Source organism: Neofelis nebulosa, chromosome 6 (genome assembly GCF_028018385.1).
Source record: "Neofelis nebulosa isolate mNeoNeb1 chromosome 6, mNeoNeb1.pri, whole genome shotgun sequence".
NCBI classification, from domain to species: Eukaryota; Metazoa; Chordata; class Mammalia; order Carnivora; family Felidae; genus Neofelis; species Neofelis nebulosa.
In genome coordinates this window covers 68,099,892-68,171,980 of record NC_080787.1, presented here as the reverse complement: position 1 = coordinate 68,171,980, position 72,089 = coordinate 68,099,892, and the positions used below count along the sequence as shown (strand labels likewise).

At 36.6% G+C, this 72,089-nt stretch overlaps 1 protein-coding gene across 1 annotated transcript; it reads left to right on the top strand.

Moving 5' to 3' along the window:
• The first annotated feature begins 50,179 nt into the window (after positions 1-50,179).
• On the top strand, positions 50,180-71,701 carry LOC131514430 (putative uncharacterized protein encoded by LINC00472). The gene is made up of 2 exons (XM_058734457.1): positions 50,180-50,666; positions 54,028-71,701. Exons 1-2 carry the CDS (start codon positions 50,295-50,297, stop codon positions 54,055-54,057), a joined length of 402 nt encoding a protein of 133 aa, XP_058590440.1. The 5' UTR covers positions 50,180-50,294; the 3' UTR covers positions 54,058-71,701.
• The last annotated feature ends 388 nt before the right edge of the window (positions 71,702-72,089 follow it).

The window sequence follows — 72,089 nt, the reverse complement described above, 5'->3', positions numbered from 1 at the left end:
CATTCTCAATTATATTACTGATGCTTGTATATGTCTTGCCTCGTAGCATCTCTTTGTTTTAATTTCCTCCTATTCACCTTATAGGTGAGGGAGGGATCCCTGCCCCAGGGTTATGAGGATGACCAAACACAACTGACACTGGACAGATGCATGTCACGCGGTTTCCTAGTCACATACATTCACAGTCCAGGAGAAGAGGACACCATGCCACACAAGGCCACACTGTGACTGCACTCAGGAAAGAGTAAACAGCCAGGACTATGGGAGGCAGGCACCGTCGTATCAAAAAGATCAGGTGCCCACTGGTGCCCAGTATTTGGTCACACAGTAGTGGAAAAGAAAAATAAAGAATCACTGTCTTACCTTCTACAGAGAGTCAATAAACAAAAAAGTAAAGTACTCAGTAAAGCAGAGACGGAAAAGGGCAATGAAGAAATTGTAAGCAGGAGATGGAAAAAGAAAGTGCAGAGTGATAGGGATGGGAGCACTTTGTTGAAATTTTAAATGTGGTAATGGGGAGGCCTCACTAAGAAGATGATGACATTGAGACATGAACTAAAGGAGTGAGCAGTGAGGACTTCTGGTGAAAGAGCTTACAGATGGAGACAGCAGCCAGTACCATAGATGTGCAGTGGAAGAATGCCTCGTGTTCAAGAAAAGCAAAGGATCAAGTATGGCTAGACTGGACTGAGCTAGGGGAGAAGTGGAAAGAGATAGGGTCTCACTGAAATACTGGGCTTGGAGTATGAACCATACAGGGCTGTCCAGTCTTTGATTTTTACTGAAAGGGTTGGGAGCACACTGAAGGGATTTGGACAAACAGCTCATCATTTCACTAATTTTTCTCTTAGTCCCTTCCTCTATTGTTTTCCACAGTTTTCCACTATGATAACAATTAGATGTTAATGCCTTCTCATCTAAAGCACACTTTCACTACAGAGAAAGGGGCACTCAAAAAATTCAACTTACACACAGTTGAGTTTTTGAGGCAATACCTATTTCTTCCCTGTTCACAACCCTTAAAAGATCTGGGTCTCCCTGACATAGAAAACATGGCAGGGATAAGAAAAACTCACATGCTTATAGGCAGTGGGGGATATAGTCTTTCCCTGCACATGCAAATTCTAGAATTTCCTGCATCCCTCTATCACAGGACAAGGCACATCTGAACTTTAATATATTAAACATATTTCAACTAGTTTTTCTTCCTCATGAATTTAGTTTACACAATAGAAATATATTTCAAGCTATACAACAGTTATAAATGTAGACTGGAATGGACTCTTAAAATTTTTCCTTATATGAACAAGTTCAAATATAAAAACAGTACATGTTATAAATTCTGAGATCAGCAACTTGTCTATACTTTGTGCAGTTTGACAGACAGGACTCATAATTTAGTCCAGTCACGCCTTTACTGAGTAAATATAGATCTATCACTGACATGATTACGCTGTCTTCATTTTCCCCCCACCTTGGTCATGGATTTGATGTTTTTACCATTAGCATTTAGAGATAGTGGAACACATAATACATTAAAGATTTGGTGATGGAGAAAAAGGTGGAGGAATCACTTCATCTGCTTCAGGAATGTGTCATTCTGAACCCCAAAGCTGATCCTGTTTGGTTTTAATGAGGTATCATCTCCTATATTTTATATTATTTTGAAAATACTAACAGCTGCGATGGAAAAGAGTTCCAAAAACGTGGTGAGGAGAGGAAGTTGTCTGACACAAGTAGAGAAGGGCTCTCATGCATCCTTTTTCACACTCTTCCTTTAGACAAATTCAAAAATCCACCACCATCACTCCCAACTTTGTCCACCTGGAACACAACACTCATCATCAAGATTCAACTCAAGCATGACCTACTCAATGAAGAACTTTCTTCCTCTACTCCTCCCCTCATCCCTCTCACAAGTGACCATGCACTCATTATATCCTACATGCATTTTTATTACTGTGTAAAAGACACTGTGTGCTTTATAACTTTGTTTCTCCTTTTAGACTGGAAGCGATGTAAAGGCAGGGACCACAGTTTAATCATGTTTTTATCCAAGTTCAATTCCTAATACATATAGGACTTAAAAAATATTGTTAACAGTTCAATCTTGTCATACTCATTAGGTACAACATTAGGCAAGAATCATAGGCAAGAACAAAGCCTATGATTTGGGAAAGACCATTCTTCTTTCTTAGAGGTAGCATCATTACATAACAGGGCCATCACTAGTGGCAGCATAGTTTGGTATATAAAGAGAAATGGGATCATTGGCATTTAAATACTTCTCAATTTCAGCACTATGTTGCAAAGCATTTATTTAATAGAGATTTTTCTCAGATTGTCCCTGGTGCACCATCACTGAACAACCTACTTTCAAACTGTTGCTTTGTGTGAGAGAAACCACTTTGCTGAACCTTGTTTAGTCATGGGCATGGAATGGATGTACCTAACCTCTGTTGTCAGCGAAGCCCTGACTTCTGAAACATCCAAATGCCCATAGTTTGGAACAGGATTTATGTATACTATATTCTATTTTTTTAAAAATATTATCAGTTGCCTTCTTAGAGGGTAGCATGACACTGCAGGAATAAAACATTCAATAATGGTTTTTGCTTCCTCTTACAGACCCAGAGATAGGGATTGGAGCTCTCTGTTCTACGAGGAGAGGGCCTAAGAAAGGAACTATGGACCAGGGCACCATATGTGGCAATTGTGGTCAGAGGCAAGAAGGGGGAGAAACCAAAGGGATCCTCTGAAAGGCAGTACATAGACTGATAGTGATTGTTTAAAAGCATTTTCCCACTCTGTATTTTAAATCCCCTCTTGTTCCCTACAAGTGTTCATTAATCCTGTCAAGTGCAATAGCTTTGGGTTTGGGAAATAGAGGGATAGTAGCAGCAGCCTAGAAAAGAATAATGAGATAGTTGGTGGAGTGTGGTGTAGGAGCAGTGTCCTGGGTAAGAAGTGACAAGCAGAAGCCATAATAGCTTTATGTAGCAGTGAGACATTCACTAGGGATGCTCAGAAATATTCAATGACTTGCTTCAGTCTGGCAGGCTGGGAGCTCAGCTCAGTTTGAGTCTCCAAAGAAAGAAGGAGCCTTGAAAAACTGGCAGGACTAGGGGCACCGGGATTACAAACAAATGGCTTTTCTCAAAGTATAAGGTAAGACTAAAATAGGTATATGTTATAATATGTCTCCCCTGAGGAGCAAAGGGTTTCCAGTGAAAATTCCATAACCTTTCTTTCTTTACTCCTACGCCTAATGAAAGGCCTCCTAGACTTAAAAAGCTTCAAAGACCCACAGGTGCCTCAGGGAAGCCGCAGGTGTAGGCAGAAGAGAAGGCAAATAAGGAAGGAGGGGGACATAGGGACACAGAAGGAAGAAGAAGGAACAAAGGGAGAAACGGATGAGTTCCCCTGGGGAGACAGAATTCTTCCAGGAACTCTCAGCAGCTTGGATTAAGAACAGAGGTGATAGTTGGAAAGAACAGGAAGCATGGCACCAGCACTGACTAAGCGGCACAAAGAACCAATCAAACAGACCAAGTGGCAAGCAGGGGAGCCAGCAGGAAGGCCTCGCCATGCTTGCTGGCTGACTGTCAGAAGTGAGTCCTACAGTCACCAGTGGTCTCCAGTCATTTCTGCATATTGGCCCAGATGCCAACACCCTAATCGGAGGGACTACCTGGTAATAAAAGAGCATCTTATCTGTGGCAAAGAATTTTGTTTAATGTTTTTATTTATTTTGAGAGAGAGAGAGAGAGAGAGAGAGACAGAGAGAGAGAGAGAGAGAGAGAGAGAGAGAGAAAGTGAGCCAGCAGGGGAAGGACAGAGAAAGACACAGAGAGAGAGAATCCCAAGCAGGCTCTGCGCTGGGGCTTGAACCCACGAACCGTGACCTGAGCCAAAATCAAGAGTGGATGCTTAACCGACTGAGCCACCCAGGCGTCCCTGTGGTGAAGAATTTTTCTGAAGGTGGGTTTGTGCATGGTTGGTAAGGAATGCTCCTATTTGATCAGTCTCCTTCCCCCATGTGCCCTTTTTTTCCTCCCCACTACTTTGCTGGGCTCAAGTATGAGCTATTTTTCCTCTCCTCCTACTTTGTCAGTGTGTTCTGCAGCGTGCACTCAGCTCTTTGGAATTCTGTGGGTGGCAGGGGTTTTCTCCGCCATTTCTTGCGCTCAGTGATGTGGAAAGGGAAGAAGTATGAACTCTGACACTTTCTTTTTGTGAACGTTTTGATGACAGGACAAGTGATAGTCAGAAATCTTAAGGTGAGTGGCAGAGATCTGGAAGACACCTTATTTATTGCCGGCAGCAGGTCCTTTCTCAGATCATCCTAAAACGCTGGCAGGTCCCCAACAGCCCAATTTGGAGAGGAGCCTGTTTTATTCAAGCCCCAAATAGAATAAGCTATGCAATGGTTCACTGCATAAATGCTCATTCTCTCCCGTCTCTAAGCCTTAGGTCTGTCTCTCCTGCACCCTAGTCATCTTGCTATTTCTCTTTCATTAAATTCCTTTGAAGTGGTGGATTATTTTTTCTGTCTTTGAAAATTCCTTCTGGCTAGTGGATTTCAGAAGTCCAAGTGCTTTAAACTTTTCCCTCCTCTTTTGAATTAATACTGTACTCCCCATTTTTTTCTTTCCACTTTTGGGGACCGACTACTGTGTTGTTTTATATTACATTTTCATTTTACAACTGTTTGAAAATGGAACTCATGCCATGCACGTGAATATTTTGCCTCCTCTTAGCTGATTTAATCAGCATGGATACCATTATTCATGCAATTGCATGAATAATTTATTTCACTGTTGTAAAAGTTTAATAAAAGTTTTCTTGTCTTTATCAAATACCATGTTACCCTTTGTTCATTTTATAGCAGCAAGATAATCAGAATACAAAGCAGCTCGCATCAAAAGTAGTGAATGGCATGGACTACATTCAAACTCTCGTGTATATACTTTTTGCCATTTTACCTAAGATTAAATAAGAATTTATATATGGAGAAAATGTGGTAGCTATATAAATTTAAGCATGACCAACACTAACCTATCAGTGCCACTTACAGATCAGAAAAAAATTACAGTTACATTATTACAACTGAGATGCATTTGTACTATTTAGCAGAACACATGATTCTTACCCATGTGCATGTGTGTGATCTTCTACCTACTCTATAACACTCTATTAATGATGAATTCCTAATCCAGGATGATCGTTACATCTTTCATAGAGGCACTAGAAACAAATACTTGTTCACAGTTAATTTTTTTGTTAAACTCCCAGATTGGCTGCTTTCACCCAGTGAAATTACTCTATAGATTTAAAGTATATCAATATTTACATATCTTCCTTTAATGGTACCATGGCAGGCTTTATGAACAAGAGCCATCAACATTTATATCTACATGTTAGTAATGTCACATTATTACCAAATTGTGGATACAGAAATGTCAATTATGCTCTTTTCATGTAGTTTAGGTATAAAATTCTTAAAAGTTATAAATTAATTCAAGATCACTCTGAAAAATCCAAAAAGCTATTTATCTGATAAAGGATGAAAGTATGTATGATATAACTACAGGAAAAAAAAAAAAAGATTGGTCACAGTCCAGAAAATGCTGATTTGCTGACCCAAGTCCACAATATCTTATCTTAAATTCTTGGAGCCAGGATGTGTTTTAGAAATCGGAATTGGAGGGATTTTAGAAAGGTAAGATAATACATATACACTATATCACGTAACATCACCTGGTGGCGGGGAGCCTAGAGCAGCACCCAACAATAAAATGTTTAGTATTTCCTAAGCCAAACTTATAAATTACCATTCCATGTAGGTTAATTAATGACTATAAACACTTTTGTGTCAGTTCACATAAGGTTTTGTTGTCAGATGAGTTCAGATCAGGTCAGGTTTTGTTACAAATTAGCCACTTCAGCTTTTTCAGATTGTGGATTTGTACCTACATATTAATAAACACTTAGGAGCATCAGCATGGTATGGGTACTGTGCTAGATGCTGTACCTAAAATCAAATATGACAAAGTCACTTCCCCTAAAAAGTATACAATCTACTTCATGAGACACTTAAGCAAACCAGTGTTTAGATGTTTGCATTGGATGCTAAGGAAAAAGAAAAAAAGAGCATCTAGATGACACTAAGAAATCAACGTAAGTTCTTAAAGAAGTTTCTATCTCTAATCCTGTAAGAAATATTCTTTTTTTTTTTTTTTTTTTAATTTTTTTTTTCAACGTTTTTTATTTATTTTTGGGACAGAGAGAGACAGAGCATGAGCGGGGGAGGGTCAGAGAGAGAGGGAGACACAGAATCAGAAACAGGCTCCGAGCCATCAGCCCAGAGCCCGACGCGGGGCTCGAACTCACAGACCGCAAGATCGTGACCTGGCTGAAGTCAGACGCTTAACCGACTGCGCCACCCAGGCGCCCCAAGAAATATTCTTCAGGAATAAATATATGTCAGTATTTTAAACATTTCCAGAAGAACTGTACTTCTATACTTGCTTTAGGAACCAAGCCATAAACATAGTATCCAATTCATACACCCCAAAATTCCCTATTGGTAAACTTTTACCAGATTATGCCACAGAAAGAAATAACTTCTAGATTTTTATGGTTTACAACAAAAATTGTTTATTTTTGAGGCGCCTGGGTGGCTCAGGTGGTTAAGTCTCCGACTTCGGCTTAGTTCATGAACTCGCGGTCCGTGAGTGCCAGCCCCACGTTGGACTCTGTCCTGACAGCTCAGAGCCTGGAGCATGCTTCAGATTCTGGATCTCCCTCTTTATCTGCCCCTCCCCAGCTCATGTTCTGTCTCTGTCTCTGTCTCTGTCTCTCTCAAAAATTAATAATTAAAAAAAATTTTAATTGTTTATTTCTTGTTCATGTTACATATAATTTGTTCCATGTGTCTTCTTTTTTTCTGAGATATAGGCTGAAGGATTAGTACTTGGGATACTTGGGACATTGCTACTCTTAGAGGAGGGGGAAGAGAATAATGGCACTACCATGCAACGGTTCTCAGTACATCTGCCCAGAACTGGCACATGACATTGTTATCATATTTCCCTGGCCAAAGGAAGTTAAACATGGTAAAACCTGAAATCAGGGGAGCATAATCTGCCCACACGGATGGCACATAGTAGTACCCTATAAGGAGCAGGGATTAAATTTTGACATTAATACAACCTACCACACTTGGCTTCTTCATTCTATGGTCCATGTCCTTTGACCAGGTTCCTGTCTCTTTGAGTCAGTAGCAAGGTCTCTCTCTGTATTGAACAAGTGGTAAATCAACTTCTCAACTAGTGAGAAGACCAACCCTATCAAATGAGAAATGTGTCTCATGTAGAGAGAATGGAGAGTCCGGCATGATAGAGACTGATGAATAGATTAAAGAGTGTAAGAATTAGGAACTTCAGAAAGTATATTGCTAAACAATAAACAATTGGGCTCTTGGCAATGGGCAAAAAGGTCTATCATCTTTAGGTAATAGGTCAACAACAACAACAACAACAACAACAAAACAAGGAAAGAGACCAAACATTTTTGAAACAATTTCAATAATTTAACTAAAAACTAAAATACTTCTGCACACAGCTATTTCAAATATCTTCTTTAGAAAATGAAATGCACTATGATCATTTAGAAAAATTAAATCTAGGAAATTCATGCACATATTTGATAACCTAGAAACATTTGTTTCTAATCATGTGTCAACTGAATAAAGAGCATAAAATAAAATACAAAGATGTAATACAGAAGATTAATCATCTATTTGAAAGATCAACACATGATAATTTAATGATATTTTGTTTGTGGAATATGCAATGATCCTTGAAAGAAATAGGAACAGTTTTACAAAAGATAATAAAACTAGTAAATACATTGCTCTCATTTATGTAAACATAGTATCTCATTTTAGTATTGTTATGATCATAGAATTACAAGACATTGTAGAGGTCCCAGAGGAGAAGCAGAAAAAATGATTAAACATCAAAATGTCTGTGTATTTAAAATATTATATATATATATATACGTGTGTATGTGTGTGTACATATATATATATATACATGTATATATATATATAAAATCATGAGACCACTTCTTTCATTTTAATAAAGAGAACAAGAAGACAAATTATAAAATTATGGTTTTGGGTTTTTTTTGATTAGAGAGTTGAAGATAAAAAGAAATACAAATGGATTAAATTCCCAAAATGGAAGAACCCTTCCTAGGAGAGAAGAAACCCAAAACCATGGGCACAGGAGGTGGAGCAAACCCACTGTAGACAGAGGTAAGGAGAAACTAGCCAAAATTTTAACAACTTTTTTTATAGCCAAGGTGGCTGTCATGAAGGAGGTCCTGTGACAGTGTGCTCAATCACCAAATTTATCCTCATTTTATCAGAGCTTTCCCTGAACACATGTATAGCCAGCTGAAGGATGGAAGCTGAGTGGAAAGCAGGGAAAGATTGCTGTAACTCAAAGCCTTACAGAGTGCACACGGTAGTGCTCTAGAGCCTGCAGACAAGGAAAGAAGGTAAGAGAGATTTCTTGAAAAGATGGATCTAGTACACAGCAACTAAAACCTGGGTGTGCATGACAGCAGAGCTGAGAAACATCATCCCCTGAGTCACTCACAGCCCTTACTTGAGTGCAAGGCATTGGCGTGCCAAAAGCTAAGACCACAGCAGCAATGTAGAAATAGTCTGTGAAGCTCAGAAAGTCAGGAGAGAGCCAAAAGACCACCATAGGAACCAAAAAAAAAAAATTGGAATGGCATGGAAAGATGGCTATTGAGCTGTAAAACATAAAGTTTACACTGGTGCTCAGATAAACTAGTCCCAATTCCTCTCCTAAAACATTTGAAACCTGTGGTGAACTACAGATGTTACAAAAGCTACAACCAGCCCCAGAGCTAGCTCAACTCCAGCTTAGATTGCTTCAGCTTCATCACCTGCAGCCTGCCACAGGCATGGGATTTCTTTTTTTTTTTTTAATGTTTTTTTTTATTTTGGGGGGGGAGAGAGAGAGAGAGAGAGAAAGAGAGACAGAGCGCAAGCAGGGGAGGGGCAGAGAGACAGAGACAGAATCTGATGCAGGCTCCAGGCACCTAGCTATCAGCACAGAGCCTGATGCAGGGCTCGAACTCGTGAACAGTGAAATCATGACCTGAGCCAAAGTTGGACGCCCAACCAACTGAGCCACCCAGGTGCCCCACGGGATTTCTTTTTCTTCAGTAAATAATATTTACAGTCCTTTTATATACAATTTCTGACATAAAATTAAAAAAAATATATGTGGTATGCAAACACGCAGGGCAATGTCATCCATCAATACAATAAATAGTCAATACAAGTTAACCCACATGTGACCAAAATATTGGAATTAGCATATAAAAATTTAATATGCATACATTTTCAAAACGAACGGAAAAGGTGGTAGACAATATAGATGCAGATGGGGAACTTCATTTTAGTAGAATACTAGAAACTTATTTTTAAAAAGAGGAAATCCTAGGATTTAAAAATACAGTGTCATAAATGTAGAATTCGTTCAATTTATTTTACAGTAGCCTAAAAAAAAGCAAAAGAAAGAATAAGTGAATCAGGAGTCAAATTAATAGAAATTATCCAAGTTAAAATAAAAGGAGAAAAAAAAATTAAAGAACTGAGAAAAGCATCCAAAACCTGTGTTCAAATGTACATGTATTTGATTCTAAGAAGTAGAATAGGAAGAAAATAGAGCCAATATTTGAGAGGATAGTCAAGAAATGTCCAAAATTGATGAAAGATATCAACCCACAGATCCTAGACAAAAAATGAAGTGGATCTCAAATAGGATAAATACAAAGTCAAACATCTGAAAAACAGAGAAGAGAAAATCTTAAAATCAGATACTCCTAGGAGACCTGGATGGCTCAGTCAGTTAAGTATCCTACTTTGGCTCAGGTCATGATCTCACGGTTGGTGAGTTTGAACCCCGCGTTGGGCTCTGTGCTGACAGCTCAGAGCCAGAGCCTGGAGCCTGCTTTGGATTCTGTGCCTCACGGGGGTATAGCTCAGGGGTAGAGCATTTCACTGGATTCTGTGCCTCCCTCTCTCTCTGTCCCTCTCCTGCTTGCACTCTGTCTCTCTCTCTCTCTCTCTCAAAAATAAATAAATGTTAAAAAAAAAAAAAGGAGACACACGTACTCTCATCCCTACTCCCACACACAAATGCATGCTACATTCAGGGGAAAAATCCAGTAATATGTGTGGCAGACTTTTCATCAAAATCAAGGAAAGGTATAATGACAATGGCCTGACATCTTTAAAATGCTGAAGGAAAAAGAAAACTGTCAATTTAGAATTTTGTAACTTATGAAAATATCCTTCAAAAATTACAGTGACATAGATTTGTTCAGACATATAAAACTTGTTTGGCTCTAGCAGAAGGGCACTAAAAGAAATGTTGAAAGTTCTTTGTCTAGATGGATCAGAAAACACCCAGTGAAAAACGGGTCACAACTCAGGTAACATGGTCATCTGTTCAGATATTCAGTATCTACGAAGATTCAGTAGCAAGCCCAGGGCTATGTTTTAATAATGCATGATGAAGAGGATGCAAGTTTTCTTCAGCCTTTCTGTTGTGATTTTTCTACTCGACCTTAATACTAGTTCCATATCTCATCCTAACCTGCCATAAACACTTCAAGCATCATTGGATCTACTGGCTATAAGAGTTAAATGGTAGAGCTACTTGTAATAAAACCTGACCTAGCTGAAGACTTTTTTTTTCCTCTGGAACATATTTCTTGCAAATATATCATGAAAGTTGTAGTTGAAGCAAATAAAATACATATGATGAGTTATAACATACTATGAATTAATATAGGCTCAAATACATTGAGTGACTATTTCTGCTTATCCTGTGAAGTCAGAATCTGAACTTAAGTTTCCCAATACCAAATCTGTATTTGTTACAATTCTGCATTATAATGTGAGAACGATTTTTACTTCACCCTATGTACTAGGGACCCCAAATCTGCTTATTTTTATGGATAATGGACTTGTCAAACAATCCCAGAATCATGCCAATCAACATGTGTCAAGAATGCCTCAATCTATCTATTAAAATCATGGAAGGGTCTGAAGACACCCTTGCCAGAAACCATCCTGCCTTGTTTTGTATGCTTTGGGTATAGCTGTTCAATTTATTCAATACATCAAATCTTCCCTTTTTGGAAGATGCATCACAAATGCTGTCTCTACTGATAAAGCTCCTCTAATTGCCTCAGTGAGGGATTCTGTATCCCTTCTCAGGATTAAGTCCCTGCATCACTTACTGCCTATAACTCTTGGCATTTATAACATAGTATTCCATATTATGTATTTGAATAGATCTTACCTCAAAAATTTAAGATCCTGGAGGGCAGACACTGTGAGACAGTCTGTCATATTCTTTTTGCATTGCCTATAGGGCCCAGCATGGTGGTTTATACATGGCAATGGCTCAATATTTATCTGTTAGAAGAAACAGATAAGCAATTTCAAAAGACTGTAGTCCAAATTATTTACATAAGTGTCAAAACTTTAATTTACTGGTTCTAAAACAGTCTTTTTCAAGCTTCACTGGGCAAGTCCTATTCTTGGTTTTCTAAGATTTAACATACCATGCAACCTACCCATCCCAATGATAATTTTCAAAATCCTATAGACTACTCAAATCTCATTTCAATTGTTAAGACTAAGGTTAAAGTAATTAAGTAAGCATCCATTCAATAGAAACAAACCAAAGAGATACCACCCAAATAAATAAAATGTATATTTAATCTGCTTCAGTAAAAAAATAGAACTCCATTACCTATGTACAGCTTGTTTTCAGTTTTAAAAGCTCGTAAGGTGGTTATATGAAAATAACTTCCATGACTATAAGGCAATTTTTTCTGCTCTCCTCTGACATACATGAATTACAGTGATAGACAATCATATATCATTAAACTAAAATCACATTTTTTTTTTTTGCTGGAAGAATAGGTGTGAGATGGCAGCTCACCTTCCAGCACTGTACTAGTTTAGATAACACCTGCTACAGTAACAGACAAACCACCAAATCTTACTGGTGCAACACTTATTTCTCACTCACCCAAGAGTACACATAAACCTTTCTAGTCTGACAGTGACCCAGAAACTCAGCCTCCTTCCATCTTGTGCTTCTTCAACATATGGCTTTCAGGGTTCATCTGTAAATGAAGAAGAGAACAAAAACGATTATATAAGGCAATCCAAACCCAATCTAAAGAAAAACGGGTTATCACTTCTTTTGTTTCTTCAGCCATTAGGAAATAAATTACTAGTGGACATTAATCACTAGCGTTCTAAAATTAGATATTTTGGATAAATTGAAAAACAATTCATGAATGGTAGCATAATTAATGTTGGTTTACTCTTTGTCCATATACTTGTCTCTGCTGCTTTGCCTTGATGAAAAACATACAGCTCTACTAAATAACTGATTTTATTTTTCTTTTGCCATTTTCAAATGCAGAAATAAGATTCTCTGTTGAAATTAATTTTTATGGTGTTCTATGAAAATAATTCCTTTCTGCTGAATTTAAAGGTCTTCTTTACTTTAATAATTCCACTTAAAATTTATAGTTCAAAATGTGATGTATCCCATGACAAATGTAACTTAAATTTACTTCATCTTATAATGGCTCCATTACAATAACTCAGTAAAATCTGGGTAGAAGATTAAAATATTATATACATTCTAGAACTTGTTAAGAAAATATGTAATATTTAAACATGTAACATATTGGAGAATAATAATTAAAATAATAAAAATATATTTTATAGCTTCCAGCCCAGCAGAGGGGGATAAAAGTTATAGAGTCATTGGACAATACACAAACACCCTACTCTATCTAGACACATGATAGCACTGCATTTCCCTGCCCATTTGAATCCAGAATGTCCAAGTGACTTCTTTTGACCAATGGCATAGGAGTGGGAGTGGCTTGTGTCACCTGTAGATGGCAGCTTTACGAGCCAAGTAGGTGTTTGGCATATTCTGTTTTCTCTGCTTCTCTTAGGAAGCATGTGTTGAGATGGATCCTGCATCAGCTTAGGTTTCTGAATGACTCAATAAGTCAACCCACAACGACCATGTAGAATGAATGAGAAATAACCTTGACTTGAAACCACCAAAAGTTTAGGCTTTGTTATTCCAATATCCCAAGATTTTCCTGACCAGCAGTCAAATTGAAACCATGGAAAGGGAAAATTAAAGATAAAGAAAAAAGGCTGGCAAACAGAAAACAATGCAACAGTAGGACTAAATATGTTATAAATCACAATAAAGGTAGGTAGATGAAACCTGCCTATTAAAAGATTTGTTGATTAAAAATTATATGCTTTTTTAAAACACACTTTGTAAGCACATGCATACACAGTGCATTAGTTCAGGTTTTCCAAGAAGGTAAGACAGGATTAAATGTATAGGAAATTTATTGGAGAAAATTCTTGTGAGGACAAAAGGGAAAGGTGGGAAATGAATGGGACCCTTCTGACTGATGTAGGTCTGAACCCTGTGAAGAACAGGGGGAAGAAAGTATAGGATAGGAAGGTCTTGTACCGCAGTGCAGTTGCAATAAGTTTTTTGACACTCTAATCTGGAGTCCTTTAATCAAAGTCACCTGGTGGATGAGTCTACATGTCCCAGAAATGGGCCTGTATTAGTTCTCTTGATATGCTCAGACTTACACTAAGAAAAGTGTGGCCTCATCATGAATACGGGGTTGAATCCAGAATAGCAAAAGCTGGAGAAACTGGTCAATTATGCTTTCCGATCAGGAGATCTGAGGCATGCACTTTTGGCTACTATAAACAGACAATCATATACAAAAAGATGGGAAATTTCTAATAAGCTAAACCGAAGACAAAAGAAAGCATCATAAGAATAGTGGCTATCAGAGAAAATAGTTACCAGCTAAAAGCATTTAAAGGAATAAAGAAATAAAGTAATAATAAAAGAAATCTGTGATGGCTTTGCACTTGTCAATCCAGCTACACTGGAACTAGGCTTCCCAGAATTCCCTTCCCTGTATATTTCCAGTTTAGGGTTGGCCTTAATAGAAATTTGTATAACATTTGGAAGGAGGAAGTTAAGTAATAGCTACTTTTGTGCTCTGCAGCTCAGTTGTAGTGCCCAGGGAAGCCCCTGTGCCAAGAGCTCCTCTGACTCCTGCTGGGTCTGGTCCTGAAGCTTCTTCAACTTCTGCATCATTATACACAGTTCTGTCCTTATACACAGTTCTGTAGAAAAAGGGCATTAGCTTCTTCTATAGGTCACCTGCATCATCAAAGGTCAAGGCTTGAAGGCAGTGAAATACAAACACAGATTCCGGTTTGTCCACCAAGTTTCTAGCTTATCCTCTCTGGTTCCATTTGTTTCTTGCTCTTAACAATTTCACATCCATTTTCCTTCTCGGGAGATCTCAGAGTTCTAGGAAAGATGGTGGAATACCATGGGTACAACTACATAACACCCACATCAGCGTAAATAACCCAGAAATGACCTGAAGACTGGAAGAACAGACTCCTCACAGCTAAATTTAGGGAAGAGGCCACATCAAAGAGGGTAGGAAGGGCAGAGACACTGTAAGGAGCTAAAGAGACTCACAGGGATTCTCTGCAGGAGGGAAGGATGCTGTGGATCCTGAGAGGGGAAAGAAACAGACCTCACACCAGGCACCCCAGCCATGGGGAACCCACATGGGGAAGATGAATCCCCATAACATTTGGCTCTGAAAACCAGAGGGGCATAATTTGTGAGTTCTTACAGTTAGTGGGGCTTGACACATGGAACTTTAAAAATCAGTAGACTTGATTCTGGGAGAGCCTGGAGGGCAAGAGGAAACTTAGTCTCTGCCTTTAAAGAGAGAGCACAACAAATAGCCTTGCTGAGATACAGCACAGAAACAGCACTTTGAAAAACACCTGGCCAATACAGGAAGGAGATTTATTTACTAACCTCAAAACATGTGCTACAGGGGCAGGGATAGTGGGGAAACTTCTCTAGGAACAAAGAAGCTGGCAGGCATCATTTCTCCCCCCGCCCCCCCACCAACCCCTGCCTTCAACACAAGAATACCTGCAGGAACCAGCACAGTGCCAACACTCAAACCAACTTGCTAACACCCTGCACCCCACATCCACATTCTCCTACAGACCGGCCCCCTCTAATATGCCCTTGGCGGGAGCCCATCCAAACCAGTGCCACAAGCCTGGAAGTGTGCAAGCAGCCCCAACAGGTATCAGTACCACTCCAAACTGACTCCTGCCTTGAGGAGAGGGGATGATAACCACACACATCAGTCCAACTGTAGCCCCAGCAGTGTACTGGGTGCAAACACCTGTCCTGACCATAGGTCCTACCCACCAAAAATGCTTCTCAGAGCACAAGACGGAGAAAGTGCCCTGCAGTTCAGTGCTACTTCATCTCTGGTAATGCCTGCATTGACTCTACTCAAGCACATGGCAGGACCAGCCTGGCCCACTAACAACACAGGGACCAAATTCTGCCCACAACAGGCAAAGAGCCACTGCAGATGAGTGGACTAAAGGCAAAAGGTGCACACAACACACATAGGAGACAGCCCTGAAGTGCCAGGTTCTGGTGAATAGGGGACACTGCAATGCAGGGCACTATAGGACTTCTTCTTCATAAGGCCACTACTTTCAAAAAGCAAGTGATGTAGCTGACTTTCTTAACACATAGAAATATACAAAGACAGACAAAATGAGAAGACATGGGAATATGTCTCAAATGAAAGAACAGGAAAAAATCCCAGGAAAAGATCTAAATAAAACAGAGATAAGTAATATACCTGATACAGAATTTAAAGTAATGGTCATAAAGATACTACTCATTGGACTTGAGAAAAAAGTGGAGGACTTTAGTGAGACCCTTAACAATGAGACAGAACACATTTAAAAAAATCAGAGATGAAGAACTCAATTAACTGAAATTAAAAATAAAACAAATGGAGGGGCACCTGGGTGGCTCAGTTGGTTAAGTATCTGACTTCAGCTCATATCATGATCTCATGGCTCATGAGTTTGAGCCCCACATCAGGCTCTGTGCTGACAGCTCAGAGCTTGGAGCCTGCTTTGGATTCTGTGTCTCCCTCTCTGTCTCTCTGACCCTCCCCCACTCATGCGTGCTCTCTCTCTCTCTCAAAAATAAATAAACATTAAAAAATATAAAAATAAAATAAACCAAATGCAATAAATAGTAGAATAGATGAGGCAGAAGAATGGATCAGTGACCTGAAGGACAGAGTAATGGAAGCAATCAAGACCCAGAGAACAGAGAAAAAAAATAACTAAAAAATAAATTAGATTTAGGCAACTCAGCAACACCATCAAGTATAATAACATTCACATTATAGGAATCCCAGAGCAAGACACAGAAAAGGAGACAGAAAAAGTATTTTAAGAACTAATAGCTTGAAACTTCCCATGTGGTGTTGGAGACAGAAATCCACATCAAGGGTGCACAGGGATCCCCCAACAAAATCAATCCAAGGAGGTGAAACCCAAGACACATAGTAATTAAAATGGCAAAAAGTAGTAATAAGGAGAGAATTTTAAAAGCAGCAAGAGAAAACAGTTACATACGAGGGAAATTCCATAAGGCAATTAGCTGATTTTTCAGCAGAAAGTTTGCATGCTGTATTTAAATGCTGAAAAGAATAAATATGCAGCCAAAAATACTCTATCCAGTAAGGCTATCATTCAGAATAGAAGACATAAAGAGTTTCCCAGACAACCAAAAGTTAAAGAAATTCATCACCATTAAACCAGTCTTACAAAAAATGTTGAAGAGGACTCTGAGTGGAAAGAAAAGACTGAAAGTAGCAGTAAGAAAAGTAGGAAGCACAAAACCAGTAAAAATAAGTATACCCATAAAATCAGGCAAGGTATTCCCCAAAATGGATGTAAAGTATGACACCATATACTTAAAATGTGGGCAGGAGAAGAGGAGTAAAGAATGGGTTCAAATTGAAGCTACCATCAACTTAACATAGACTTCTATGTGCATAAGATGTTATATTCAAACCTAATGGTAACCACAGATAAAAAAAAACACTAATAGATAAGCAAAAAAAGAGAGAAAGGAATCCGAGTATATCACTAAAGAAAGGCAGCAAACCATGAGAAAAGGGAGAAAGAAAAGAAAGGAACAGAGAAGAACTATAAAAACAATCATAAAACAAGTAACAAATGGCAATAAGTACATACCTATCAATAGTTAATTTGAATGCAAATGGAATGTAAATGTCAATCAAAATACAGAGGGTTAATGAAATGGATAAAAAAGCAAGACCCATCAGTATGCTGCCTACAAGAGACTCATTTCATACTTAAAGACACATGCAGATTGAAAGTGAAGGTATGGAAAAGAATTTATCATGCAAATGTAAGTGAAAAGAAAGCCAGGGTAGCAATACTTATATCAGACAAAATATACTTTAAAACAAAGACTTCGACAAGAAATGAAAAAAGACACTATATAATCATAAAGGGAACAATCAATCCATCAAGAAGATAATATAGAATACAGAAGACATTCAGATTGCCAATAGACACATGAAAAGAAACTCATCATCAACAACACTCATCATCAGGGAAATACAAATCAAAACCATAATGAGATACCACCTCACACCTGTCAGAATGGCTAAAATCAACAACATAAGAAACAACAAGTCTTGGGAAGGATGTGGAGAAAGGAAAACCCTCTTGCACTATTGGTGGGAAGGCAAATAGATGCAGCCACTCTGAAAAACAGCATGGAGGTGCCTCAAAAAGTTAAAAATAGATCTACCTATGATGCAGCAATTGCACTACTAGGTATTTACACAAAGGATACAAAAATACTAATTCAAAGGAATACATGCACCCTGATGCTTATAGCAGCATTATTTACAATAGCCAAATTATGGAAACAGCCCAAGTGTCCATCAACTGATGAATGGATAAGGAAGATGTGGTATATATATGCATGAAATATTATTCAGGCATAAAAAAGAATGAAATCTTGCCATTTACAACGATATGGATGGAGCTAGAGGGTATAATGCTAAGTGAGATAAGTCAGTCAGATAAACACAAATACCACAAGATTTCACTCATATGTGGAACTTAAGAAGCAAAACAAATGAGCAAATGAAAAAAGAGACACACCAAGAAACAGACTCTTAACTATAGAGAACAAATTGGTGGATACCAGAGGGGAAGTGGATGGAGGGATGGGTGAAACAGGTGAAGGGGATTAAGAGCACACTTATCATGATGAACACCGAGTAATGTGCAGAATTGTTGAATCACTATATTGTACACTTGAAACTAATATAACACTGTATAATAACTATGCTGGAATTAAAAGGGAAAAAAAAGACTAGCAGGGAGATACAAAATCACAATCACAGTATAAGAGTTTAACACATTTTTATTAGAAACAAAAAATAGTAAATATATAAAATATTTGAACAATATTGGTCTCACACATATAATATTAAAAAATTTATTTTATATATGTATTATATATGTATATGCCTAGAAAATAGAAAAAGAGACTTTAAGTATACAAGGAGGAATACTGTCCACAAGTAAGCTTAAATAAGCTATAAAGAAATTATATCATATATATTTTCAGATAATTAAGGTATACATTACCAATAAAATATAGTGAAACATTTATATGTGAATAGAAACTAAAAACTCCTGCATAATCTTTGAAGCAAAGAGGAAACAGCAATGGAAATTACAATATATTTAGAATGACTTTTCTACATAGTACACATAAAAATGTGTGTGTTAATGCTGAAGTATATTACAGTATGTTTGTGGACTTAAGTGGATATGATGAAAACAAAATAAAGAAGAATTTTTAAGTACACACCAAGTGTTCAACTTAAAAAACAAAAAAAGAACAGTAAAGTCATCCTAAAGAAAACAGAACAAAGGAAATAATAAAAATAAGGGAAATTAATAAAATGGAAAGCTGAGAAACAATAGTGTTGATGAAGAAAACAAGCTATAATCTCCAGAAATACTATTCAAGAAGCAAAGAATGAGAGATGATATAAAAAACAACATGAGATAATTTAAAAGAGGACTAACAACAGATACTGGAAAGATTCTAAAAAGTAATAGGATATACTAGGAAAAAAATTTTAGCAAATAAAATTTACAACTTTGATGAAATGGATAACACTTAGAAAAATATAAATCGCTTAAACTCAAAGATGAAATGGAAAACCATTTCCATTTGCCAATAAGGCAATGAAGTTTACAGAAATTAGATTATTAATAGTTACAATATTGTTAGATTCTGCAAAGGCCCAGAGGCCCAGATGACTTTCAAGGTAATCTTAACTCCAAGGAAAAAACTCCTTATTGTTTTATATAAAATATTACAAAGAACCACAAGAACAGTAACTACAAAGCAACAATAAATACCACTGAGAGACATACAAGAAAAGTATAGACTAATCTCACTTATAGATGCAAAAATGCTAAATAAAACACAAATGAGTATAATTAACCTATTAAAAAAATATATACCAGGAACAAAAAAAGTTTATCAAGGTGGTGCAACATCAGAAAATCTGTTACACACTATAGTAACAAGTAAGGAGAACAATTATACAATCATCTAAATAAATGACAAAAAATATAAATAAAATGTTAAAAATTACATTTATAATAAAATATTTTAGTAAACTCAGAAGACAAGACCATTTCCTTACCTTGATAAAGAATACCTGTGAAAAAGCTAAAGCAAGTTATTATCCTTAACTGTGAAACTTCAGAGCATTATTTTAAACCAGAAACAAGATAAAGGTGACTACTACCACCATTTTATTTAAAATTTTATTGGAAGTTCTAGTCACTGTGATAATTAAAAGAAGTAAACTATACTAAAGTATTAGACAGAAATACATGTATGTCTATCTTTATTTGCAGATGACCTAATTGCATGGAAAATCCATAGAAATGTACAAATTATTTAAAATACTGGCAAGTCAAGAAAGTTTTCTGGTTGTGAGATCAGCATTCAAAATAAATTGCAGTTGAATACCTTAACAATAACCACTAAAAAAATAAAAGAAAACAAGATTCTATTCAAAATAGCATCAAAACCTGTAAATGTTAGGGTTCTACCTAACAAAATATGGATGAGGAGACTCAAGTGTATGAGTTTCAATTTCCCCAAAATTCATCCATAAGTTCAATATGATTACAGCCAAAGCTCCAGACATTTTTAAGGAGTTTGACATAGTTCTAAAATTTATTTAGAAAATTAAAGAGACAGGAATAGCTAGAACAATTCTGAAAATGAGAATTAAACAGAGGCTTGTCCTATGAGATAGAATTTTCTATATTTAATGTGGTTAAAACAGTGATGTGGGCCAAGGATAAGCAAAGTGACAGAGTACAGAATACAAAGATCAGAAATAGACCCAGACACATATCAAAATGTAATGGGTAACATAAATGTCATTACAAAGTAGTAACAATGAATCGTCCAATAAATGGTACAAGGATGATTGGTTTTCCTTATCAGAGAAAAATCAGGTATCTACTCCTACCATATATAAAAATAAATTTTATATTTAATAAATACCTAAAAGTGAAAACTAAAATTTTTAGAAGAAAAACGTAAAAAAATCCTTATGAGTTTGAAATAGAGGATAATTTCTTAAATGACACTCAATGAACCAAATCCCTAAAAGAAAAGATTGATGGGGCACCTGGGTGACTCAGTCTGTTAAGTGTCTGAATCTTGATTTCCGCTCAGATCAGGATCTCACGGTTGGTGAGATCAAGCCCACATCAGGCTTATCAGTGTACACATCAGTGTAGAGCCTATTTGGGATTCCTCTCTCTCCCTCTCTGTCTACCCTTCCCCCAATCATACTCACTCTCTCTCGCGCTCTCTCTCAAAATAAATAAACATTAAAAAAAGAAAAGATTGATAAATGTGATGATATTAAAATTAAAAATAAAAACATTATTTATGTTCAAAGACACCATGAACACAATGAAAAGCAAAGCACAGACTGGAATATAAAATTTGCAGATGCTCTGAGTTGTGCTTTTTAGTTTACATGAAATCAATTCATATCAAATCTGATCTTTTTTTATTTAAATGAATAGCTGTATTTGACCAGTGGACATGACATTTCTATGTGATCAATTTCTCGATTTTTCTAGTATCTAACAAACTTTTATCTCATACGTACTTTTTTAAAAAAAACCCTTAAAACCTTATTAGTTTTATGTCAAAGATATTTGCTGTCATTCTTACACTGTTGAAAACATTTTTATAGTGTTACCCAGAATGACAACTGTCACTCCTCAAGTATTCAGTAAATGTAAATCCAATAAAATATAATGCTATAGGCTTAGCCCTTATGCTGACAACGAGTATTGTATCAGTGACAACCTGGGAGCTCTTTGTTCCATGCCAGAATTAAGTCAAACAAAGAAAATTTTCAGGAGTTCAGAGTGTGTTCTGTGATCTACCATCTTGAGCTGATGTGTCCACATGCCCAGGCCCACTTCATCAGAAATGCACCTTTCAGTTACATTTTCTCTCCTAGTCCTGCTCCTTATTTATTTGGCAGAGACAACTTTTCCAAGCTAGTAGTAAGGATTTTTTTTTTTAATTAGCTAGGGAATGGGGTAGTGTTAGGAGCACGGGGAGTCTAAATTACTAGCACTGTTGCATTCCCATTTCTAGTACCATATGGTTAAAATATGCTGAAGGGAAAAGCAACATATGGTTTATCTCTTTCCCCAGAAATTTCGATTTAGTAGTGACATACTTGGTAACAGTTTGAAACAAGAGAGAGAGCATTTGAAGAAGCCTGAGAGAAATTGTTCTATTAAATTCCATTGGCATACCAGTGCAAAAGGGGTCTCATCAAGTGCCCCCTACTGTCATCATAGGAAGAAATACAGTGTCAGAGAAACTGGGGCATGGAGACAAGGGAATCTTTCAGAGTGAACTGATTCCTAGCACCCAGTGACATTTACAAAGGAAGAGGTAAGTGAGAGGAACCATCAACCATAACGTTTCTAAACTTCCACTGTGCTTCAATTACAACCAGAGTCACTGGAGTGACTACACTCAGTAAATGATTATATGAATAAACTAAGTTCCATCCAATTCAGAATATTCTTTTGTTGCATTTTCTGATTGCCTATATAATTATTATAGCACCTGTATGCTTTTTTATGCTAATACATAGTTTTAAATAAGGATAGAAGGAAATAAGTTTCTGTGTGTGTGTGTGTGTGTGTGTGTGTGTGTGTGTGTGTGTTCATTCATCTGACATTTATCTGGCTGTCGGGATCAGACAGTAGAGACCAAGCAAATTTTGAAACCAGACAGACTTAGGTTAAATCCTGCTTCTTTCATTTATGTATGATGACCTAGACAAGTTACTTAGTGAATCTCAAGTTTGCTCATCTGTAAAACAGAATTTATAATACCTGCCAGCAGTAGTAAAAAGAATTAAGGCATGCTTAAATGTGTAAAGTATAAATAACAATATAATAATAATGTAACATAATAAATAGTTGTCTTCTCTACTGGCAAGACAAACTGAATATTCATGGATTGTCAATTTTTCTATATTCTTATATGTTTTTTAAATTTTTTGGAAATGCCATTATCTGAAAGAACTAAAATATCTCTACAATTATATATGTAATCTATTGAAAGAAAATTCCTTAAAATATGATGAACTATTTTGCTCTCATTATACTTAAAATTTGTGCTCATTATTAAAATGTATTGAAACTATAAAATTGATTTAAGTGCTGTTTATATCAATTTTAACCTAGATGTATTCACATATATCAACAAGAGCATATTATTACATGTCATAAGGATCATATGAGTCTTGTAAAATATTGAGCATATTCTTGACTGAAAATCTAGAATCCAGAAAATCATGGGTTCTGAGTTTAACTCTCTGATAATTTAACCAAAGATCCATACACAATGGATTAGAATATAAGGTCTTCATCAACAGATTCAAAGAGAACTCACCCTTCATTCATTCCATTAAAAACACTTATCAAAAGCCAATCAGATTTTAAATACTCCTCTATTTGGCCACTAAAGAAACAGGTAGCTCACAAGCAGGGGGTCTTCCATCTTCACATCCTTCCGTCACCCAACTGCCTTCCTCCATATAAGCCTCTTCTGAATTACCAGTTCCTCCATGGAGTCAAAATTCTATACAAAAGTAGCAAACACTTCTTGCCACCATTTTATCTCATCACACAACACTTTGGAATCCTTGAAGTCATTCTTAAATAGACATGCGCTTTGTTTAACATATTAGTAAATTGTCTAATTACTAGAATAATTCACCAACTAATTCAATATTTGCTGGTTATCTAGGTTATTTGCATTTATATTAATGGTATTTTTTAAAAGAAAGAAAAATACTACATATTAACTTGCTCATTATAAGATAAACAGTGATGAGACATTAAAGTTACTTAGTTGCTTTTGTGTTAATAAGCAATAACTCCATAGCTATATTACTTTTTCTGTTAAAGGCAATACTAATTATAAGAATGTAGAAAAGCTCTTGACTGGATATAGGGATTGCTGTGCAAAAAGGTTCCCAAGACAGCAAGATCAGTCAGAGAAGGCAATTTCAGGAGAGGAGAAAGACTTAACTATGAGCACTGGGAGATGGGGTATGAAAGTGCTGAGTGGGGATAATGGAATAAAGTAGAAGAAAGTTGTGACACGATTACACCTTCTCCATTGCTGTTTTATCACTACAACTTAAGTCAAATTAAAATATTCAAAGGAAGTAAAAGTGATACAAATTTAGGATGGCCACAAAGACTGAAAGAAAATTCACCTATAGGGTCACCTATAGATTTTGTTATAATTCACCAGCCAAAGCCTTGAAAACCCTTCTTTGGTTGGTTCTGACTACTACTAGAAGGTCTCCACCTACATACTCCAAAGATTTTACTGATTACCTTCCTGGTTGATGCATGAATCTACGATCATTTGCTAATTCATTGTTACAACAGGGTCCACTTTTATTTCACTATCACAATCGTTTCATTTTAGAAACTTTTTATTGAAGTGCAATATTCATACAAAAGGCATATATATTTATAAACATGCTATTTGGTGAATTTTCACAAAATAAACACACCTGTGTAGCTAGCACCCCAGCACTAAGAAACAGAACATTACCAACACCCCAGAAGTCCTCCTGTACATGAGAGTATCAATTACACTTTGAACAGCACAGATTAGCTTTGCCAATTTTTATACTTTATATAGATGCACTCATACAGAATGCATTCTTTTGTGTGTCTGGCTTTTTTCATTTAATATTAAGTTCGTGAGATTCATTTAACAGCGGCAATTAACAGTAGGTCTTTTGTATTCACTGCTGAATAAGCATGCTATTGTGTGGATATACCACAACTTACCTTTCTATTCTAATGTGGGGGGCATTTGAGCAGTTGTCATTTGGGGGCTATTATGATAGTATTACTATGAACATCCGAGTGCCTATAGAATTGCAATGAACTACTGCATAAAACAATGTTCCTTGGAAAATAATATGCTCACATTTTCAATTTAATAAATGATTATGTTATTTTCTATGCACTAGGCTATATTTAATTATTTTATTGATTGATTGATTGATTGTGTAAATTTAGAGAATCCAAGCAGGCTCCACGCTCAGCACAGAGCCTGATGTGGGGTTCTATCTCATGACCCTGGGATCATGCCTGGAGCCAAAATCAAGAGTCTGATGCTCAACTGAGTGAGGTTCCCAGGCACTCCACTATTTACTTATTTTAAAACCCTCTTGACCATCTTATGAGATAGATACTATTATTAATCCAATTTAATGAGGAAATGGAAGCACAAGACAACATAATTAGTGAATGGCAGAAGCAGAATTTGAATCCAAGTAGCCTAGCACTACACTCTGAGATTGACTTTTTATTATTTAAAAAATTTTTTTTTTACATTTATTTATTTTTGAGAAACAGAATGAGACAAAGCGTGAGCGGGGGAGGGGCAGAGAGAGAAGGAGACACAGAATCTGAAGCAGGTTCCAGGCTCTGAGCAAGCGGTCAGCACAGAGCCTGATGCGGGGCTCAAACCCACAAACTGTGAGATCATGACCTGAGCCGAAGTCGGACGCTCAACCGACTGAGCCACCCAGGTGCCCTTGAGATTGACTTTTTAAAATACTTCTAATATGCACTAGTAGATACTGAATAGTTATTAGTTGCCTTCATTTCTTGGCACTTGGGCAATAGTGTTCGCTGTCATGGGAGGTTAGAGCTATGGTGCCCAGGGTGTCCTTGGTGAGTGAAACTCTTAGATATTTCTCAGTCATCAGAACCCTATGTTTTTCTTACCTTGGATCTATTATACTGGCTTAACTTTTTCCCTTTCCACAGAAACTATCTGAGCTTCTGCGAAGATTCTTTCTGCTCTCTGTCCACTAAGAAACACCACACAGTTTCACAATTTCTCCCTGCATTTCCATAGGCTTTGGAAATTCTGTGCCAACACAATTGGGAGATACACACATGCTTCCTTCTCAGGCTAGCCCAGCCACAATTGTTTTCCCTTCTCAGGACAAGATAAGAAACACAGAGGTATATTCTCCCAGTATTTTTCATTCTTTTATTCATATGAAAAATTTATTTAGCACATACTATGGAACCAGAAAGTACTAGGTATTGTGGCAAATATAAAATGGAGTAAAAAAAAACCAATGATCTTAAGAAGTATACAGTCTAGCTCAAGAAACGAATAAGATTTTATTCTTTAAAGTACTATACGAAATACATGTGGAAGGGTGATATTTAAAAGCTTTAGTACCTATCAAGACATAAACATTAGCCAATCACAATGCATGTCATGTGCAGACAATGGCATGGCTGTGTGTAACTTTGGAATAGCAGCCTGGCATGTGCAAGGGACAGAACCGGATAGAAGGCTGTAGCCAGAACACGGAACACTTCAAATGCCAAGTGACATGCCTTTACTTCATTCTCTAAGCCCCACAGAGCCACAGTGCAGTTCTGAGCATGGTTATGATACAAAAGTCTATGTTTAGGGACTTGTTTCTCAGTCCTTGAGCCTACTGGAGACCCAAGGCCACAGAATAAAGATTGTTCTTTCCTATTCTTGTGACTTTACTTCTAAACAACCCATGACCCATCAAGCACTGGTTTATAATTTTTTCACTTACTACAGCTTTCTCAAAGAGCACAAAGACCAGATCTGGTTAGTTGTGTTTGGACATTTGGAATATTGCAGAGTTGTCATCCGTCAAGAAGCAGACAGCCAGCTGAGCTTTTGACTTGTGTGTGCCAAAGAACAACTGAAATAAAAAGCTCACAAGGGGATGTACAATATGACTGGAATTTCCCTCTGCCAGCTGGCTGCTCTGACACTTGTGCTTCTTTTCATAACGTTTCCCACTTTTGAGGCTACTAAGTAAGGAAGCAAAGGTTAAGCAGGGGGGCTGGGCAAATCCCAGTGGAGTAACATAAATGAAGGAATGTGGAAAGATGTCTCAGAAAGACACTGCTTTTGAATTAAAACTCCCTAAGAAGGTTCCCCTTAGCACTTCCTTTCTCTCAAATTTGTCCTTTTGGGACATGGTTTGCTAATTTCTCTCTTATGAACTGTGAGCCCTGTTTCATTCACCAAGGATGCGTTGGCTAAACTTATCAGCTTGGCTTATAAAACAGGGTTGGAAAATCTCTGGGTGCACTGTCTGCAGGGAGGATGGCATGGTGTGAAAAGGTTGAGCACCAGTCTGAGACTGCCTGGGTGTGATCTGGCTGGTCAGTATGCCGTAAGGTCTTGGAAGCGTTTCTTATTGTTATTGTCCTCGTCTGTGAGATGAATATGATAACAGTAACTACCTCATATGTGGTAGTGAAGATTAAATGACTTTCAACATACGTAGAAAAGAACCTGACATGTAGCAAGAAAGCGCGCGCGCACGCACACACACACACACACACCCACACACACAGGTTGAGTTGTTTCACCTGTGTCTCTTTCCATTCTTTAATACCTTTTTGTTAATGAAGCCCAAGTATCTATAAGCCACAAACTACTGAAGATTCATGTATTTCTCCAAAGCACAAATCACTAAAACAAACAAAAACACCTAAAAATATAGAAATATAACAGAAACTCAGATTTGTGCATATTTTTTTCCTGTAAGATGACAGGTCTCCATTAAGACCTCTTTCTAGTTTTCTGGACAAGCCAGGCTACTCTGAATACAAACTACTAATAATTCTCTAGTTAAAGATATGTTAAGATCACTAAAATATCTGCTAGCTTATTGAATGAACTTAATATTATTGATTACTCCTAAAGCAGTAAATGTGAGATGTCACATTGAGCTGGACAAGTAACCCCTTCTTTCTCAATACTCTTCAAAGTCTACTTGCAAAGGTGTGTTTTGCAGAGAAAACCACCTTCCCAGAGGGGACAGCACTGGCCAGTGAGGTACTTCACAAATCATTATATATACCCATTATAAAAGGGAAGGTCACTCAGATGCTAAGGAATGGAAAACCCATCTATCTGGAAATCTTGTGATCTGGATCATACTACTGATTTTTAGAGTGACTTTCTTTTGATTATAGCACAATGTCCTTGCTTTTCGCCTCACGCTGGTCATCTGTAAGATGGGAATGATTTAAATGATTTTTCCTTACAGTGACCCTGAGGTATTTTTAAAGATTAAAATCACAATAAAACTGTGAAGCGCTTTGAGTTCCACAAAGCAATCAAGGACTGGTACTAGAGAGCACATCATGCACATCAACAGATGGCACTCTTTGTTAGTGTCAGTAAGATCTGGACGACCAGCTAATTGTGTTATTTTATAAGGAAGTAGGTCAACAGAAAGCATCAAGCAGGAAAAGAAAAAAAAAACTAGCATGTGTGTGATGATCAATTCTTTGAATTATTCATTCTCATCATTGATTGCTTAATTGAGTAATACAGATACAAATTCCAAAGTGCCCTCCAGAACTCAAGACATTAAGACAACAGCAAGATTCTCTGGCTTGGAAGCATCTGTCTAAGATGTATAAAGGGTTCTGTTTTAAAAGAGAAGCCGGCTAGGAGCCCCTGATGAAGATTTCCCTAACTAACTTCTCACCCAAATTTGTTTGAAATTTAAAAAAATATATGAAAATACAATGCAAGGAGACCCAAACTTTCAGGCAAACCTGTGCCAGAATCTGGGAGGCAACTTCAGGGATGTCAAACAACTGGGCAAAGAGAGGAAGAGCCCTGAAAGCAGGGAACACTGAGAAATTTGTCTTATTTTACTTACTTTTTATTTTTTATTTGAGAGAGAGAGAATACATACACGTACACACACACAAATGGGAGAAAGGGGCAGAATGAGAGAATCTTCAGCAGGCTCCATGCTCAGCACACAGCCCAACGTGGGGCTAAATCCCACAACCCTGGGATCATGACCTGAGAGAAATTAAGAACTAGATGCTCAACGAACTGAGTCACCCATGACCCTGACCCACTGGGAATTTCAGTTTCTCATGCACTACAACTTCAGATGTGTAGAAAATCAGGAGTTGAGATTTAGGAAGAAGTCTCCTTCATAAGCCAATAGAATTGTCAACTACAACATATGGTAAGAATTGTGCTAAGAGGGGCACCTGGGTGGCTCGGTTGGGCGTCCAACTTCGGCTCAGGTCAGGATCTCACAGTTTGTGGGTTCAAGCCCCACATCAGGCTCTGTGCTGACAGCTCAGAGCCTGGAGCCTACTTCAGATTCTGTGTCTCCCTCTCTGCCTCTCCCCACTCACACTCTGTCTCTCTCTCAAAAATAAATAAACATTAAAAAAAAAAAGAATTGTGCTAAAAGCTGGCATATTAGCCTAACAATGGAAAAATGGTAGTGCTAAAATCTACTGACAAACCACTTGCATAGAAAAATAAGATTATCTATTTAATTGTCTATCTATTTAAAGGCACAGACAAAAAACCCAAAGCCCACAATAAATTGAAAATGGGGTAATTGAAGGAAAAGGGAAAAGGAACATAATTCTCAACTCCTATATTAAAAAGCATACCTTCCAAAGTTACTTTACCCACTTTAGAAAGATTTGTCATCCTTTGTAAGATGAAAGAAAACATTTACTCTATGAAACAGAAGCTGAAAGTTATACGGAGAATGAAAAAAAAGTATAAGATTATAAGAGGCGTGACTAATATGCAAAGGAATGAAAACAACTAAAAATGCAACTGTAACTCAGAAAATTCACTCACAGATTATGTAACTAAACCTAAAGAAATTCTTTTACCTCTTATATCTGTACCAGGAGTTACAAAACAAACTACTGAAGTAGTTCTGAACATAAAAGAATACCATCACTGAAAGACTTGAGTATTAAAATCAGAAGTGTTCACTATATTCAAGGCAAAAATTCATTAAACTGGAAAATGAAATAGAATCACATTGACTTACGTTCTGGAAAAAAACCTTTAAATTCAATAATTAAGAAAGTTTATTTTAAGCATTCAGGAAGGAAAAGAATTAATGACTTCTAATAAAATTGAACCACATGCTATTTATAAGACTTTATTTTCCACAAACAAAATTATGTAAGCCCATGCAGCAACATCTCTTAAGGGAAAAATTGTGAGGGTAAAAGTTGCAAGAATTATGTTTCCAGAGAATTTGACCTTCAGATATGAAGGAAACAGGTATCCACAGGTTTGCAGGAGCTCAAAAAATGAACTATCCATGTGTGGTTCTCGAAAAGGTTAAAGTTATACTCCTACTGACCAAGGGATGAATCCTAATGAAGACCTCAAGCAGAGGAAGTCATGATATACATCAAGCCAGCTCAACAGAAAGGTAATCACAAGAACTATTGCTAATATTGTTATAAACAAAGAGCAAACACATCAAGTAAAATATGAATTTAATGATAATTATATGGATTGAAGCTTGTAGATTTTGGTAAGAGAAACAGATGTGAGGAAAAGACAAAGCAGAAAAGGAAACTGAACGAAATTCTTCATTTTGTATGAAGGCAGTCAAAATCTTCCTTTTCTTTTATAATCCTGATCATTAAAAATATGAATTAATAAGTATAATTCTGAAAAATCCAAAATAATTCTTTACACAATTAAAAGACAAATATTAGAGAGTGTAAAAACTTATGACATAAGCAATGTTACCAAAAAATTGAGGAAAATCACAAAAAGAATCACAAAAGAAATGTGAATAAACATTTTAGTCATAATAGTAATTTGAATGATTGAAAATTCCTTAATAGCAGACAAAAAATTTCAAATCCAGTTTAAAAACATTGAATTTCATGATATTTACAAGAAATACTCTAAAACAAAGTGATATGGACAAGTGGAAAATAAAGAATGGGCAAGTATGCATCAGGCACTCACAAAAGAAAACAGGAAATACTAATTTCAAAAAGGGCAAAAGATATTAATGGTGGCCCAAGGGTCATTACGTATTTATAAAGATATGTATCACAAGGAAAAAAATAGTCATTCAACTTTACAAGCAGAGTAAGATCATGTCAATGCTTATAAAGCAAGGGCGTTAGAAATATTACAAATGAGAAAAGGAAAGCATTTTGTTATGGGAGACTTTAACACATCCTTCTTAGCCCCTGACAAACATATACTGGGTAAATATATATAATTAGTAAGTTTGGATCTATTTATATGTTGACTTTTCTATCCTAAAAACAGGAAAACATATATACACATGGACACTATTTTTAAAATTAATATAACTTTTCATAAAAATTCAAATATCGTCACAAAGAAAATGTTCAAAAGTGATCCAAATCAGAAATTACAGAGCCTACATTCTCAGACCACAGTGCAATAAAACATTTTTTTTTAAGTTTAAATAAAAATTCAAACACCTTGGGGGTGGCTGCATGGCTCAATCAGTTAAGGGTCTGACTCTTGGTTTCAGGTCAGATCATGATCTCAGAGTTCTTGAGTTTGAGCTCCACGTTGGGCTCAGTGTTGACAGTGTGGAGCCTGCTTGGGATTCTCTCTCTCTCCCTCTCTCTCTCTGTCTGTCCCCTATTCACTCTCTCTGTCTTTCTCTCAAAATAAATAAATAAATTAAAAAAAAAAAAAAGATCAACACTCAAACACTTTGGAAGTTATAAATGCCTTCCTAAATTACAATCTAGAAAAAATAAAAAGAAAAGTAAAATCACAAACTTGTTTTAAAATAATGAAAACAGGAATGTGACTTAGCAAACTTTATAGAATGTGTGCAAGTGTACATATGTGGCCTGAACTATTTTTTGCTCCAATTAAAAACATAGTTCAAAAAATAAAACTGAATGTAACTTCAAGAAGTTCAAACAGAAGAATCTAAACAAAACAAAAAAATATTAAAAATAAATATATACATTAATGCTCAAGAAAAGAGAAAAACAGTAAAATTGGTAAATAAACTATAATACTGAATTAACAAAGAAGAACAGAGGAGTGATATCACCAAGATGGTAACACAGATTGTTTCTGATTTTGCTCCTTCTCACAAGAATAACTAACAACTATTCAAGAACAAGATACTATCAAGGGAATCCTAGAACATGAGAGTAAGGCAGACATACTCTCTGCATCACAGAGACCTAGACAGATTTCATTAGAAGGGTAAAAGTAGAGGCTACACATTGACCACATTGCCCCAACCCCAGGCCAGCATAGCACCATGCAGACAGGTCTCCCCTGAGCCTCCAGTTCCTCCATAAGGAAAAGAGAACCCAGGGGGAATCAACCAGTCTCCCCCAGCATTGTGGGTTGATTTGTGAGAACTCCTACTCTGATCTTGCACCACGAGAACTGCAGGGGAACCTGCATGGCTCAGCCACTGGGAATCTGACCATGATGGAGAACAGGGGAGAGTTCACAATAACCAGCACCTGGATCTTGACTGACTGAGTTTTTTCCTGCAGTGACAAGTAGTAATCCCAACCAGCACTTTTGCTCATCTTCAGGTCAAGTTAAGGGGCACACTTTGACCAGGGAACTTGATGGGGTACAGATCTGCTTGATTCAGGTCCTCAAATGAGTTTTGCCAGCCCTAGAGACTGGTTTGGCCCTGCCCAGGCAAGGAGCTGAATCCCAGCCCCACCCACTGTGGAATGTATCTTCTGGCTCCATCTGACCAGAATGGCTGGAGACAATTCTTGGAAGCTGTGTGGTCAGTGACATTCAAACTGAGAGGCAGGCAGGCAGATCTGAGTTTGCAAAACAAAACCAGTGGCCCTGCTCAGTCAGGGAACCTGGGATGCAGGTCAGCTTGGGTTAAGACAATAAATAAAAAGTTTTACCAGCTTTAGAGATGCTTCTTCCACTGAGCCTGGACAGGGAATCTAATTTGTAACATCACTTATCACTGAATATAGCCTTCAGCTTCTCTGACCAGGGAACATAGCCAGAACACATGGAAAGCTGCATATACCATTCAACATATAATGGCACCTGAATAGGAACCACAGCCCAAGCCTTCCCCTGTCTGCAGAGAAAAACTGGTGGCCTCACCTGGCCAGGTAATTTAGTATACACTCTGAACTGATTCAGGTCCCCAAACAATAAGGAGTATAGACCCTGCATCCCATCCTGCTGCCCTGCCAGGGCAAAAAAGCTAATTCATAGCGCCATCTACTACTGAATATAGTACTCAGTCCTAAACATCTAGCAAGCCTGATCAGAGAATCTAGGCAAACACAGATCCTACCCTGCAACCTCATTTGGGTAGGGAAACAAGCCAACAGTTCTACGCAGCTGTTTTCAGCTAGTGGCAAACTTCCCTATCCCTGTCCTCAGAGTTTGAACAATTGCCTCACCCCAAAGTAGTCTGTAATAGCAGGCCCTGACTACCCAAGGACATCACCAGCAGATACACCCAGAAATCCAAATTAAACTGACTGGCAAAGAACTTTCTGCCCAAAGCAAACCTGTAAAGTCCAGAATAGGAGCTTAATTACTCAAATGCACAGATACTAACATAAGGAATCAAAGATCACAAAAAATCAGGTAACTATGACAACACAAAAAAAATTAATAAAGCTCCAAAAACTTACCATAAAGAAATGGGGATCTATGAAACATAAAAAAAGAATTCAGAATAATCCTCTTAAGGACATTTAGTGAACTTCAAGAAAACATATACAGACAACTAAACAAGATTAGGAAAATAGGGCATGAACAAAATGAGAAGTTCAACAAAGAAATGGAAAGCATCAAAAACAAAACAATACAAAATAAAAATCCACCCCAAATAGGAATAGAAGTCTTAGAGCTGAAAAATACATTAACCAAACTGAGAAGCTCAACAGAGAGTTTCAAAAGTAGAATCAACCATGCAGAAGAAAGAATCAGCAACCTGCAGGATAGGACATTGGGAATTACCCAAAGAAGAAAAAAGAATGAAAAAAGAGTAAAGAAGGCTATAGGAATTATGAGACACATGAGAAGAAATAATTATGGGAATTCCACAAGGAGAACAAAAAAGGAAAGGACAAAAGTACATTTTAGAGCAAAAATTGCTGGAAACTTCCCCAACCTGGGGAGAAAAATGGACATCCAGATCCATGAGGCCCAAAGGATCCCAAAAAGTTGAACCTAAATAGGGCTACACCAAGACAGATTACAATTAAATTATCTAAATTCAAAGACAAAGAAGCAGTAAGAGAAAATAGAGGAGTTGTATACAAGGGAACCCCCATAGAGCTGGGTGAATTTCTCAACAGAAACTTTTCAGGGCAGGAGAGAATGGGATGCCATATTCAAAATATTGAAAGAAAATAACTGCCAGCCAAGAATTCTATAACCATTGAAACTGTCCGTCAGAAACAAAGGAGGAATAGGATCACCTGAGTGGCTCAGTCAGTTAAGCATCAGACTTTGGTTCAGGTCATGATCTCACAGCTTGTGTGTTTGGGCCCTGTGTTGGGCTCTGTGCTGACAGCTCAGAGCCTGGAGCCTGCTTTGGGTTCTGTGTCTCCCTCTCTCTCTGCCCCTCCCCTGCTTGCACGGTCTCTCTCTCTCTCAGGAAATGAATAAATATTTTTAAAAAATTAAAAAGGAGGGGCGCCTGGGTGGCGCAGTCGGTTAAGCGTCCGACTTCAGCCAGGTCACGATCTCACGGTCCATGAGTTCGAGCCCCGCGTCAGGTTCTGGGCTGATGGCTCAGAGCCTGGGGCCTGTTTCCATTCTGTGTCTCCCTCTCTCTCTGTCCCTCCCCCGTTCATGCTCTGTCTCTCTCTGTCCCAAAAATAAATAAAAGTTGAAAAAAAAAATTTAAAAAAAAAAAAAAATTAAAAAGGAAACAAAGAAGGAATGAAGACTTCCCTAAACAAAACCTGAGAGTTCATTACCACCAGATCTGCCTTAAAAGAAATGCTAAAGGTCATTCTTTGAGTGCAAGTAAAATAATACTAATTAACATCATAAAAACATAAAAGGTAGTGAAATCTCACTGGTAATAGTAAATACACTGTCATAGTTAGATTCTACAATATGGTATGGTGGTGCATAATCCACTTATGACACTAGTTTAAAAGTCAAAAGAAAAAACTAACATAATAGAAATTACCATAACTACAATAATCTGTTATTACACAATCTAAAACACCTGTAAACGATTACATCAATAACCTACAATGTGAGGAAGAGGAGAAGTAAAACTAGAGTTTATGAATTCTACCAAAATTCTATCTTTGAGAGAAAAAAGAACAAATTTCTGAGGAAAAACAAATTTTCTTTTCTAAGGAAAGAAAGAACAAAATTATACCTTTAGAGAAGGAAGAACAAAGCAGGAGTCTTAACACTTTCTCAATCAATACTATAAAGCTATAGTCATCAGAACAGTATGGTACTGGCATAAAAACAGACAAACAGACCAATATAGAACAGAATCAAGAGCACAGAAATAAACCCAAGCATATATGGTCAAATAATATATGACAAAAGAGCCAAGAATACTCAAGAGTGAAAAATCGTTTCAATAAATGGGACTGGGATAATTGGATATTCGCATGTAAAAGAATGAAACTGGACCCTTATCTTACACCATTCACAAAAATTAACTCAAAATGGATTAAAGACTTACCTGTAAGACCTGAAACCATAGAACTCCTAGAAGAAAATATAGGAATAAAGCTCCTTGGCATGGGTCTCAGTAATGATATTTTAAATGTGCCAATTAAAGCACAAACAACAAAATAAAAAATAAACAAATGGGACTAAATCACACTAGAAAGCTTCCGCACAGCAAAAGAAACCATCAAAAACTGAAAAGAAAACCTATGAAATGGCAAAATGTATTTGTAAACCATATATCTGATAAGAGGTCAATATTCAAAATATATAAAGAAGTTACAAAACTCAATAGCAAAAAAACAAATAACCCAATTTAAGAAATGGGCAAAAGACATGAAAGGATGTTCATCATCATTAGCCATTAGGAAAATGCAAATTAAAACCACAGTGAGGTGTCACCTTACTCCTGTCAGAATGGCCATGACCAAAAAGACAAGAGATAACAAATGCTGGTGAGAATTTGAAGAAAAGGGAACCCTTGTGCACTGTCGGTGAGATTGTAAAATGGTACGGCCACTATTGAAAACAGTATGAAGAATCCTCAAAAAATTAAAAATAGAACTACCATATGATCCAGTAGTTTCACTTCGAGGAATACATCCAAAGAAAATGAAAACAGTAACTCAAAAAGATATCTGCACCCCCATGTTCATTAGCAGCATTATTTGCAATAGACAGATGTAGAAACAATCTAGGTGTCCATCAATGAATGAATGGATAAAGTTGTAAATTGTAATTATATAATAAATAAATAAATAAATAAATAAATAAATAAATAAATAAATATTTATTTATTTATTTATTATAATAATATGTTGTACATACATATATTCTTCAGCCATAAAAAATGAGGAAATCTTACCATTAGTAATAACATGGATGGACCCTGAATGCCTTATACTAAGTAAAATAAGTCAGACAGAGAAAGACAAATACTGTATCATCTCACTTTATGTGGAATCTAAAACAAACAAATTCATAAAAAAAGAGATCACACTTGTGGTTACCAGAGGCATAGGGTAGGGGAAGGTGGTCAAAAGGTACAAACTTTCAGTTATAAGATAAATAAGTACTAGAGACTTAATGTATAACATGATGACTATAGCTAACACTAGTATAAAATATATAGGAAAATAAAGTCAGTAAACCCTAAAAGTTCTCATCACAAGGAAAAAAATTTTCTTTCTTTCTTTCTTTTTTTTTTTATTGTATCTATATGAGAAGATGGATGTTAGCTGAAACCTACTGTGGTAATCATTTCATAATACATGTAAATCAAACCATGGTGCTATAGGCTTTTTTTATAGTTTATTTATTTTGAGAAAGAGAGAGAACAAGCAGGGAAGGGGCAGAGAGAGAAGGAGAGAGAGAGAATCCTAAGCAGGCTCTGCACTGTCAGAACAGAGCCTGATTTGGGGCTCGAACCAATGAACCATGAAATCATGGCCTGAGACAAAACTAAAAGTTGAAATCAAGAGTCAGACACTTGGGGCGCCTGGGTGGCGCAGTCGGTTAAGCGTCCGACTTCAGCCAGGTCACGATCTCGCGGTCTGTGAGTTCGAGCCCCGCGTCAGGCTCTGGGCTGATGGCTCGGAGCCTGGAGCCTGTTTCCGATTCTGTGTCTCCCTCTCTCTCTGCCCCTCCCCCGTTCATGCTCTGTCTCTCTCTGTCCCAAAAATAAATAAAAAAAAAAAAAAAAAAAAAAAAAGAGTCAGACACTTAACCAACTGAACCACCCAGGCGTCTTGATGCTGTAGGATTTGAACTTACACAGGGACAAAACTGACATACTCATATGTCAATTATTTCTCAATAAAACAGAAATATATATATTATATATATTATGTATATGGATATATATGGATATATATATATATATATATATATATATATAAAAGAAAATCCAAAAGTGCTAGCAAACCTAATCAAGAACAAATAGTAAACTAATTAGAAGAAATAACATATAATCTTAAAAGGATTTAATAAGATTCATAGATGATTTTAAATATAATTTTAAAAGTATTAGCATAAATAAGCTAGCTTAATAAATCTGAAAATCTTAATAATAAGGATTCCAACATAATGAAGGAAGAAAGTGTGGACAAAAATTTATAAGACCAATATCAACTGAAGAACTGAAACTGAACAAGTTTTCAATAACTACCTGCAAGATAGCTGTAGAGTCAAGAGTGTTATCATTGAATACTTTTCAACTTCAGAAATAAATCATTCCTGTGATGTATACTTTGCTTGTGCATAGAAAAAATATGAAAAAAATGTTCTAACTCACTTTAAAAATCAGGTGACCCTCATAGTAAAACCTAAAAATACTAAGTATAGATGCAAGAGTTTGAATTACAAATTAGCATATTCAGTTCAGATTATATTAAAATAATAATTTACTCTGAATAATTAAAAATCATCCTAAGAATTAATGTATATAATTCCTAATAAAAAACCACAAATAGACTGCAAAATAAATACATAAATGTTTCAACAGATATGGAAAATAATTTGATAAAATTTAATGTACTCTGGGTTTTAAATTTGCTTAATAAGCTCAGAATAAAATAATAATTCATTGGCATAATAAGGAATATTTATATGTAACATACAGCCAACATCATATTTTATAACAATACACTGGCAAATCATAAACTAGTCAAGAATATCTATTATTACCACTATGATTTCCACCTGTCCTAGAAGTGATAGCCAAAACAAAGAAAAAAACCATAGAAACATAAGGTGTATTTGTTAATTTAAAAACAAACTGGGGACAAATACAATTATTTATAGATAATATGATGTTTTTACCTAAGTAATCTAAAGGAATCAACTGAATAAAAAGTATTGGATATAATAACATAGTTCAGTAAAGTGACCAAGTATAAAATAAATATATATAAATCAATCAAATTTCTGATATTTATAATATAACCAAAATTAATGGAAGAATACCTCATTCTAACCAAATATCATAATAAACATTTCCAAGAGCAATCATTATTTTAAGTTTATTTATTGAGAGAGAGTGTGTGTGTGCATGAGCAGGGGAGGGGCAGAGAAAGGGAGACAGAAAATCCCAAGCAGGCTCTGCACCGACAGGGCAGTGCCTGACACAGGGCTCAATCCCACAAACTGTGATATCATGACCTGAACTGAAATCAAGAGTTGGATGCCCAACCAAATAAGCCACCCAGCTGCCCCCCTAAAGTAAGCTTTAAGAATTGTGTGGGACCTATACAATGAAAATAATGAGAGGTTGTAAGAAGAATAAAAAGACTTTCAGGAATAAAAGGACATACCTTGAGGATGAATGAGGAAAAAATAGGTTCATTTAATCCATCAAAATTCTAATGTGCATTCTTGGAGTACTAGTGCAATGCTAAGATATCTTTTTAAAGTAATTCCCAAAGTTTATCAGGAAAAAATAGGTAAAACTAAAAAAGATTTAAAAATTTAATGGGGAAAGTTTGTCTCAACAGAACCGAATGGGATGTGAAAATAGATATAACACAGGAATAAAGTAGAAAGACAACAAGCCAACTACTCTAGCAGATTAAAAAGACAAAACAATGACAAGAATGAAAAAGTTCTGTGTGAGATTAAGGTGACAGACATCATAAGTTAGTGTAGACATAAAAGATTATTCATCAATGATGTGAGATAATTATTAAACAAATGGAAATAAAATTAAGTTAGTTCCTCACTTTATACCATAAGATAAACTGTAGAATGATTAAAATATTCTAATGTTAAGAGGCACCTGGGTTGCTCAGCCAGTTAAGCATCTAACTTTGGCTCAGGTCATGATCTCATGGCTCCTGAGTTGGAGTCCTGCATTGGGCTCTGTGCTGACAGCTCAGAGCCTGGAGCCTGCTTCAGATTCTGTGTCTCCCTCTCTCTCTCTGCCTCTCCCCTGCTCGCACTCTGTCTCTGTCTCTGTCTCTGTCTCTCAAAAATAAACATTAAAAAATTATAAACATATTCTAATGTTAAAAACTGAAAACACACACACACTCTCCTAGAAGAAAATATGGAAAATAAGGGCACTTTTCAGATCTCAGGATGGGAAAATGCTTTCTAACTATAAAAGCATTGAAAGAACTCATGCAAGTAGTAGTATAAATCTGCCTACAGAGAATAAAAATTGAAACTTCCCTATGATAAGAAAGAGCATCAAAAACTGAAATTAAACATTCATCATCATAAAAAGTAAATATAATTTAAAAAGCACACAACTGGGAAAAATATTTGACATCGGTCTATGACCAAAAAATTTTCATATAGTTCATATATAAAGAGCTTATGTAAATCTTAAAATGACAACAGAAAAAAATGGCAAAGAATATGAAGTTTTTACTTCAGGAAAGAAGAAAAGATGGAAGGAGGGAGGGAAAGGGGGGGAGGGAGAAAGAAAGGGAGTAAAGAAGCTAAGAAAAAGGGACAAAGTAAACATGAAGGAAAAAAAATCAAATTACTTAATTCCAAGTATTTTTGTTTTAAAGGGTATCTTTTTCACTTATAAAATTAGCTAAACTAAATTCTAAAGCCCAGTATTGTTGAAAATGATTTCAGAAATTGGAATGACTTTTCTGGAAAGTAAGTTTGAAGCTCTACATCAAGAATTAATGCCCTGAGATTGAAGAGCTCTAGTTTTGGCCATTCATCTTATGGAAATAATTAGGGAACATTTGAGGGCAGGAACATTCATTGTCACATTATACCCATATTAGTTGAATTTATTATTAATCACCAGAAATATTACAAAATATCCAACATTAGTTGTGAGGTGCATCACAAGTAATTTGTTACTATTAATAGTATAAGTACCAAACTAAACATTATTTAATAAATTAGAATACAGTCAAGGTTATCTCTGTAATATCACTCTTACTCCTATTACAATATACTTTGAGTGGGAATAAAAGGAACAGAGCAGTGGCAAATGCCCATGGAAATCTGCATAAACCAGAGCCTTTTTGAAAATGTTTATTTATTTTGAGGGGGCGGAGGGGCAGAGAGAGGAGAGACTGAATCCCAAGCAGGCTCCACAGTGTCGGAGCAGAGCCCGACTTGGGGCTCAACCCCACAAACCATGAGATCATGACCTAAGCCAAAATCAAGAGCCAGAGGCTCAACCGACTGAGCCACCCAGGTGCCCCCAGAGTGTACGTGAGAACTCACTGATTTGTGAACAACATATGTCTATGTGTGTTACAGAGGAGAAAATAATCAGAACCACTTATAGAACTGAGTTAGGTGCAGCCATTTAAGATATGCAATACAGACATTATAAACTTTGTTTTGGAAGAAGTTTGATAAGATGAGTAAATGTTCACTCTATGTTAGAGGCAGAAGGCAGGGTTGGGCACACAGTGATATGTGTTTTATGAAAGAGCTGGGAGGAAGTTGACCTGTGTTAGAAGTGGTGGTCTCTGGGAGTAATTTTTCTTTTTAATGCTTTCCTGAATTTTCCAAATATTAAGTAGTAAGTGGACATTACTTAATGGCCAGAAAGAAATTACTGTAAAATTATAAAGAGGTACAGAACATTTACAAAGTTATCCTATAATCCTTTTACCTTCCTGCTCCATATACCAATTAAAAATATGTAATAGTAAATATTTAGAGAAGAGGATTTATGCCTTTCTGATTAACCTCACAGAATCAATTCTATCATATACTGAAAAGAAAGACTCAGACAGCACAGAGTAACTTGATCCTCAGCATGTCTTCAGCTAACCTGCCAAAGACAATTTTGTAACTCCTTAAACATTACACAATTAAAAACTAAAACAAAATATAATCATGACATATCATTTTATCCTTCATGAAAATGTATCCTGTTCTTTGAGGAAAGGAGTAATAAAGACTAAATGGGTATACTTTAGTTAACAGTGTTCATTCTTAAGGGACTAAGTTAATGCCCTCTCCAGGGAGAAAAATAAAACAGCATTCAGTGACCTTCACTGAACTTCATGCATTAACCAACTGAAAGCATATCTTTTTTTTAATGCCCTGAAAAACATGCTTCAGGGTTATAGGGTTAACACAATACAAAATGCTGCCAAACTTCCTGTTATTGTTGTTGTTGTTCTTGTTGTTTTCTTAACCCAGGAATCTTCCTATGAGAATACAAGTTTCACATTGAGGTGATGGAAAGGAAGACTTCTGTCCCGTATCCATGCATCTTGTCCCAGAACTGCCTTTCTAATAACTCATGATTCTGAAGGGCACATAAAATATCGTAATAAGTACATTTTGTGTTTTCATTTATTTCTTGGGAGAATAGCAGTCATTATTAATGTATGTTCTTGACATATCATTGGATTCACATTCCCAACCATTTTGAATTACTACTTAAAATAGTCTTGTGAGGAATGCTAAAAAAAAAATTCTCAACTAAGTTGCTGAAGCACAGTTGTTTTCTATGAGTTGTACTATTCTAATTCTGCTTTCCCAAACACTATGAATAGCTACCTCAGGGTTCTCAATCTTTAAATATTATTTTATAACACAGGAGTGTACTAGAAGTCTCTATTTTTTTACTTTTGGGGGCGGGAAATATCACTTTCATATTTTTCATTGCTTGAAAGACAACATATAAATAAGGATTGATTTAAGTTTTGAAGTTGATGGTACTGTTTTCTTTATTTGTACATAAAAAGGGGTCTACACAGGGTTTCTCAGCCTATGCACTACTGACATTTTTGACCAAATAATTCTGTGTAGTGGAGCGTTGTCCTGTACATCGTAGCATGTATGACAGCATCTCTGGCCTCTACATACCAGATTCCAATAGCACTCCCCTCCATACCACCCCATTTTGACAACCATAAACATCTCCAGACACTGCCCAAAGTCCCCTGGGGAGCAAAATCTTCCCTAGTCAAGAACTCTGGTCTAAGTCATATCACTCACAGAGAGCCACATGAGTATTATCTATCTTCTCTATCTACTCAAAGTCTTCAAAAAGTGAAATTCCTGTCTCTCAGACGTTGGGACTACTTGCTACTCTATTACTTTACTAGTCCTTAAGTAGTCTACCTAAGGTAAACTACTAAGCAACTAAGCAACTAAGACTTCCCTTAAAAAAAAAAATGAAAAAAAACAGCTGACAAAAAAACTAGAATTTAGATTTTAGAGGTAACTGTCACAATGAAAATCCATTTCACTTCTCTTGACATTATTTCCTTGTTTTTATTTGGTTGTAAAAGTCATCTAAATTATTTTATTGCAATGAATATTCAAACTTTTGGTTCAAAAGTCCAAGTAAAGAGATTTTCAATAAGAAGCAAATAACAATATAATTCATATAACGCATACACTTTATTCTTAAACTTTAAAACTAATGTAGCAATAGAGAGTTGAGAATTTCCTTTTTATTATTTTACTATGTTTATTGGAAAATTATCAGAAAATACAGAAAAGTATGTGGATTACCATAATTCTGCCACATCAAGATAACCACATTTAGGTGTTGATCTTTCTAGATGTTATTCTATTCATATAAATATATTCTGTACTATATCCTTAATAAATCACAACTTACACTCCATCCTATGTGAATTAAACATAACGTTTACTAGACATTAAGGACAAAATTTGCAATGATAAATATACTTAGCTTTCTCAAACAACTATTTTTTACAGCACTAAAGCACACAATGTTGGGTATCTACTTTCAGCAATTATCTCCACATGCCACCATTTTTCTGTTTCTCTAACCCATATACTTCAGCGGTAACAAGAGAGAAGGGAACCCTCAGGTACAATTAGGGATTTTTTTTCCTTTTTTCATTCCATTCTATGTGTCATCTAGATATAGATGTCAAAAGTCCTAATTTTTCTGAGAATTCTAGGGGAAGGAAGAGAGGGACTTATATTTTCATAGCCACTCTATTTTCCTTTGTTCCATATTGGATCCACTGAAACAAATAACTAAAACAAAACAAAAAAAATCCTCACACAAGGCCATTTACATGTTTAGAAAGTCACTGAACATTTTCCCTTGAACCTTAGAAATCCTCTTAATGTCCCTTCTATCTCCACATTCAGGAAATCAGGAACAGTTTCAGAACCTTTGTAGCTCCCAACTCATACCACCTGCCTGATTTTCCATGCCCTTTCTCTTCTCTTAGGAGAAAGAGACATCGTCTCTGTTTTCTACAGAGTTCTTTACCCCCTGCTTGGTTGCCTGCACCACTTCTAGGTCAGTGGAGAGCCCTGAGAGTGTTGACGACACCAAATTCTTGATTATCGTTAAGATTTCCAGTCAGAAGAATCCTGGTAACAAATTAATCTAACTCCTCAATCCAAAAAAGAAATTGAGGAAACCACATGACTATTCTAATTTTATATTCACTGACCACAGTTAAAAGCATGGATCAAGGTAGTAGAATAGGCACTTGTGAATAATCAGGAGACCTGTGGACCTGAGACCAGGGACCCAACCTTACATAACTGGGTAACAGAGGCCTCATCTCAATCACTGTGACTCCTTTCCATTCTCTATAAGAATAGAACCTATGCTAATAAGAACATTGGTGACCCACATAATGGTCCACAAAGCATGTTCAAACAAATTGGCTGCTTCTGCCCTCAAAACAATACAGCAAGAGAGATACAGCATCTATAATTATTATCATCCTCATTTATAGGCCCAGAGGAATTAGTGGCCTGGTTGAATCCCATTGAAGTAGCAGAGCTCAAAACTGTCTTTGAATTCAAATACTACACCAAGTGTCTTCTCTCTATTTGGAGGGAAAACTATGAAGATATAATGACATTACATATATAAAGTTTCTTTCCAAATGAAAAAAAAAGTTAATGAAAACCCAACACGTATTGCTGTATTTATTTTCAGAGAACATTGGTAAGATGCAACCACATAAGAATGAGTTCAGGTATTTTCCACATTCTTTCCAAATGGCACAGTACATTATAAAATAAAACTTATCATATCAGGATTAAAACATTACACTATGATGGTAGTTTTTACTTTCATGATGATTCTTTAATTTTTCTGTACTTTCTTTTAACATTTATCCTGCTCCTTATCAACTGGCAGGTGATCCAAACATTTATTCAGCCTAGTCTCTTACACACACATGAGTGTGTCTGCTTGTGTACATGTGTACACACACACACACACACACACACACAAACACACATTTCTTCCTCCAGGGTTTCTGATAATGATTTGTTTTTGCCTTGCCTTTGACTATTTACAACACAGACTGCAAGTCCAGCACATTCATTTCCTAAAATGAACTGATTCTAAGAGACTCCCAGGAGCATTTCACAGTGGCCCCAATATTCTTCACTGGCACAGAAAATTAACAATGTACTATATCTGAAAAATTTGAAGCCTCAAAAGCTCAAAAATGTGAACTCCTCAAATACTCTATGTTCTAGATTTCTAATTTCTTTTCCATAATTTTCATTCATTCCTCCCAATTGAACACATTTTTATTGAGTTTTCCTGTGTGCTGAGTCCAATGGTTTCAAATGATACAATTACTTCATTAAAAAAAAAACCCTAAAAACAAAAAATAGGCATTTAACAAAACCCTCTCCATACTCAATCTATACTAGAATTTGTGGGATCCAAAGGCACAGTTGTTCTCAAACACATAAAAGAGAATCCACTACATTAGGAATTGCTTTTGAAGGAAATAAAGTAATTTCACTATATATACATTATATTTGCTTTCTTAAACCACACATATATTCCTGGGGTGCCTGGGTACCTCAGTTGGTTAAGCTTCTGACTCTTGATTTCTGCTCAGGTCATGATCTCACGGTTCTGAGTTCAAGCCCTACATCAGGCTCCACGTTGACAGTGCGTACCACGTATATTTCTGATTAATATTTGTATTTCAGTACACTGGGACTCTAAACAACATTTTATCCTACCATAATTACCTTATTATTGTGGTTTCCCAACATATATTGATATAAATTTCATGCTATGACTTTTTTGCAATATTGAAAAATTTCATAAAAATAATATTCACATTTGGTTTAAAAAAAATAAGACAACAATCCTCCTCACACCCAATTGCAATAGCCTCAAAAAGGGAAAGTCTTTTGACTATGTTTACATTTTGGAGACTAAAAAATTTAGTTGAAAAAATATAAAATTTAAATAATAAAATAACTAATATATTTATATACTTATTATATATCTCTTCATGTGCTTGATTCTCATCTATGTAAAATGAGGCTTTAGATCCTCTACTGTAGTACTTTTCTCAGCATTTCTGTAATTTTGATAATCATATTATTATTTTAAGTGTTTTTGGAAATCTCTACTTACACTTGTTTCTTGTCCAATAAATTTTAGTCACTTTTTTGACATCTCTCTAGGTGGAATAAGGCTGTTTATGCTTCTGCTTACACCCTCAACTTTTGCTACTTTCTTTCCTCTTCTACCTCTGTCAGCTAACTATCCACTTACTTTTACTTTGTCAAGGTTGTAAAGTGAACTGTTAAATATTTGAGCTAATTAAAAAAATGTTCTTCTATTTAAGCCAGGCTGAATTGAGTTTCCTATCACAACAGAAACTCTCTTAAATTCACTGAGCACCCCAAACTAATAACCCACTGGCCAGGAAAAGGGATGCTATAAAATGATTCTATTTTAGAAGCAAATATCATTGTTAAACCTATCAGTCTTATTTGATCAAAACGTATCTCATAAAACAAAATTATAAGATGAATTTCTTCAATAGTTCTAAGACAATATCGTACTCAGGAAAAGCCTTTCAAAAATAAAACCATTGTAGAATATTATTTGAAAACAGTGGGATACATTATTTGTTTTCTAAAAGAGACACTAAAGTTGAAGGAAATGGGTATGTATAGTGATCCTTGTGAAAAGATCTATTGCATTTGAAACATATTCTAGGGGTTACTGTGTTAAGTAAAAAGGCTACTGAAGGGTTACACGGAAAGCGACCATGACTTAATATAATTTATAATATGTATTTCACTTTATATTTAAGTCAAATATTCTTTTTATCAGGGAGACCTCTGAGTTTGCATAAAACATCCATTAATATATGTTCCCTCTAACTTTAACTTTTCTTTTTTTTAATGTTTTTTATTTATTTTGAGAGAGAGCGCGCGCGCGCTCCCACGAGAGTGGGGGAGGGGCAGAGAGCGAGGGGGACACAAAATCTGAAACAGGCTCCAAGCTGTCAGCACAGAGCCTGACGTGGGGCTCGGACTCACAGAGTGTGAGATCATGACCTGAGCTGAAGTCAGACGCTTAACTGACTGAGGCGCCCAGGCGCCCCTAACTAACTTTTCAAAATCAGTGTAATAAATTATCCCTATTTTGTACTATACTTTTCTGCCTCTCTGAAGAAGGTTTTGAGATTCTACACCTAGTGAATCAGATTCCTCTTCCTTTGCGAAGCAAAACCACAGCAGTCTCAGAACTTCATGTTGTCTTCACTGTATACTCTGCTTAGGTTATGCTCAGCTTATCACACCAGGGTTTATGTATGGTTCAAAATATGTTATTCATGCCTGTAATAATTCACATCATTTCAGAAAGTATTTTAGGTAGCTTCAATAAATGCATGCATACAAATATAAGCTAGTAATATATAGGTGGAAAATAATAAGCCAAATGTTTTGTTTATAAAAAATTTGCAATGAAACAGGCCATAATACCTTCCTAAATTGAGCTGTAAATTTCGTTCTGAGCTTCCTGATAGTTGAAATAAAAAGAAGTTGCAAAGATTTCAATTCAGGGGAAACAAAATTTCTGTTAATACTAAACTCTAAAAGAAATTTCCCTTAGGGACTGTGGTCCGAAATAAAATGAGGAGGGAAATCTAGTGTGCCATTACCAGTGTTTTTTGGAATTTTCTCCCTGTTCCCCCATATGCATATAAAAGTGTCTTGCCATAAATACATCCCACAATGAGAACACTCTGCAGGGTCAGGTTCAAGCAATCAGAAAAACACAAGTTTTGTAAAAGCAGAGTTAAAGAGATCTAATGTCATGGTTCACAAAAGGAATTTTCCCGCATCCATGTCAGAACCAGAAAGAAAAATGAACAAATTATTTTTCTATTCTCTCTAAATAGATATTATTTCACTATTCCTAATAATATCATTTTCAAATGAGTAAACTGCATTCAGTGAATTGGAGAGAAGTCAAACAGAAGCCTGATTTGTCAAAGACACATAAAAATTCAGAGGCATATCAATGATCAGAATCCAGAAGATATGAATCAAGTTATTCTTCATACTTATTCACGAGGGAGTCTTAAGATGATTGTATCTTAAATGTAACAATACAGAAAAAATCAAATTGTCAGTAGTCATATACCAAGATCATGTGATACAACTTATTAAAGGCTGTATGTTTCTGTATTTAAAAAAATTATCTCTACAAATGCTAAAACTACCCCCAAAGTCACAGCTTCTCTAGTAAACATTTAAATGTGTGTTAAAACTGGCAGCTCTCTAAGACTGACAGCTCTCTTGTTCCATATTGAACAAATGATGAAGAAATCATTGATGAAAAACTTTGAAAATATCACTTACTGAACGAAATATCACCACAATGAAGTCAGAAATATTACCCAGACAATTGATAAAATATTCATTCCCTTTAATAAATGGGTATGGAGTCATCAATTATCAGGAAACTACCAAACACTGGTTTTGACTTAAATACACTTAATAAGTCATGGTCATTGGATTCATACTGATTGATTCTTCCACAATTTTCACTCAGAAAATGAAATCTGTGCAGTTAATTAGTTGAAAATAACAACTGCTGGTTCAATTAAACTTAACAAATTTCACATTCTAGTGTTACCATATGTACATTTGTTTGAAGTAATAATTAAACTTCTGTATGAGATTGCATATTTTGGAACAAAGTAAACAAATTACATTATGACATGGAAATATCTCTAAAAATACACATTTGCTTTCCTCTTTGAAAATTAAGCACAAATGCTTTAAGTGAATCTCTAATAAATGGCTGCAAAAGTTACTTGATTATATAGGTATAAATTTGACATAGCCATTAATAACTTCTACATAAAACTATGCACACTGGCAGTCAAAGGATACATTAAATTTCTCTCTTAAAACCATATCCATTAAAAAAAGAAAAAGAAAGAAGAAAGAAAGACAAAACAAAACTTAGGAATGTTGCTTTGCTCTAGAATTAAGAGGCTGGAGCTTCATTCATATTTAAGTTATAGGAAAAATGATGGGATCAAAAAATATTTCAAGTTGGAAAAATGTGCAGAGGAAATATTGCTGGGCTTCTCGTAGGCAAGTACCTTGCTACTTGCTTATTAGTAAAACAGAAAAAGAGAATAAACATATTTCAGGCTACTGTGCACTTGGTACAACATCTCACAAAACCTTAACAAATGCTATATAGGTGGATCTCAAAGCACCTTGATAAGGCATGCAGAGTTAGGGATACGATGTTTTGTTAACAGTTAGCCATTAAGAGATTTGCTCAAAGTCAATCAAGAATCTGGATCTTTTGACAAAACTCAGACTTGGGTTCTAAGCCTAAGCAAGGCATAACAGTTATAAGTGTGATTTGATTTTAACATTTGCAAATATGTGTTACCAAAAACTGTTTTCATCACTGCGTAGTCCACTTTCAATAAAGAGCTCAATAAAGTTTACATGACCAACAATAACAATAGCTAAGGAATCCTATTCATATCAAATAAATAACTATAGAGTGACTATTACTTGCAAAGTATTGTGATTAACAACTAGAGTCATTTATAGCAAGTGGTTTATTCAAGTCCTTTCTCTCTATATATGATAATTTTCTATTCAGCTATTTTATCCAACCTCTACTGAAGACACTGTGTGACTTTGTTACAGAAATAAAGTTCACATTACAGATGATTTGTATATAAAACTACATTTTCACTCGAGTGCAATTTTCTTCTAGGAAAAAAAAAAAAGTTGGCAGTGCCATGATCACCCGCGTTTTAGAGCAGGATAGAAACTAACTTCTGTTTCAGATACCTGGTGTTCTGGCAAACATTAATACAAATCCATCAGCCTGAGGACTGTCTGTCCGGTTAGACGCTTTAAAGCAATGTTCTAAAAGTAAAGGCCTTAATTTGAACAGTCAACAGTGCTACTACGTGTTTGTGCAGTTTTCTTTCACATGAACTTTCGGCAAAAAAAAGAGTTTAAAAGTAGGGATTGAGGTGACCTACAAAAGCAGTACGTCCAGCGTTCCCATTTTCGTCAACACCTTCTATTACAATACAGTAATTTAAGGACCAGACCTGCCTCCATAGACTCGCTTCGTGACACAGCTCCGGCCGGCGGGACTTGACTTGCTCTGGGCGCCGGGATCTGGGTCCCACCTCAGGTCTCTGAGCGGTTTGTTCCCAGTGGATCAGGGCGGGTGTGTTGCCGGAGTCGTGTTCCATTGGCTACACTCTTGGGGACTGGCCGGGCTTTCCGACACTTGATTGGACGGAACTGCCCCCTGTAGGCCGAGATCATTGGAGGGTGCGGGAGCCAGGGGGCGGAGCGGGTTCCCCAGGATTCTTGACCGAGCGCGCTCAGCTGCGGAGCAGGGCGCCCGGCGTCCGGTCGGAGCTGGGCTGGCGGCCGCGGAGGGAGGACGGGAGGGTCCTGGCGTGGAAAGGGTCTCTAAGGAGTAGTGCGGTACCGGGGCTAGTAGCCGGCTGCCCCGAGGGCAGTTTCAGATATCCCCAGGCGGCGGCGGCTCTAAGACAGCATCTGTCACCGCTCTTACACAGTCCTCCTTGGGCCGGGCTTCGCTAGCGGCGGCTGGGAAGACGCGGGACCTAGCGTGACGAGCCCATCAGCTGTCAGGAGAGCGGCGAAGCGACCCGAGGGCGGCGGCGAGAGACACACAAAGAACGCGGTGAGCGGCGGCGGCGAAAGGGGGCGGCAAATTCGGGACGGCAACTCCCGGCCGCGCCCGCCCGTGCCGCCGCCGCCGGGGCTGGGTCCGAGGCCGCGGAGACAATGCGGCCGGGCTCCGACCCCGCGCGCCTCAGAGTGCGGGCGCCTGCGCTCCCCCGGCCCCTATTTGACCGTCCCTCGGCTCGCCCAGCCCCCTCCCGGCCAGCTTGGCCCCCGCCCGGGGAAGGGGCGCCCCCTCGCTCCCGCAGCCGGGAAGGAAGTCGGCCCGCGGCCGCCGAGCCCGGCAACTTGCGAGCCGGGAAAAGTTTGCGGCGCCTCCGCGGGGCGGCGCGGCGCGGCGCGGCCCGCCCCTGGCGTCCACGGTCACCGCCGGTGACTTTCTGGACTCGTCGTCAGCCCGGGCCGCGGCGCGGCCGGTGGCGACTGCGGGGAGGGCCAGAGTACGTCCGAGGGCTCCCGCGCAAGGGGCTGCGGGTGAGTTGGCTTTTCCGGCACGAGGGGCTTCAGCGGTCCGGGGTGTCTGGGTTTGGGAGAAGGCAAGGAGAGTGCCTTTTAATACTTTTTCGAGCAGGCGGGGAGAACAAATAAAAGTGCGATTGCTTAAGAGTCGCTGACCTGCCACTGACTTGTGAACCGTATCGGTGGGAACCTTTTAGGAGCCAGAACTACTGAGGGCCTGTGCGGCGTGGGGGTTGGGAGGTGGAAAGATTAGAAGGTCGCGCACCAGCCCTGCCTGTAACTGGCTCTGCGTGACCTTGGACAAGTGACTTAACCACTTAGATCTCCTCATCGGTGATACATGAGGCTAGAGCTACATGATCTGTGGTGTCTTCCCGTTTTTTAAATACATCTCGGTTTGAGATTTTCCTTGGGCCTCAGCGTGGTACACGAATTATGAACCAGTAGGCCAGGATATATTTACAGGCGCATGGATTCACCTTTCAGCCTGCTGAGAAGTAACTTTTAAGTCTGATGTTTTCAAACAGTAATATTTGAAGGTTTGAGAGGGTTTTTTTAGTGAGAAATAAACTATCCTTTGCTTAAAAACACTTCTTAAAACTGATCTACTTTGCTGCACCATTTGGAGTAGTAGGAGCCAGGCTGGGGACAGAGAACCAAGCCTGAGGGTAAAGTGGCAGGTGCCTCCAGCGATCCCTTCATCCCATCTCTGACTCAATTTAGGGGGAGAACAAGGCTCTTATTATACACACGAGAGAGTAAACAGGGCAGGTGTTTTGTTGTCACTGTTTTTCTGTATTGCGTCTTTCTACTGAAAACTTTTGTGTGGAGGGCAGTGGGGGAGTAGTGGTCTCTAACTTCTGGCAAAGGAAAAGAAAATGTCACTTACAACCAAAGTAAGTCTTAAACTAATGTAAATCTTCCTTACAGAAACAGTAACACATAATGCAAGTACATCTTGATCTAATTTTAATGAAGGATTGAAAAAAGCTGCTATGTTCAGTATCACTGATGCCAAGATGGCTTACTTACATAATCTTCTTTGTTGGGATGTGTTAGTGACGTGTATAATTTTGATAAATTATTAATGTTAAAGGTTTAGTCTGAGAATGCTTTTGGAATATTGTCATTACAGGTTGTGTTGCAATACAATGGAGTGCTAACTTTCCTTTATAATGATAACCTGCATTTTTTCCCCAAAAAGTGAAATCAAGCATTTTCCCTAACCCAAATTCTTTTAACTATTAAACATATATTCGTCAGTACAGAATACAGAAGTTATTTTGTTCTCTCAATAATAAATTTTCCCAGTTTTCTCATTATTTATGAGCATGCCTTCTAGGAGTTAGGTGCTCCACTGGACATTTTCTCTTCTCGTGGAGCTTATAACAACAAAAGATGATTTCTTTTAATGTAAGTGCCTAAGTATACTCAATAAATACTCACTGGAAAAAATACCCAGTGCTCAGATCAGAATAATTTAAAATTCTTTTCGCCCATCCTTAAAGAGAATCATTATCATGCTTTGGGGGAAAGAGAGAAGGTGTCAAAGGAAACTGGCAGAAAAACCGAGCTTAATTCCAGTATCTATCCTGAAAGATTGTATTTTAAAATAGGGATACAGATTTAGAAACAGACAAAGACAATTGATAGGGTTTATAGGCAAAAGATAGCAATACTGATTTAACATAATACATTTTATAACCTAGCTTTCTTTGAAGAGCACAAACCTTTGAAAAGGTATGTTTCGTGAATTATCAGTTGTTTACATTGTGATTGAATGTCTAATTAAATGGCCAAATCATAACCATAATATTTCAATAGAGTGTTATCTGATTTTTAAACTCATTGTTAAAATAACATGAAATGAACCTTTCAATGTAGTTGCATGAAGGAAAGTATACCTTTTGAAATCAACTAAATCTGCAGTTAAAAAATTAACTCCAATCTTACACCAAATATAAAATAAGCACTGGAAGTAGCATCTTTCCAAGAAGGTCTTCACTCTAGACAAATGCTATGTGTGTAGAGGGATCCTGTGTGGACCACATCATGTATAAAATATTCTGATTTTCCTAAGGGAAAATAGTCTATGTATGTGTAATAGTCTATTTGTTGACATAAGGAATTTAAGTCCCCAATATTTATAAGCCTGGAAACTTCTGGAAAGCCTTCTAGCCTTATTTAAAAGTAACCACTCAACCTAAAACATGGCATTGATATTTGAACAACAAGCTGACTTTGTAGAATGTGCATTCTCCTCACAGCAGGTTTGCTGGTTTGGCTGTCCTCCAGGGGGTTAGAGCAGTGAAGTGAGTATGGTCCTTTGACCACTTATATCAGAATCTTCTGTAGCACCTGCCAAACTTCAGACTGCTGGGCAACTTCCTACACTTAAAGGATCAGAATGTCTGTGAGCAGAACCTAGAGTCTGTATTCTTAATAAGCTTCCTCCCAAAGTGAGAACTAATCACACTAAATTTTGAGAATTAGAGTTTTCTTGCCAACGTTTAATGGCAACTGTTGCTTTCCCCAGGAACATTTAAAAAGTACTCCTACCCCACCATGCTCTCTGCCCTGATCACTTCCTCTCCAGCACCAAAATTGGTGGTTTCATCTCTTAATTGTGGCCAGGGATCTCCTCACAAGCCACTTCTATAAGCAAGCCAAAATACCACCTACCTTCTAATTAATAAGCACAGTTAAGGCTGCTTTGGAGCACAGGGCCAAGAGACCCCTTCTACTGTGGGATATTCCCACCACCCTGTCTTTCAGTCACCTCCTAAGTCAACTAGAGAGATTAAGTTTCAAGCAAATAATTGGGAATGGACCCCAAGGAGCAGAAGGTGTGAGAGGGAACAGAGCTAGAATGCAGCATGGAAACCTATCCCCTCAACATAGTTTAACACTCATATTTGATGATTTTAGTTCTCAAGCTGATATTTTGGCAGTCAAGCGAGTGGCTGAACCCAGGCCCCATGCTGTCTGTTATTAAAACTTTCATTTGCAAACCCATAAAATGGCTTCTGTAACCTCTGTATGCATAAAACCCCAACATTTCAGTATTTTCATGTTTATTGAAGAAAAAGGGAAGAGTTTAGGAGAGAAGTTCAAAGCATAGGCTAAGGGGTCAGCCACACCTGATACAAATCCTAGCTTTGCCATTTATTAGCTAGGTGACTTTGAGCTGTACCCTCTACCTACCCTCTATGCTTTAGTTTCCTTACTTGGAGTTTCCAACTCCAACGCCTCATAGGAGTTGTTTTGTAATTATGTAATACACAAATTAGTGACAGATAATAATTTTCACTCAGTACATACTCCATATGTGTACTTTTAATTTATTATAGTAATTTTTTTTAAATTTCTTTTCTAGCCCTGGAGAGTTGCTGTAGAAGAGGGATAAGAGAGGAAGACAACACAGGAGGAGATAAGTCACTCTGGACACAAGGGAAGGTCTTACCGCTATATAGTAATTATTGAGCAGAGGGGAAAGGGACAAGGGAAGGAGTAGACTGCAGTCCAGCTAATAACCTGGGTTTCCTCATGTATCACCCTGGCTCAGGTGCTGTCTCCTCTACCCCCTCCCTTTTTATACCCCTTTATTTAGTACTTAAATACTTTTCTGATTCACTTTGAGAAACATTGATTATGTTGTCTGCCTCAAAATGTTAATCTTGGTTTTGGATTTTAGGCTCTGTGATCCTCAACCTTGCAATGGCTTAGGGGTACCAACTGTCTCCTCTTGGAATCTAGCCTTCCGAATTATTGAAGGGTAGAGATTTCTATCTCTGACCCCAAAGGAATAGATCCAGAATCCATCTCCAAATTTGCCTTGTCAGAGAAGTATATGCCGTCAAGACATGGCGATGTGATCAGACAGGCCACTGCCCCTGACTTTGAAAAATACCTTTACTTTCTAGAGCTCATGTACTTTCCAAAGTACTTTGTCTCTCATTAGCTTACTTTCCCCTTACAAACAGTCCTGTAAAATATTGACATTAGTAGACAGACTCCTACAAGGCCCCTCAAATCTTGCAAGGCTATTCTTCGCTATCTTCACATCATTTTTTTTTTATTTTCCTAAAATTGAAAACCTTTCATCACTTTCTATTTGTACCCATATCAGATGGAGCCTCCTCTGCTTGGCTTATATGGTGACCTTAAAACCAGTGTCCTATCCTACTCTGAATATATTCTCCACATAGTTCCTGGAACATGGAACACTTAACCACCGGCCTTAGCCCATATTGCTTCCCTTATTAGTGATGCCTCCTCGAACCGCTCAGATTCTACCCATTCTTCAGTTTCTAACTCCTCCTTGGAGCCTTCCTAGATCATTAATTCCTTAAAGATTACATCTTGCTCTGAATTCCAATGGTAGCTACAGCTATTTGGTCAATTATAACCTGGTATTAAAGTCCTAATGGAGAAAAATATAGCATAAATTTGATAAGTAGAAGAAAACACTAGACTAAGTCAGTTTTAGAAGACTTGATGTCTACTAAAGAGCTGTGGGAGCCAAGCCAGATTGCTTTACCTTTGTGGTTTAACATTTTCTGAGCTGTTAACGTTAAGAGTTTGGGGCAGATGATGTCGATGGTTCCTTCTTATTCTGAGGCTTTGGGACAACTTGACCTTCCTAATGTCGGATAGGATTGGGGCTCTTAATTGAGTTCTTGGATAAAAAGGTCAGGAATGGGCACTCAGTTCCTTCAGGACTTGTTCTATCCCACAGATTTCTGATGCTAAACATGGCAATTTTTGAAAGCTGTCTACCTTTTTTGTTAAGCTTTTTAACCACAAGCACTCAGGGAAGGTTAATGGGGGTGAATTAGGTAGCAGGATGATGCATTAAGGATAATAAAGAGTCATTTTGTGAATGACTTCCTATGAGGGAATAAATAAGGTCAGCTATTGAATAAACCATACATCTTAGCATTTAAAATTTACTTTGCATTTCATCTTCATTGAGTAGTGCTATATATAAAATACAGTTATATTTTCTTCTTAATCCTTTCATAAGTTGAAAAACGTTAAAATAGTCAAACTGTAGGATAGACACTAGATTACTTTCCATAGTAATCCATGTTGTAAGTCTGCATGTCTGTGTGTGTGTGTGTGTATGTGTGTGTGTATCATATGCACATTACACTTAAATTAAGAAGGGTATCCCTAAGTTATAAGGTCCCATTATACATTGACCAGATTTAAGAAGAGTATCTCTTTAAAATGTGTTGACATTTAATTGACCTTTGAAAGTTCATTCTGTTAATCATACTCAAAGTGCTAAAGCTATGGTTGACTGCTCTGGTGTTTTTACATTCAATCGTGCTTAGCATATAAATTCTACAGTATAATTGTTACTTATTTAGCAAGAGTTTCCTTTCTTCTTTGGAAATATGAGTTGTGTTTCATTTTTGCATCTTTTTTTTAACTTTGCTTCAGGCTGGATAGTGTTAGAGGTTTGAATTGAAATGCCTTCCTGTCATTAGTTGTATGGGGTGTGGCTCCTTAATATAGGAGTAATGGAAATTTCTTGCTTAGTGGAAGCATACTTTTCTTCTGGCAGAAGTTTGAGGTGTGCTGCTAAAATTTAGAGAAGCTTAGCACCTCAACACTATATATTTTTAACATAATAAAGTTTTGAAAATCTTTCAAGTCCATTTATGTAACCTAAAACTATCAGTACGAATACTTCTCAATTATTAAACAAGGACTCAAAGGATTTGTTTTCATAGTAAACTCTTAATTATATTCCTTGAATCGCTGTGAGTGGAATTTAACTTTATTATGAAGGATGTACTTGTTTAAAAAAATGTCAAATATGTTTCTTTTTAAAGCTTAACATTTTATTACTATCACCTAGAGAAATTCTGCGGAATTGTTTACAAATTTCTGGGTATTAAATTTATGAAATCAGTCTGTGGAAATAATTTTTAATATGGTTCACTGTCTTACATGTTTCTAAATTAATATTTCTAATGATCATGAAAAAGTAGCTACACTTTTTGCTAAATGTTAATAGAAAAATAAAAACGTATAATTTCCTGTGTTTGCTAGCTTATCTTTGAGATTCTAGACATGGTTTGCAAAATATTTTTATCTTAAAAGCTGTTTTTAAATAGAGAAGATAAAGTTTAAACCATAGTTTTTATTTTCATGAGGTCATCTTACACTTTTCACCTGTGTAGCTCCATATTTGAGATGTGTTCTCTTCCCTGTTTTATAAGTTTTGATGTCATGATATCCTTTATTTATTCACATATTATAAGCATGGTAAAGAGTCTCATCTCGTGAAACTGACCTTATTTTCTCTTCATTGTCTCTCCTTCCACGGTGCCTTTTTTTCCCTGCCTTTTTTTGTTTCTAGTTTTACAACTTACGCTGTCCTTTTCATCTCATTATAGCCCCACTTCCAAAGGAAAATAAGTTCTTTTGCCTTAGTCCAAACATTTCACTTCAAATTCTATCCTTTTTTAGAATATACAATGAAGCCTCTTAAGGAATATTATGTAAATAATGCATAAAGGATGCAAATGACTGCAGTGCTGAATTGCAATGCTGCAATGCAATGTACCCGAATAGTCAGACATAGGGTATCTCAGGCTAAGGGTGAACTCTAATACTTGCATTTTGTAAACTGGTTTCAACAGGTAGATTGATTTCTTCCTTGGCAATTAAGTGTCTCAGGACCAGGCCAGATTTGGTTAAATACAAAATGTTTAGATAAAGCATGGTTCCTTGGGTTATCTTTCCTGGCAGTTCTCCTGGATTAATGACACATACTGACAAAATCAACACATTTGCTCTTCTTTTCTGTTTGAAGTCTATTTTATCATTATACAGAGCTTTTTGTCATTTGAATCCATATATATGTATTCACAGATATTTTATTTTCATTTTACTAAACAAATTTTTATATTATTCTTTCATTTATCAAACCCTGTTCTAAATACTTTAAAAATATTAGTTTATTTAATTATCTTGACTCTATAGTTATAGCTATCACTATATAATTATAGTTATTATTATTGTACAATTGAGACAACTAAGACACAGAGTTTTATTTAATGGTGGGCCTTAAATGAGGGGAGACTGATAAGGGTAGGCAGAGTGGATAACTGAGAAATAGTGCTAAGAATCAATAGGAAGATCTGAAAGAGTTTTGGGAAGATGAGTCTACATGGAAAGGGTCAGAGACTTAGCTCAACCTAGTCCTAATTAGCAATATGTCTTCCGTTCTCAATTGTAAGCCTTGGGCAGAATCAAGAGCCAAACTTAGGAGACACTCCTCAGTCCTGGGAAGTGATCATTGTATGAGAAGTGACCATTGCCATTGGTTTCAGCTGAGGTGGGCTGTACTGGCTCATTGTGATTCTCAGGGTTGCATGAACCTATATACCTTACCTCCTCCTAGCATTTCTTAGGACTCCAGCTTCTTTCCTCCTGCAGAGTTTTTAACTTCTCTCTCTGCTGGAAACTTGGGCATTGTAAATACAAGTGGCGAATTTTTTTTTCCCCAGTCTAACCCCAGCCCACTTCATTTTCTCTTCTTGCCCTAATTTGTACATTATTTTGAAAATGTCAGTAGTGTTTACGTGTGTGTGTGTGTGTGTGTGTGTGTGTGTATTGTATGAAGTTTAGGGACTGATGTTAAGCAACAAGATTAAAGGACAAAGTTATCTTTTCTGTTGGAATTGGGGATGGAAGAAGATAAGAAAACAGCTAAACGCAAGAAATATAAAGGAGAGAGACAGAGAAAAGATAGGTGGAGAAAAAACTGTGGTGAAAAATTGAAGAAAGAGAATTACTGATTTGCTTCACACCCACACCTCCTCCCCAACTTCACACTAACGGAGGCGATTTCTCTCTCTTTTGCCTGACATGAGGTTCACCAGGAAGTTATTCGCCTTGGGAGTGGAAAATTTCTCCCTTTTGCATTTTGAGACTTGGGTGTGCTGCTTTGAGATGCCACTGGTATCTAAGTGATATTTGTTTATACTGGATATTTTTCACTGTAGCCTTTGTGGATGGGGCTTAGAATACAAACAATACTGTTAGCAGAACTGCAGGTACTCGATTGCTATGTTTATTTTATTAGTTAAAAAACTGCCAGAGCCCTAGGACTTCTGAGCACATTTAAAAAATACCAGAGGCAATTTTAAGAAATGCTTTAGAAAGAAAAAATAAGAAAAGTTAGGACCTTCAGGCTCTAGAATGCCAACCAACATGGTAGGTTTCTTTTCAATTAATGTTTTCAAAACCTCTAAATTAGGGTAGTTTCACTAGTTATTGTCTAAAGTGGGTTCAAATTACTCTTCTTATATATAAGTCTTCATTCCTTAGTAGATAATTTAGGTAAAATAAAAGTGTGGTACTTTTGTTGCATAGAATGTAAAACTAAGGTTAATTCTTTAGGGAATTTGGGATTTTTTTTGGATGCTGCTTATTAAATCATCTCTAATGACTTCTTGGTCAGTTCACAGGTCTGAATATATTTCTTAATAATTTGCAATTGTATTGGGACAGAATCACTGAAATTGTGATGTTCCCAGATAAATCTAACATATATGGTCACTTTTATACTTAAACTTTCTGAAAATTCATTTTATAATTCCCTGAAGTCTCTCTCTATCCTAGTTTCTGTAGAAAGGTACATTATTTAGCAGCATTTATGAAAAACACCCAGTTTAACAATTATTGAACTAATCTAAATGATAAAAGTTTTGATTTGAAGAAATTAATTTATTTTTAAATGGTTGTTTCTCAGGTGGAGGGCCCCAGTCTTCACAGGTTTGATTAGATCTCCATTAGTAAAGCAAAGAAAATGAAAGATTTTTTTCTGTCATTGCATGACAATAACATTGTTCAGACATTTGAAGAATCACTAATAAATTACCCTTCTAGAACAGAAAGGGAGAAAAGGAACTTTTCTTTCTCGTTTGTTCATTTTCATTTTACCCTTTCCTGTAACCATTTAAATTTTTACTTCGCTCCACTGTTCATCAAAAGTTTCCCATTTGTACATTCTAGATTACTACCATGTTAAATTTTCTTAGAATTAGACAGAAACAGAACCTGGGCATTTAGAAGCGAATGGAAATCATCCCATGCCTTCTCAGATTCTCCTCCCCAAATGCAAGAGGAGCAAAACAGAAGTTGGTGGCTCCTCACTGTTGCTTCTGTGGCTGTCCTGTTTGGTTGACCTAAGCTTTTTTACTTCCATTCTTAATGCTAAAATCTACAAATGAAATTAGGGCCACTTATACTGTATTTCCCTCATCACCCATCCCTAGTGGTTCAAATTTAGCACAAATCTGCTGTGAGTACATATTAATTAGGCTAATATAATAGGATGAAATTATAACATGAGTTTTTCAATAACTGTATTTTGAATAGAAGTATGATTTTGGCTTATGAGTTTAGTTATTTTGTTGGAAATCTAGAAAATCCTTATGTGAACAACTAAACTGCTAATAGCCCCAAACAGTGTAAGTCAATCATTAACTTGCAGTAAACTCTGCTGAAAGTGTCTTTGATTTTGAGATGCAGTGAGCTATTTCAAATTAAGTTTCCCGTTTCTACATGGAGTGGTGTGGAGGTCTTGTAACCTGATTTCAAGATTGAACTCTGAATAAGACTTTTTTTGTCCCTGTTTTCTGTATGCGATGTCACCTCAGGTATAAGGTATATGAGCCTCTTTTCTTTTGCTATTTATAACCCAAATCTCATGCCAGACAGTATTGGAGACAATTAAGTTCTTCTACAGAAAATTTCATAAGTCATCTACTAACTACTGTGCCTGTAAATATATACTCTAAAACTATTTTGTAGTCCGGCTATTTTTAAAAATGTGTGGGTGTGGGAAGTGATGGTGAATGAAGTCAGGATAATTGGTGCTTCTTTGTATTAAGAAAAATCACACTAGGTAAAGGAAGACTTTTCTATGATTTGTATATGTTTAATTTCAAAAAATCCTTCCAACCCTCTCCTACTTCAGCTCCTACCCCTACCTCATAAATTCAAGCAATGAATGAAGGAATTAGAGTCATAGGATTTTATAGCTGGAAGGATTTTAGAGCAAATCTGATTAACTCTTTTATTACACTTGAGGAAATTGATATTCAGTGATGTCAAATGAGATCATATAGCTGTTTAAAATTCCAAATGACAGGGGCGCCTGGGTGGCTCGGTCGGTTAAGCGTCCGACTTTGGCTCAGGGCATGATCTCATGGTCCGTGAGTTCGAGCCCCGTGTCAGGCTCTGTGCTGACCGCTCAGAGCCTGGAGCCTGTTTTGGATTCTGTGTCTCCCTCTGTCTCTGACCCTCCCCTGTTCATGCTCTGTCTCTCTCTGTCTCAAAAATAAATAAACGTTAAAAAAAATTTTTTTTTAATAAAATTCCAAATGACATTAGTAGTTTATTTCCATTAGTAAACACTGTTCTGATTAATCTCCCTTAACATGTTCAGAATCAGACGGTAATAATAAGGAAAAATAACTAACATGTGTATGGTACTTTATCATATGTATGTTACTCCTCAGAAGAACTCTATAAGGTATAGGTATCATAGTTTCCATTCACAGAGAAAATTGGCTCAGAGATCTGTCCATGCCAGTCTCCATCAAAAGGGCCCAGGACTCCCATCTTCTCACCTTGGCAGAAGCTTCAGCTGGTCTCAAGACAGTTCTCACATCTTTTGTGTATAGCTTTGGCTTTAAACTTGAACCAATTATTAAGTTTCATCTATTTTATCACTTTTAAAGAGGAAAAATTTTTAAAGAGCTATGAGCTTATAAATTTTGCAAAAGGGAGCCTGGGTGGCTCAGTCGGTTAAGCGTCCGACTTCAGCTCAGGTCATGATCTCACGGTTCGTGAGTTCAAGCCCCGCGTTGGGCTCTGTGCTGACAGCTCAGAGCCTGGAGCCTGCTTCACATTCTGTGTCTCCCTCTCTCTCTGCCCCTTCCCTGCTCATGCTGTGTCTCTCTCTGTCTCAAAAATAAATAAACATTAAAAAAATTAAATTTTGCAAAAGAGATGCTGGATAATTTAAAATAAGGTGTATTTTAAGAATCTCCTTATCAACGTTTTAAAAATTCAGCCAGTATATATTGAGTACCTACTATGTGAAAGACACATTATGGGCTGCTCCAGTAAACACAATAGTGATTGAGACAGAATCAAGGCCTTCAGGGAAGAGGCTCATGCAATCTTCTCTCCCTTCAAAGGATTACCTGCATAGAGAACTGTTCTTAAGAAATGTCTGGCACTGTCTACATTACTCTTGAGATAAGACAGCTACTACATTTCACCCTTGTGTTAGGGATGCCGACCCCAGCACAGTCAAAACTCCATGTATAATTTATGACTCCCTAAAACTTTACTAATAGCCTACTGTTGACCAGAAGTCTTACTGATAATACAAACAAGCAATTAACACATATTTTATATATGTATTATATACTGTTTTATTACAGTACAGTAAGCTAGAGAAAAAAGTTACTATGAAAATCATAAGGAAGAGAAAATACATTTACAATACTGTGCTGTATTTACCTAAAACAATCATATGTAAGTGAACTCGTGCTGCTCACACCTGTGTTGTTGAAGGGTCGGCTGTAATTCTTATGTCTGAAATGGATCAATTTCTTCTGAATATTTGTATTAAAGTATTCACATTCAAGAAAACTTTTAAAATACAGAAAAGTAGGGGGCATCTGGGTGGTTCAGTTAGTTAAATGTCAGACTCTTGACCTCAGTGCAGGTCATGAGTTCATTGGGCTCCCTGCTGGGCATGGAACTTACTTAAAAAAAAAAAAAAAGAAAAGAAATACAGAAAAGTAGAAAGAAAAAAGTCACATGTATATTCTGCATTTTACCATGGTAATATTTATGTCATCCATACGGTTTTTTTGTTGGCTTTTCTTTTACCTGATGGGGTAGATAATGTTCTGTATCATTGTATAGCTTTGTAAACATGTTTTAATGATTATGTAATTTTAGAAAGAGTCGGTTTCTATGTGTGTCAATAATCTGGCTATTCTATGGCAATTTCTGATGTTATTTTATACAAAATGATTAATAAAGTCTCTAACCTGGACTACTACTAAGAAATACTTTCTAAAGGTATTTGAAAAAAATAATGAACCAAGTAGCAGATTACTTTCAAATCTTTCTTTAAGAGCATCAAAATAATTTTATTTACTTAAAATTGAAATGTCAACTATGTGTAGTTTGACCTACATTAGAAATGGATTTTTTGAAATTGTGAAATGTATAAACATATATTTTTAATAATTATTTTTGAGAGAGATAAAGAGAGGGCGAGCAGGGGAGGGGCAGAGAAAGAGGGAAATACAGCATCCAAAGCAGGCTCCAGGCTCTGAGCTGTCAGCACAGGGCTCAACACAGGGCTCAAACCCACGAACCATGGGATCATGACCTGAGCTGAAGTTGGATACTTAACCTACTGAGCTGCCCAGGTGCCCCAAACAGAAATATTTTTTGAATACAGTTTCCTTTAGAGAATTGTGTTCTTCTGAAATCATTTCTCATTACTCTGAAGGTAAAGTATTAATCATGCTGAATTTTTACTGTTGGAGGGCATTTAATCTTACAGCTTTGATTAAGAAAAACAAGAACTTCTGAATTCTGCCATGTGATTATTACAATGAAATTTATCTTAAATTCACCTTAATGGCCCTTTAGAAATATGATTTTATGTTTCAACAGGACTAGGAAAGTATTCCTAGGTGAGAGTTGCCTTTTTTTTTTTAAGGTTATTTATTTTTGAGAGAGAGAACATGGGGGAGGGGCCAAGAGAGAGGGAGAGAGAGGACCCAAAGTGGGCTCTGCACTGACTGAAGACAGCTTGATGTGGGGCTCAAACCCACAAACCCTGAGATCATGACCTGAAGCAAAGTCTGACACCTTAATCACTTGACTGACTGAGCCACCCAGGCACCCTGAGAGTTGCTCTTTGTGAAGAGTCTAATGGAAACCTGAAGTGGGGAAAAGCTGAGCCAGCAGGTTGTCAGAGGGATGCAGCCTAGGAACTGCTGCCAGTGATATGCCTGAGAGAAGGGAAAGAGAGGGGATGGGAGGAGTTGGATGGAAAGTCCCTTATTAGACTGAAGGCTAGGATGCCCTGACCCTCTGGAATCCCCCTCCCTAGTGAGAAAGCCAGCCAGAGTAGGAGAGAGGCTGGGGCAGATGAAAGAGAAAGGTAATAACCAAAAAACTGATAAACTGGAAGAGTTCCTGACTGGAGAACCCTGGCCTAAACTGTAAATCAGTATTATTTTAAAGATTTTGGCAAATGAATAAATACATGTTGGTGAATGAGTGAATGAATTGTTTTATCACCAAAAGATCTGGGTATTTGTTTCTACTCTTAAAGTATTTTTTTCATTAATTTTTATACCCAATTTACAATGCAAACACAATTTTTATTGAATTTTCACTGTCTCATATTTATTCAAACTAACACCTTCCCCAACTGCACAAATGATTTAGAAGAGCCTACAATAGGCAAAATATCAGAATAGGAAAGTGAGTGTATGATTCCAGCTCCCAAATCCTAGTGTTCCCATATGTGTGATGATGATAGTAAATGTTTCATCATACCATGGCAGGGATAAAATGAGATCATGCATAAACATTGCTTGGCATACAACAAAAATGATGTATTAAAGTTAAGGCTATAAACTTGATACACACAGTTTATTAAGCTTAATTCTCTATTTCTCACTACCATTTTATTAGAGATTGTTAATTGAACAAAAAATACTTACATTAATATCTAGAGTAGAAGAGATTTTATTCTTTGTAACTATAAGCCCTATACTATCCAAGATACTGCTTTTCTTCCTAGTATTTGAGTTTCTCAATCTTGCATGTATGCACAATCCATGGAAAAATGTTCCCAGTAAATACCTACAGCCTTCATCCATTTTCAACAGGCAATGAGTGGGTAGGTCTATATTTCTATTCATTACCAAAAAAAGCAAGGAAAAGTTCAACATCATTGTCATTAGCAAGAAATAAAATGAGATTTGGGGTGCTTGGGTGGCTCAGTCAGGTAAGCATCCCACTCTTCTTTTGACTCAGGTCATGATCCTGGGGTCGTGCAATCAAGCCCCACATCGGTCTCTGCTCTGAGGGTAGAGTATGCTTGGGATTCTCTCTCTCTCCCTCTGCCCCTCTCCCTGACTCATGCACTCTTTCTCTCTCTAAAATTAAAAAAAAAGAAATATAATAATTAGAAGACTGAATTAGGCTAACAACTGTGTGGACTACTAAGTATAAATAGAAGAAAGTGAAGATGAATTTCGAAGGGACAATTTTGTACAAAAGTTGTACATTTATTTTACTTCCATTTCAGATCACTTCTATGTATGCTTTCTATGAAAGGAAACAGAAACTACTTGTGTTTTTTGTCTGTAGGTGTGTTTTCTGAAGGAAAGGATAGAGGCCAAATTCCAATACTGTTGACACAGTTGCCTGGGACTTTGGCCTTCAGAGAGATGGTATGTGGAAGGATGCAGAGCACAACCTGGACACTAGGCCCTATGGTGGCATGAAGCACCCATTCCTTGGGTGCTGCTGTAAACCTTCAGAGGCTAGAGCAGGTGGAGGTTAGATGGACACAGAGGAGATACATGGAGCCAGAGGGAAAAGCCTCACCTATATGTCCCTTTGCATTTCCATTGCCAAGGGAGAGTCCTAGTATATATAAATAAGTTGACCAGTAAAGCAGTGATAACTCCCACCACCTGCTGATAAGTGCCTAAAACCTCACCATTCAAATGTAGGCCATTTAATTTAAAAACTCTGATATGTTAAAATCCAGAGAATTGTGTGTATTAGCAGAAGGAGGTAATGGAGCTTGAGTGGCTATAATATTTTAAGCTGTTCTAAGTTGTGCACAGCTTAGGAAAGTGTGTGATTATAGAATCAATAAGAGGGCTCAAGACTGAATGGTTTAGGGTAGCTAAGAAAAAAATTTTTTTTTTTTTAATTTAAATCCAAGTTAGTTAACATATTGTGTAGTAATGGTTTCAGGACTGAAACTTAGTGATTCGTCACTTACATATAACACCCAGTGCTTACATATAACACCCAGTACATATAACACCCAAATGCACTCCTTAATGCCCATTCCCCATTTAGCCCATTCCCCACCCAATACCCTGCCATCAACCCACAGTTTGTTCTTTATATGTAAGTGTCTCTTATGGTTTGTCTCCCTCTCTGTTTTTCTCTCATTTTTACTTCCCTTCCCCTACATTCATCTGTTTTGTTCCTTAAATTCCACATGAGTGAAATCATATTTGTCTTTCTTTAATTTCGTTTAGCATACATAATACACGAATTCTGCCCACATTGTTGCAAATGGCAAGATTTATTCTTTTTGATCGTTGAGTAATATTCCATTGTGTGTATGTACCACATCTTCTTTATTTGTCAGTCGATGGACATTTGGGCTCTTTCCATACTTTGGTGATTGTCCATAGTGCTGCTATAAACATTGGAGTGCATGTGCCCCTCCAAATCAGCATTTTTGTATCCTTTGAATAAATACCTTGTAGTGCAATTGCTGGGTCATAGGGAAGAAAAAATTTTAAACTTTTAACTGGGACCAGTCCTAAACTATCCACCACCAGGAGGACTTAATCCTTCAAAGAGTTAAAACTAATATGAGGAACACTATAAAAACTGACTAGGATATAGACATCCAGAATTGCACTTTTGGGTGTGGAGACTCTTAGGAACCTTATCTACTGGGGCTAGAGCACCCAGCGTTCCTATCGTTTTGAACTAAGTTGTTTTCTGTGAACATTTCCAGTGTTATAAAAGACAGTATGTAGAATCTGATGTATTGGATACAATTGAGTCTTATTCTGCCATATTTGTGTTTAATTCATGATTTTTTAATTGGATTTACTAGTATTATTTCTCAAATAGTGACAAGAGTTTTTTTGTCTCAAGCAAATTTATTTAGTTACATCTTTCTAGGTTAGTAGTTCTCTGCCAAGAAAATACGGCAAAATCGTTTGATAGCTTTTGCAAAATACACACACTCAGACCTTCCCCTTCTGAATAACAATTGCAAAACGGATGGGGCAAGAGGTAGTGCAGGTATGTGGTGTTAGAAGAAGCTATCCTGATAATTCCATTGCCAGCTTCTCATTTTGAAAATTGCTGTTCTAATGGAACCAATACTGTTCAATTACCAGAAAACAAGCAAAGAGTTTAACATTGAATCTCACTTAAACTTGGCAAAATTGTTCAGTACCTTGTTGGAATAAATCCACTTTACCTTCCATGTAGATTTCATCTAGCTAGTGTCTTGCTAAAAAGGAAGTCCACGTATACAGGCAGTGAAATATACTGTGTTGATGCTTGTTAAATACCCTGCCATTTATGTACACTTGTAACTGAAATTTTATTGTCTTCCATGCTCTGGAGGATTTTTTGTATTTATTCATAAGAGTTCTGAGCAAAAGGCTGGATTTTCAAAGTTGTGCTAAGGTTTAATATCTCTTTAACATGTTCATTGAATTGTTATTTGAGGTTATTTGCGTAACATGTACTAGTCACCATTTTTAGTTTGTAGGTTAAAGTTATTATTTAAAAGTGGTAAAATTCCAAGACAAGTACGGGCTCTGTCACTTTGAGAAAAATTTATGAAGTAAAAATATTTTCTTTTGGTACACAGTTACTGTTATACAATGTCTTCACAGGGTGTAAAGGCTTGGTATTTATCTGTTTTAATTACAGAGTACAGAGTATGGTGCCAGAGTACGGTTAGTATTTGTGACTAACTTAAAAGAAGTGAGTGTCTTGGTGAGAAGTTCACAAGGTTGGTAGCTATAGCTGAGTTTGGTGAACTGACTGGAGCTCCAGTCAGCGATGGTATATGTGAATGCCAAGTACTAAGAATTTCAGGAATGTAGAATTGCACAGCACTGATAAAGTTTGCTTTGTTCCCCTATGTGACTTGACCCATTGAGAAAATGTGGTTCCCTAGGAAGTTTTAATAGTTCAAAGTCCTTAGTTAATAAAGAAAAAGGGCTCAACATAATTCAGCTTGTTTTCACCTGCTGCCTCAAAGATTAACTTTCTTAACCTTAATGGGATAGAGTTACCCTTTGCTTTGAGAAAGTAATTTATGGAGCTCTTCACATTTGTTAGTTTCAGTAAACATGACACTGTTTGTGTGGATTTTGTTTTGGTTTTGGGTTTGGTGTCCCAAACTACTAAGACTTTTGCAACCTGAGAATCTTATGGTAACTTCTTCTAAAAAATCTCAGGGAAAGGCACACCCACTGTTCTGTATTAACTTAATCTTTCACTAGACTAGGAAGCGTTTCGAATTCCTTCAGGAGAGTAGTGACCGATAGAGTTTAACCTTCAGTTTTCCTCATTTATTTTCATAAGAGAATGGGAGTGGAATTCAAAACATTCAAATTTGGAGTTAATGTGCGTCACTCTGTTGCGAGTGATAGGTTCTGTGTTTTTCCAGTGGGAAACTTTGATCCACAAACTGATCTATGCCTGTTATAGACCTCGTTATTACTTTCTACTTTTCTCCTGATTGTTGCCTACTCTTTCAAAAACGAGCTGACTATACAAGTTGTCTCTGGGAGCAGATTTCAGAGCAAGAGTGGTATATAAAAGCACGTAAGTCTCTTTTTTTTTAATCAGAATTTATAATGTTTGAAATAGACCTTTTATATTTTCATTGAGAGTCTAAGTTCACTTAAGTGTAGTATTTAATGTTAATGTGTACTTTATGTTGTTAACATAATTTAATTTCTCTGTTTGGTCATTTTCACTCAAAGAGGGATTTTAAATTGCATAATACGAATTGGAGCCCTATTAAGTAATTCTGCCTTGTTTATTTCTTAGCTAACAATAATGGATGAAAGCAATTTGCATATATTTTCTTAGTCTGTCACAAAATCCTACAGAAACTTGGTAGATGATTAACAGACATGAAGCTTTTTGTTTTAATATTGAGACATTTTCTAGAATATTTCTGCATTGGAATGAGAGTTGAGTAACATACACAATTACTTCTTGTGCATCTTAGAAACACCTGCTAGGAACCAGTATGCAGGTTAACAAAACAGAAAGAAGGTATATCCCTCTTGACAGTGAGCGACTGTAAACATCCTCGACTGGAAGCTGTGAAGCCACAGATGGGCTTTCAGTCGGATGTTTGCAGCTGCCTACTGCCTCAGACTTCAAGGAGCAATTATCTTGTTAACTAAAACTGAATACCTTGCTTTCTTTTTGATTCATTTTTACAGAGCTTGGGTGAAAATGGTATGAATTAAATGACTTTTAAACTATCTCTTTGCATCTTCAGAGGACTTCAGCGGGGCATGAGGAGAGGTGCTCTGTGTATTGAATTTGCAATATCAAAAAAGAAAGGGAAAGAAAAGAAAAGAGACAAAGTATTCCTGAGAGAAGTGAGGAAATGTTTTATAGTATTCTGTTCTAAAAAAAAAAAAAAGTGTACTAGGGCAATAGTTCACAAATCACTCTAAACAGTGATTTGTCCTGCTGTTTATATGTAATTTCAAAATACGTGTTTTTTAGAGCCATTCACAAACATTTCTATGAATGAAACCTAAATTATTTGAAAACAGAAAAAAGCAAAGCCCAGAGTAAAGAGTTAATTCACTTTCACATTATTGAATTAAACTTATTTCCTCATAGGTTCAGTCTTTAAGTAATAAAGTAGTTTTCAGTTTAAAAAAGTACCTAAGATAAACCAATCTTTGAAAAATCTATTCTTGTTTAGGCTGATTTTAGGCCATTGTTGATACTGTGTCCATTCAATTGAACTGTTGATTTGTTTTATGTAATAGCACATATCTCTTAAAAGTGATACATGCATCAAATGCTACCCTAACTATATGAAGGCATCCTAATACTTTTGAAAGAATCCTGTTATGGACCTCTGTGAAGGATCCAACAACTTGTATTTTTTGTAAATCTATGTCTTATGGCAGATTTTTTAAAATATGAGACACTTAAATAGTAGAAATGAGATACATAAAAGGAGATGAAAATGGCATCCTTTGTCCTCTAAAACACTGTATTTTCTAAACATGCATTGTTGCCATTAATGTAGAATTTATAGTTATTGTTTCCTATTTAATACTCACTGATGATGTCAGTAAGAGGTGATACTGAAACAGTGTGACCACTATTTAAATTTTGTCCAGGCTACAGTTGAACATTCTCATTAGCTGAGATGGAAGGAGCATGTATAGAAGTGCCTTTAAATTTCTCTCATACATAAAGCCATCAAGTGAAAACCTCAATTAGTCATGCTGGGACATGAGAGGTTAGTAAGCTGTCACTGAGAGGGATGAAGGCTTTCCATCTGCTAGGCCTTGAGGTCTGGAATTAAGAATGTGGCTTGTTTTTTAATAGGTAAACTTAAAACACTGAGAGCAGGTAACTCAGCTATGTCCCGGGGAACTTAACCACATTTCCTAGGTAAATTATGATAGGTTTGGAGAAATGAGTAAACTTTTCCTAGTTCTTTGACCTTCACTTTCTTTAGATTCTCCTCCTATGTTATTTCATATCCCCGACCTTGCCTCATTGCCCTCTAAATTTTCCATTTCCCACCTATTTAGTTATTTGCCTCATTTAAGTGATTACATATTAGAATATTTTAGTTTGTAAAAATCACAACTTTCTCAAATATTCTTAAAGAAATATAAATCTCCAGAAAATGTGCTGGATAGTTTTGAAATTAATATCTGTAATATTTTATGTCTCAGGCCCTATATTTCACTAGGAAAAATCTAAAATGCTATTTTAAAATAATTCAAAAGTATCCTGTTTATATTTGGAATAAGATCTGGATGCAATTTTTTTATTTCACAAAAATATCCAACTTTTAAAATTTACAGTGTTAGATATCTACAACTACATAGACAGAGTTATTTGCACTTAAGTAGGATAAATTAATATTTAGCATAAATTAGAAACTGTTGCTAATTCCTTTCATGTGGTTTTCCTTCTTTATAAAAATTTTTAAGATTTTATGTTCATATCAGCATAGTAACATATCATGTATTATTAGGACATAAAACTCTTGAAATGGGCCACCATAGGTCAGTTACTGAGAATAAAACATTGTTAAAATGTGTGCTAGATAAATATAACATGATTGTTGCTGTAAAGTTTATAATGTAAAACAAAAAATAGCACCACACTGAGTAATCATCATAACTATTGCATGTTTAATTTTTGTTTGTGATTTGCGAAAATAAAAATGGGTACATCATTAAAAGGGAGATTTCTATAGGAAGTGTAAGAGGTCTAAAAGTGGCACTGGTGACTCATTTAAATGATACTAATTTTCCCTGACCATAAAACTCTAATTTGAACCTGGACTCCATTTTGTAGTGACGCTACCCATAATATTACACATGTGTAAAATCTTTCCTCTGTTAAAGAATAACTAAAACCAGGGGTGAGGACAATGAGGGCAAAGGAAGCTACATAAGAATATAGTCTTAGTAGCTATACCTGTGAAACATATCCTTGCCCAAACAGATGCTATCACAATTGCCTTGTTTTCTTTAAAACTGTAGCTAAATATTATGGTTGGGGTGTGGAGGGGAAATATCTTTCTTGAGTGGTGTCATTTGTGGTGGCTTAAAAATTATAATGTAAAGATACCAGTTGTTTTTCTGTATCAGAGTGCAACTGGAAGTGATTTTTCTTAATATTTAAAATGACTTACTGAATTCTTAAAGATGGTTCTTAGTGAACTGTTTTAGCAGTCTCACTACAGTAATGGAGAAAACTTTCTTCATATGGTACTATGTCAGAATAAATATTCTAGTTATAGAAAATATGGTTGATAGTATATGCTGTAGTTGTTTGTGTGCACTGACCAAGCTATTAAATCATTTAAGAGATTGGGTTTTTTATGATTATTGTTTTTCCCCTTCATTTTTACTCTTCTTGATGGCAAAAATCCAGTAAATAAAATGAAGAAAAAAATCTCATCCTCTGAATGTGCTTATTATTAGAAATAGTAGTCAGTGAATTAAGTATTCTTAACAGGCTTCTTCAGTTGTTACACACGAACAAGTATCTCTCACTAATACACACTTCTTAAATCTTCAGTGTGGGGAAGGTGGTGGGCAAGTTAATGTTGCCAAGTGATACTTAATCTGCCTTTCCTAATTTGTATATCTAATTATTATATAAACTTAATGATGCAGTACTTTGAGAGTAGAGGCTTTTTAATGCAAATTAAAACAAAGTAGAATGGGGATTCATTCAGCATAAACACTAAATGTGAACTTACTGTCCCCAAAGGCTTCAGTGCCCTGCATGGTTAGAGAAATTAATGAATGCACTCCTTCAGGTACCTTAACAATGGAGTAAAAT

What these genes read in the sequence shown, in the direction of transcription:
- LOC131514430 (XM_058734457.1), top strand. Translation starts at nt 50,295, where the DNA reads ATGCGGCCGGGCTCCGACCCCGCGCGCCTCAGAGTGCGGGCGCCTGCG. An exon ending in TCCCGCGCAAGGGGCTGCGG is followed by an intron (nt 50,667 to 54,027) that starts GTGAGTTGGCTT and finishes TTTCTTTTCTAG; the next exon opens with CCCTGGAGAGTTGCTGTAGA.